General features: G+C 42.7%; 1 long non-coding RNA gene across 3 annotated transcripts; it reads left to right on the forward strand.

Moving 5' to 3' along the window:
* The first annotated feature begins 14093 nt into the window (after nt 1–14093).
* LOC109461421 (uncharacterized) lies at nt 14094–39215 on the forward strand. Of its 3 annotated transcripts, none has more exons than XR_002139688.2 (3): nt 14094–14948; nt 35257–35336; nt 38914–39215. It is a non-coding gene; the product is annotated as an uncharacterized LOC109461421 (long non-coding RNA). The 3 variants fall into 3 exon arrangements; XR_002139689.2 differs by having other exon boundaries at nt 35264–35336; XR_012490675.1 differs by lacking the exon at nt 35257–35336.
* The last annotated feature ends 32874 nt before the right edge of the window (nt 39216–72089 follow it).

A 72089-nucleotide genomic window follows, 5' to 3' on the forward strand; every position in this document is an offset into this window, starting at 1 on the left:
AGCTTGGAAATCCAGTGGGAGCTGCTAGAGCCACAGATCCAGCCTTGATGTTGTCTACATTCACCCCACAGCCTCACTGCTTCTAATCTCACTGCACATCTCCCCTCCTCAGTTGGGACTCGAATCACTAGCCGGAGGGGTCTTCCTCAATCACCATTTGATTGTGTCTCTTTCCTGCTCAAAATGCTTTTAATGACTCCAAGTGAGTGCCCTCAGAAGAAACCCAAATTCAATTACTCAGCTGATAGGGTCAGGATCTTGACCGTAAGCACCTTGTCAGGGAGGGTGTCATGCGGGGTCTCCGGTCCCAGTCCCCACATAAGAAAGCAGGATATGGTGAGGCCAAACAGGAACACCCATGGAGCCATAGGTAGGGGAGTCATACCACTATAGTCTCACTGGCGGCTGGGTTGGAGACACAGGAAGGAGGAGCCACATGATCCGCAATCCACACTCCACCTTTGCTAGCTCAGCCACCATCTTCTTGCTAGCCCCCATTTTCTGCTAGCGTAGCCACGGCAGTTATATTAGTGGCCAATGGCTCACTGGTTACAGCTGATGGCCAACTAGCCACAGCTGATGGCCCTTCAATCACAGTTGATGGCCATTTACTACCTGAGCCAGCACCTTTCTATGTGAGGCCGAGAGCTTGGAAACTGCACTCCTGGCTCTGTCCCCACACACCTCCTCAGGCTGAACACCACTCCTTTACCTCAACCCTATGCTGCAGCTACAGAGTCACAGTGCCCCGCCATTGCCATGCTCTTTCCTCTGCCTGGGCCGTTACCTGTCCTCAACCCCCACCCCTAGTCTCTTAGTTTCCTACTGCTGCTGTAACAAATTTCCACACAGTGACTTAAAGAAAACAAATATATCCTCTTACTTCTGGAGGTCAAACATCTGAAATCAGTCTCACTGGGCTACAGTCCAGGTGTTGGCCAGGCTGGTTCCTTCTGAGGGTTCTGTGGAGCGAATCCATTTCCTTCCTTTCTCAGCTTGCAGAGGCCTCCTGTACTCCACGGTTCGGGGCTCCCTCCTCCGTCTTCAAGGCACATCATTCTACCATCTGCCTCACGATCAACTTGCTATCTCTTCTGCTGAAGTCAAATCTCGCTCTGTCTCCCTTTGATAGAGACATTTGTGATGACAACTAGGGCCACCCAGCTGACCCAGGATAATCTCCCATCTCAAGAGCCTGAATTTACTCCCATCTGCAAAGTCATCTTGGCCATATACAGTGATATTCACAAGTTCTGGTGATTAGGATTTGGACGTCTTCGAGGACCCACCGACCTGGGAAACCTCCATCTGCCCTCCGGGCCCTGCTCAGACTTTATTTCTCTCCTCTGAAAGGCCTCCCTGATCCCCAACACTGTGTTCAGGGATCACACTCCCTGGTGTAGCATGTAGCACACCAGATTTTAATTGTCTTTTTGTCTCCCTTCTCTCAACTCTCAGCTGCTTATAGACTTCTATCTCATCCACCTTCTTTCTCTTGGTATCTCTGAGGTCTGACACATGATAGCTACATAAGACTAGGAGGGTGCAAAAGTAATTGCGGTTTTTGCAATTATTTTTAACCTTTTAAACTGCAATCACTTTTGTACCACCCTAATATATATTTGTGGAGATAAAAGTCTCTTTCTGGCTGACAATTCCAGGATGAACAGCCCTGATGAAGTGGGCACAGAGGTCCCCTGACCAAGGTGATAGAGAGGCCTGAAGGAAGCAGGGCTATGGTTAAGCACGCGGACTGGACTGGTCATATGACTCCCCAGTGTTTGGACTCGAGAGCTTTGCATTCAGTGTACAACAGCCCATCAGCAGCAAAGCCCACGACTCCTCAGGTCACCTGTACTGCTCATGCAACTTTCCTGTTGTTCTGACCCCAGAGTCCAACTTCACCGCACTCCTTCGTGATCTGTGACTGGCTCATTTAAACACTGATTAACTTTTCAAAAACACACAATCATTTGGCAAATTCCATCGACCTATCAGAGAAAATATAAACATAAGCAAACATTAACCTAGACACACAGGTTAACAACTCTCAGCTGCACTTGGGCACGTAGGTGGTGCCAGCTTGCCCCTGGGTCCAGGTAGCTGCTTGGTTGAAGGGAGTGAAGCTGACAGTAATGTGTTTTCAATTTAAGCCAAAAGATACAGGAACGTGACCCCTGGAATGTGGACTTATACATCTTCAAGGTTTACGTGTGGCAAGAAACACAAACACATGTACCTCCCAAGGCTATATTATATCACAGCTGTAGGTGGTTATTTCTGACAAGGCAACCTAGTTTTAATTATTTATGCCAAAACGTGTAAGCCACTAAAAATGTCTTGCAGAATAGGGGTGCAAAGGGAAAGAAAACCCGAGACCTTGCTACATCAGGCATCCTGCCCTTTCCTGTGGGCAGCGAGCTCGGGCTATTCACTGCTGCATTCTTTTGCTGTGTATTAGAGGTTAAAGTGAGTGGGAGAGATTTCTTTTGTCTGGGTTGGTTAAGAGTAGAAACAGAGCTGGAGAGTCTGGCCAACGCTCTAAAAAGCATACACTTCTTTGAGACTGCAAGGATCGTGCAGGACTGACCACCCTGCTCCATGGCGTCCACCGGGCCACTTCTGCCATCCTCACCCCCTTAGGTGTCTGGTGCTGGTGGCTGGTCATTCTGAAACGCACAGTCAAAACACTGGTCTTATTGGAAGCACTAAAATCTTTGTTCCAGGATGAACCCTCAGCTGGCAGGCCCTATTTGCACTCTTTTACCCTTTCCTGACAGTTCAGAAGATACGTTCTATCCTTCCCCAAGAATTTCCTTTCCACCCTCAACTCTCCTCTCTCTCTTCCCCTGCTCTGCATCTGTAAACTACTTCTTCACTCTGTTATCTCCTCCATTTGGAGTCCTGTGCTTGCCAGCATTCCGGGCGAGGAGGAAAGACGACCACAGAGAGGGACCTTGGAATGAACAAGAACCGTGCATTTGATTCTGACATGTCACATAACTAGCATTAATTATAAAACTGGGATGTCTTTTCTCTATCATCAACCCTGACCTGATTGGCAGTTTAAGGTCATGTTTCAGAGCATGAATTTTGGAGTCAGACAGACCTGGATTAGTAATGGTTCTGGCATTTATAAGCTGTATGCCCTTGAGCAAGCTAGTCCACCTTACAACTCTTTTGTTTCTCCATCTGTAAAATACAGTAACAGTGATACCTACCTCATAGGTTGTTATGAGTACTAAATGAGATTGTGCACGTAAAAGGCTTAACAATTCCTTCCATATATAGAAAATGATCAATAAACATTAGCTATTGTTGTTATTAACAATGATAGGACTGTGGGTAATATAAGAGCAACAAATAGAAACTGGTTAGAGAATGCTGCTGAATCAACCACTATATCATCTCTAGCTCATATTCAGGATAGATGAGGGGATGTATGGCAGGTGGAAACCTTTTCTAAGAGCACATGGGAGGTAAGGTCATGTAGGATGGAATTCTGAAAGCTCCCCCCGCCCCCAAATACCTCCTGGATCTCTAAGCGAATGAGGGGAGTCAGAGCTTGAGCCTGCGTTGTTTTTGTTGAGAATCTGACCCAAAGAAAAGTATTTCAACAGTAACTGTCACAAGTAGATTTAGTGCCAGAGGAAGAATGCTGAGCCACCCACTAGGGATGGGCTGGGCCTTCCAGCTTCATATTGTATGTCTGAGGAAAGGAAATGATTCAAGGATAGCTTTAACTCACTGAGCCAGCAGCCCGATGGGGTCAAAAGCTATTTCCCACAGGTATCAGGCCAGAATCTTTAAAGGAGCGATGCAGGGCTGAAGTAACCACAAACAGATCCAGCTGGTTTTTGTGGTGGATAATGTTTGTTTAGCAGTATGTCCAGATGTCTAGATTGTGAGACACATATGTTGGCATCAGGAAGTGTTTATAAAATTCCTAGTTGAACTCCATACTGGGTTAGGTACTGGGATAAATCAAACTGAGACCAAATTGCAGTCCCCACCCTTGTAAGGAAGGTCTGGAGCTAGTCCCAGCCCTTCAAAAAAGTGGACGAGAAACCAAAAGAAGGGAATCATATGAGCAAGGACTCACCCAGCATTCTCAGCTGTTTCCCAATTCCAGGAAAAATGCTAAGTCGTGGACATGGCAAAGTAATCAGGGGTTTTGTTAAGATCTGGTTTCCTAGGTGAGCCTAGGATGGTGAGAAAACTCCCTTCCTGGAGACATCTGGCTCCTTTCCATTGCTGGGCATTTAATGAGATACTCTGCTTAGCAACCTCCGTGTGAGGGTGGGAAGTAAACACTCCGTGCCCCCCACCCCCCCAAACTGACCCAACTCTTCCTTGGACTTTCTACCAAACTTAAGCATTAATATTCTCTATTTGGTCATGACTGCCTGTTCTGGCAAAGAAGTAGAAATTATTTTAATGTGGTTTAGTTGATTGTTTTTTTGTTGTTGTTTTTGTTTTGTTTTATACCGCAGTGTTAGCCATAAATTTAGGTTTGTATTTTTAGGTTTGACTTTGGGTAGCAGGATAGAACATGATAGGCCAGGCCAAGAACTCCAGTACAGAATCAGCTCCAGCCAACATTTGCTTTACTTTTGGGGGAAGTGGCACTGTCCTCAGAGGGGAAATGTGCAGACCATGTCATTCTTTGGGAAAAGAAGGAGGTATAGATAAGAGACTTTTGGATAGGGGCCTCCATCAGCTAACTTAATCTCAACAATGTCCATCTTACATCTGGGCCTCAGAACAATGAAAAAAACTTCTCCACACATGTACTAATATGTTCGAAGCATCTGAAAAATCATTTATCCACAGTTTAATATAAAAGAGCTCCATGACTGAAAGGCTGTTATTTTTAAAATAGTCTATAAATTTCATTCTTCCTTTGATGGATAATAGGTGAAGGGACTGGAAAATAGAGGAATCCACCTCACCCCACACCACTCCACTTCCCACCAGTGTTTAAACTACTCAGGCAAACTTTCTTCAGCAAACTGAAGATAAGTCTGAAATAGCTGGAGTAACTGGTGACAACATTTTTCCTTCTGGTAAATCAAATAGTTTTATCATCAAACCTTTACCACTAAAGTCACTTGGCAATCCAGAACAACCTTTCCATCAAAGAAATTGCAAAAGTGAATTTGATGTGCTTGGAGTGAGGTTAGAAACAATATTTGACTGAAAAAATAAGATAGAAAATTGAGTCTTCGCATTCTGTTGAATGCAAAGAGAATTTTCTGAAAATAGGTGGTGTTGAAAGGTTTAATTTGTGTGGATAAGGCATGTCAGGGAATAAGACTAGAGAATAATATCCTAGAAACAGTGACCCTCTCTGGGTTGATTAAGTTCTCATAGTGCCTTCCACTGGGATAGCAAGTAGGTGCTGTGAGACTCAGAGTGGGGACTGGATATTTGGGGATGACAATAAATGTTGCACATTTGCTTCCCTACACAGACATTAGAGGGGTCCCAGAAACCCTCTGGTCTACCAGGTGCAGAACACTCAGTGGTTAGTTAGGGCTGCAGGCTCTGGTGTCAGCTGGACTGGGTTGGAATCTTGGTACAACCATGTACTAGCAAATAATTTAATATCTCTCTTTCTTCATCTGAAATTATCTAAGCAAGGAGACCTCAAAGGCTCTGTGAACAAAATGATGGCCAGGAATTTGGAACCTGAATGGAAATCCTCAAAGTGGCTTCCTTGGGGGGCAGGCATCATGGAAGAGCTCTCGGCCTTTCTCTTTGGGAGCAAGTACTTGTCGTCTCTCATGATGGAGTGGCTCTTTGGAACAAGGCTGAGGGCAACTCACAGGGTCACATAGGGGTTCACAGACTACTTCTTCACCAATCTGTTTCCTGAAAAGTGGCCGTTAGCTTGGCAATGTGAGAGGATTGGTCCAGGAGGAAAGTATGGAAGGCCTGGATCTTATATGCAGGAAAGAAATTTGTGTGGAGACGAGGTTTGAGAAGGGGGAGTCCCAAAGGCCTGGCTGAGACTCCTGCTGCTGTGGCTGTGCTGTCAATCTCAGGCACAGAGTCTCTGAGAAGGAGTAATGGAGTTAGCAGTTGGTTGCTGAATCTTTTGGGACCCTCCACTGTAAGATGCAGAGGCTGATTCTGTTACTCAAGCAGAACGGAATTTATGACAGAGAAGTTGGCTAGCCCATAGAATCAATGGAAGCCTAAAGAACCAACCTGATAGAACAATATCTCAACCTGTACTACAGAACTGCCCTGATGAAGGAGCTGCTGCCTTGTGGCTGCCCCACCAAGGAACAAGACTACCAGCGCTGCCACTATTTCTGTCCCATTTCTTCTAAAAGAAATGTCTGCTTCCCCCCTTGTAAGCAAAATGGGTCCACGCACAGCTTTTTTCCTTAAAGTCCTCACTTCCACATCAAACATAACTACAGTTGGTGGGATCCAGTTCATATGCCTGGACTCTCATTGCAGAAGAATTTGGGAACAGATATTCTGGATTCTTCCTCAGGAAAGCAAAACTCATAAAGCTGGAATTTCCTATATAGATCAAAGATGGGTTAAAAAGTTTCTGGACAGCCAGGAAACATGGCAATTGCCTATTTCATTCAACCCCTTAGTTAACCCAGGGCCAATACACACCACCCACCAATGTTAAGCACAATGTCAACTATAAGAAGATTCTCTGCCTAACACAATTCAGCTCTCCTTCATGCAAGCTTAAATGACTCATCTGCCTACAATGAATAGAACTCCAACTCAAACAGTAGTGTACTCTCAGAAGTAAAAAAAGAAAACAAAAAATAATTGAAGTCAACTTTTATTGGAGAAAACTGACATGCAGTGTTTGTGTTTTAAAACCTTCAGGGGGCACACTGGTTGGTGACTAAAGAATTATCAAGTACTCAATGGGTACCCCCCCTTTTTGGCTAGCTTATTTATCCCTTAGTCTCATGCAGGAGAGAGGAGCTATCCCAGAATCATCTCTCCAGCCTTCTCTCAAGAGATAGAGGCTTTGGATTCTGGGTGTCACATCTGTAGGAACAGGGCTCAGGATGCATTTGTCCAGAGCAACACATTGTGAATGCTGGCTTTTCTGCATTGGGCAGCCCCTGGCCAGACAGTAAAATTTCCTTTCAGAACTTACAATCTCCTAATTCCTCTTCACATCCATTTTTCCCTAAGTTGCTCTCTGGAAAATGGCCACAGTCAAGAATAAGGGTCGTTCATTCTTATCTGTTTACCTTTGAATCCTGACAGCCCTTGAAATTCCCACAGAAAGGGTATCTTGTGATCCTGTTTGAAGACGCTGCACAGAGTCTCTCAGAAAGTAGCAGTGGACTTCCACTCTCCCATGATGTCACCTCTTGTTCAAGGATATTCACATTTAATAGAGGAGGGAGACTCAAGCCAACGGACTGAGTCTCCTCTTGTGAATTGTAAGTCACCTTTGAGCCCTCATGCTAAGGAGGAACAGCACGGCAATTCCCAGGAAGTCACATGGAGGTAATGATGCAGTGAGCAGAGTGGCAACCCCACGGTATCTGTACCTGGATGAACGCCTCATGTCCTCCACTCCCAAGGGGGCCCATCTGAGGTTCCTCAGGAACTTCGCTTTCTGGGTCTTCCCACCCCATGGCTGTGAAGCATGTTTCTCTTTCACTCCTCACACCCAGGGAAATGCTAGCCTTCACTCTTGCCAGCCAAGTCCAGCTTCTGTTACCATCTCAGCTTAGTGAAGTGTGTCCTGGAGGAGGAGAAGAATTCATGGGATTTCAAGTTTCCTCCTGTCTAAAATGAGAGAATTGCACTGTATGATTTTGCATGCCCTTTTGGACCAGGGGCTGCAGCCCTGTGAGAATGCCAGTAGAAGCGGGATTACTGTGCAGGAGCCATTTATGAACAGACTGTGAAGAAAGTTTCAGTCAGGGCTGAGAAGCCTGTGGGCAGTGAGTGATCTGAGTTCTAATCTGAACCTGAAATGGGAGCAGCAGTCAAGGCTCTGATGCCAACAGCCGAGATGTTCAGACGACAGCAATGGTTTATTCATCACAAAAGGAGAACCTTCTGAGGCTCTTTGGGCTTAGGGGTGTCTGTCTTCCTGCTGTCTGCACTCGTCTTTGTTCATTCAATATTTAGAGAGTGGAGAACAAAGCCTACCTTGCCTTGGGAATGCGCCAGCCTTCCTCACTGCATTTCTACACCTGTTGCTCCAGCTGTACCTCTCTATTCCGATACTCAGCTGAACACACAGTGAAAATGTTAACTTAAATTGTCAAATAAACTCTTAATGTGATTATAAGATTAATGCCAATCTATGCAAAACTGTATTATGACCTTATTTAAGCTGTGGCCCACACAGAGTAAGACCAAAATACATGAAAGACAGACCAACCACCAAAAAGCAATTCTGTTTAACTTAAGTCCTTTATTTGTGCTTCTTGACCACCATAAAGGAGATGGATGTCTGGGCAATACTGTTCACAGTCCTTCTGTCCTCTGCCATCTGTTTCCTTCGTACCCCACACATGCTGTGGCTTCTCTTTCCTCTGAAACCTTGGGGACGACCGTCTCCAGTGCTACTCTGTGTACTACTTATCTTTCTACACTTTTACTTTCTGCATTAAATAAGCTCCAAAGAGCTGGTCCTGCAACTCAGAACCCTGGGAGAAGCAAGGGAGGGCAGTTCTTATACATTAAGACAGTAGTTCTTACAGGATCAAATAGCTACTGAAGCAGATACCCACTCAACACCCATTTGCACCCACTTCCTTTGGATCCACTTACTTTCTCATTCCACAAAATGCTTCTAAATTTCTAAATTTGTTGTAGCACTTCAGGGAAAGAATAGAAGGTAAGGTGACATCTGTGCGACAGAGGTAGAAGAAATACAAATATCTAAGAACGAAAATTGTTGTGAGTTATTGGTAGAAATTATCGGTGTGAAGAGTAAAAATGAGGGAAGAGTAGCAATGATACTGATTGTTTTCAGTCCATTTGCATATCTGTTTACACTGAAGCAAGCTCAAAACTAATAACAATAGCATAACATTTACTGTGTTGATTATGTGCCAGATACTTTACACAGAATGTTCCATTTATTCCTCATAACGATTCTGCAAGGTAATATCCCTCTGTTGCAGGGAGAGACTTTAAGACTCAGAGAGGTTAAGCCTGTTAGCAAGGTCTCACCTGTTAGCAAGTGGTGGATTTGGGATTTGAACCTGAGCAGTGTGACTCAGAGACCTGGCTATTAACTTCTACTCATGATTTACATATTTTCTTATAAAGAGAGGCCCCATTTGGGAGGGTGGAGAGAGAAACACACAGAGACTCAAGCAAAGCCACAGGCACATGGACAGGACTGGTGCTTTCTGCACAGAGAAAGATAAGGAGCTGGGGAAAATCCCACTTATCATAAGACACATTGCTGTAGGAACTGCTGCACGGGCACCATCTTAGTCAGCAGAGACTAACCGCTGCAATAAACGACCCTAATAGAGGAACAGCCGAACATAAAAAGTTTATTTCCTGCTCATATAAACTCTAATCAGATGGTTCTAGTCAGACAGCTCTCCTGGCTTCTCCTCCATACAGTGACTTGGGGACCTAGGCCCCCGCCCCTTAGTGATACAAGGTGGAAAGAGAATGAGGGAAGACACACTGGCTACTTAACCATGTCAGCCAGAAAGTGCCACATCACTCAGGCTTTTATTTCACCAGCTAGAATTAATCACCCAGGGTGGGTTGGGGGGCTCAAAAATATAGCCCCTGGCTAGTTAGCTGCTTCTCAACAGCCACTCTACACTCTGGAAGAAGACCATGACTTTTCAGGGGTTAGCTAGCCATTTCTATCACAAGTACACTTGAAAGAGAGTGGAAAGTGATATGATAGCCTGGCAAACACTGGTGAACGGCACCTGAACTTCGACACTCTATGGGCTGCACTGGAAGTGGGATACTCCAGGAACTTAGACTTGGTGCTTTTCTTAAGGAGTGGATCCGGGAGGTCAAGCCCATTGCCCAGCATCTGAGGCCTGCTGAATCTGGGCTCCTCACTTAGATTGGGGTCTGTCTCAGTATGCGATCCAATGTCACTGAATTTGATCCCAAAGACAACCTTGCCAGGGAATTGGCTTTCGAGAGCACGACCATCCTTCCTGTGGTTTTAGCTAGAATCAGTTACGTCTGGTCACATAACTTACTGAGATTTTTAATAAGTTATTATTGACAGGCCACACTGGGAGGCCAGACAAGATATATTGAATCCCAGGATCTAAATTTGTGGGTTAAAGACATTTACAGAAAGAATTTGAATAAATGCTGCTGTCAGAATAGAAAGGGGCCAGAAAAAAGAGGGTGGACAGATTCTTAGAAAAAACAAAACAAAACACCAGGCTGTTCTCAGAGTCATATTTCAAATTCCAAGTTTTTATGTCTTTTTTCCCCTAAATTTTCATTAATTATGGCTCATGTGTCCCTTGGAAGTTTGTTAATATTATTAGTTTTGGAAAGGCGTTTCCTGCTCCTTTTCCATATGTGACTATTTATTTAGTCAGCTGGTTCTCATTTCTGAGTGTAGGTTCAATGGTCCAGCTAAAGGATAATGGGCTGAAATGTCTCAAACAAAACTTGAATAAATAAATAACTTTGATATTTGTTTTTCAGGAGTGGATGAATACAGTATTGAATCCGTTGGGACTAACCCGGTTTCTCTTTAGGAAAATGCCCCTAGATGGAAATAACAGTGGATTTGAAAACTTTTGAGTTGCAGATTTTCTGAAATGCCAGCACTCTTTCTGTACTTAGGACACTTTGAACTTGGAAAATGGTCTATAACAACTCTTCAAAATACCCCTCAGAGGAAACCTGCAAAATTTCCCTTAATTTCCAGATGAGGAAACAGGCTCTGGAAAGACAGACATCTTTCCCAAGGTCACAGGGAGGGCACAGCACTTGGAGATCCCAAGTCCCAATTTCTCACTCTTCTGATCAATACCACCTTTATGAGGTGACTTTTCCTACCAAGTAGCCAAAAGGACTGCAGGGTAGTCACACAGACTTAGTGAGTTGCTATGATAACTTTTACAACAATTGTAGAAACATCTACTTGACATTAGTGCTCAGTGCCTTAGTCAGTATAGTATATATTAGCAGTCACATTAAAAGATCTCCACAAAGCAAATTTTTCCTTCACTCGAAACCTTTCTTTACCTACCAGCCTCATTCCTCTGGCTCCATCTCTTCCCTCAACTGTGACATCTCTCTACATCTATCTGTCGTGTTAGTACTTTAGCATCGTTCCGATGCTTCCTTCCTCCACACAACCTTCTCCAGGCCACCCATTCCCCTCTCTGTACAAACACAGCCAATATGAGTGGATGGGGCTCAGGCAGAGAGTGGGCTTAGGGGCCCTAGCTCTTGTGTGTGCCAGTGTCCAGGTGTGAGCCTTGGTGGGCCAGGAGAGGCTCGGCTGCTCCAGCAGGTCAGGGGGGCACAGCAGAGTCTAGCATGGCAGGAGGTCACGACCTTGGACACAGAGGCCGGTAAAACTGAACCAGTGTTGGTGTCAGAGGTAGCCATAGAGCAGACATACCTGCAGTGTCATGGAAAAGGGCTCTTTGGACATGTAATCAGAAATCCTGCCTCTGACAATTGCCAGTTGTATGACTTTGGACATCAATGCCTTAACTTTTATGAACTTCAGTTTCCTCGTCTGTAAAAATGGAGGCTACAACAATATTAGCAAATACTTATATAGCTCTTAATATATCCCAGATGTTGTTCTGAGCACTTTACATACATCAACTCATTTAGTCCTCACACCAACACTCTAGAGTGTGTATTATCATTAGGTTTGTGGTTACAGAAAGGGAGGCACAGAGTTTACCAGTTTCCCCAAGATTGTATGGATTGTGGTGGCTGAGTTGGAATTTGAACCGAAGCAGACTGATTCTATTATCTCATAGGGTTGCTATAAGCTTTATAAAGTTCCGAGGTCAGTGCCTGGCACAGAGTAAACAATAAAGATTCAGAAACAGGGCGGCCGGTCGGCTCAGTTGGTTAGAGTGCAGTGTTCATAACACCCAGGTCGCCAGTTCAATTCCCACATGGGTCAGTGAGCTGCGCCCTCCACAACTAGATTGAAAACAACGACTTGACTTGGAGCTGATGGCTCCTGGAAAAATACACTGTTTCCCAATATTTCCCAATTAAAAAAAAAAAAGATTCAGAAACCAAAGAGGCTGGATGTGGGAGTCAGATAGGGATGGGGGTCAGACAGGAGTGTGCTGAATGGCACATGTGGAAAACCAGGCAGGAGGAAGGATAAGTAGGCTGCACAGGCAGACCAAATGGGGTCCAGGGTTTGAACTAGGCCCGAGGTCTCAGCCCCTAGGTCTCAGCTTAGCTGTTACTTCTTCCAGGAAGCCTTCCCTGATCTTGCATGATTGAATTAGCCCCCACAGCGCCCCTACCTAGTATATCCTTCGGCTTGGGGACTAGGCCCCTGTGGCAGCACTTGCCACGCTGCACTGTTATCACTCTTCTTCTTCCCACTGTGGCTCAATGGGAAGGTAACTGTGGCCTGCTTACCTGTGTGCTTCCAGCACCTGGCCTCTAACTCGACATGCAGGAGGTCTCAAGAGCTCTACTTGGATAAAAGATTGAATAAACAAATTGGCACAAAGGGTCCCCTGGCAAGTAGACTGACAATATTCCTGCCTCCCATCTGAGCATTTAAATTCTCACAGCATGAGCCTCTCTGAGAAGTCTGCCTAGCCTTCTTCCCACTCCAGTTGTGTGTGTGGGGGGGCTTCAGGGTGGCAGGTCCTCAGGGTCTGTGGGGTGTGTGGCTGGGCCTGCAGGCAGATGGTAGACAGCTCCTGACAGCTAGGCTAAATCAAAGCCTGAGGGAGGAACTGTGAGCAGCCCACCTTCACTTTTAGGCTTCTGTGCCCTGTCTGGCCCAGACCCCAGCAGTCCTGGGAGAGTGACCGAACAGCTAGGAATGGCACGTTGGTTAGTTACCCTTCCGGAGCAGGCCCCTCACCCATTTAGGATCCCCTAAGTCTCCCCAAAGCGGTTCACATAATGTCTGGGGAGAGTATACCACAGAAACACTCCTCTCAAAAGATAAGTGGCAGCTTTTCTTACCAAAGCCCATCCTCAGCAAGGTTACCACCCCGGCTCCAAACAGCCCACCCGCACCCTCTTTCCTCATTGACACTGGCTCTTCCTGCTCCTTCCAAGCCTGGGGTGGGGAGAGCAGCTCTCTCAGGAGAGTCTCCATGGGAACCTCTAGGGGAATTCCAAGCCTCATGTACTGCCTGCTGTCTGAACTTGGCCTCTTTCACTGTTGCTCAAGAACTGGCATACGGATTGGGAGGTCAGCACAAAATGCCTTGATTTTCTTTCCATAGCGTAGTCACCCTGGCCAAGCCCTAGTGCTCAGAAACGCTTTATTGTGTAAGCAGGGAACAGGCAGGCCAAGACGCAATAGATTCTGGCTCAAAGTGTAACATCAATGTATAATCACCTAACAAGCCCAAGGTCAAGTTTTATGGTTTTACTTTGCAGCTTCCCTCAGGCCAAGGTGTTTCTACAAAGCAAGGCAGGTAAGGGCATAGACACCAGAGCACCGGGCACGATTTCCAAACTTGTACTGCCAACCTGTACTCTTTGCACCTCCTGTTCTGGATGCAGATAATAGGAGGAAACACAGGTCAAAGGAGTCATCGTGCCCGAGAGATCCAGGTGACTGTTGTTGGCAGACATAAAGGACTTCCTGCTAATCTGTTCTCTGGAAAAGGCAGTGCAGAGAAGATTCCGGGCAGCCCTCAGATATCCCACAATAATAAAAGTTCTCCGTAAATGAGATTGTTGTTTTGACATACAAGAAATCATGAAGCCAGAGGCTGACTAAGGCTGACAGGGCAAGCTGGCGTGGCGAAAGAATGGCATGTCTCCAGATCGCTCTGGACGGAGGGTGGATCGGGCCAGGCTGTGAATCAACTGGGTGGGCTGCTGTGTCCTGGGCGTGGTCTGAGGGGAGGTGGAGCATCATGACACTGCAAAGACTCAGGGCCCAGCCCCAGTTCTACTCCCAAGACCGCTGCAAATCACTGACCTGAATGAAAGGAAACGGTAGTATCTGCTCTAGCTCAGGGTTGTCAAGAAGTTTGAATCAAGTGAAGGAGGAGTGGATGTGACTTTGCCAGCTATTAACTATTGCTTCTTGGCTCTAACTCTGCTTCTGCTCTGTGATGCTGGGCCTCGGACTCTGCAAACCATGATCCTCCTTTGCGAGCTGCTCCCTGCTAGACACTGCCAATGCGGAGTAGTAGTTGCAGGACTAGAGTGAGGTAAGCAAGGACCCTAGAGTGCAAAACGTAAGGAGGCACTTACTTTCAGCTGTGGACCCTGCCCCTCATGACCCTACTGAAATGCCCACGGAGATTCAGACTAAATGCCACTCCTTACCACCTGCAATTTAGAAACATGTGCCTCAGTCTCGCTTATGGAGAGCCAGCCTCCTGAACACTCCTGGATTATCATTTTAAGGATTTAAGTTTCTTTTTTTTCACCTCCAATGACAATAGACAAGTTGTTTTAATTGGCAAAGGAGCATTCATGGCTTCAGTTTGGCTGCAGAAATTCCTGAGGGTAGTGGGCATGGGGAAGTTCTTGCTTCTTCTCTCTGGAGGAGGTGAGCCTTGGCTCAATCAGAGGAGGACAAGATGATTTAAGTGGCCTGGATTCTGTTGCTGTCAGTGTCATCCACGTGCCCACAGCCAGCCTACACTGGCCCTGCCAGAGGAAAGAAAGTAGAGTGAAGGACAGATGAGCAGTGAGTAAGGATGGGCTTGGAAGAAAAAGAGTCCAAATTGCTGAGGATGAAAAAGAGTCGCCTGGAGTTCAGAGCTGTCTACCAAGAGCCATCAGCCATTCAGGTGGGTGTTATTATCCCCAGTTCCAGTGAATCCATGATTCCATCTGGTTTACAGAAAACAAAATCTATAGCTAATGATTTTGTTCCCATAATAACACTAAATGAACAAACAACATCTTTAGCTCTGCTTGGAGAAAAACTCAGACCATTCTAATGGAGTAATGTTGAAGTATGAAACTCACTCTCTGATTCACCTCTGCTCCCTTCCCCCACACCTACTGCTCTAACCAGTATTGACATAACAAGTGCCAAATCATCAAGCTGTTGATATTATGCTTTGGGGCATCTTGGGTACAATGGCCACATGATCTTTGTGCCTGTATTTCACCTAGGGCCTAACTCAGGCTAGCCAAACCCCACAGATAACAGCTTCGGGACAAAGAACAGAACATGCAATTGATTTTTTTTTCCATGCAAGAAAATGATTAAAAAAAAAAAGACCAGTAGCTTTCAGAAGGGTCCTTTATCTTACACTGTTTAACATGTAATTTAGAAACATACTCTTAACAGTAGCACTGTGTCAGTTTGCTAGGGCTGCTATAAAAAGGTATCACAGACTGGCTGGCTTAAACAACAGAAGTTTAATTTTCACTATTCTGGAGGTTAAAAATCCAAGATCAAGGTGTCAGCAGGGTTGATTTCTTCTGAGGTCCCTCTCCTTGGCTTGCAGATGGCCACCTTCTCCCGGTGTCTTCACGTGGCCTTTCCTTTGTGTGTCTATATCCTAATCTCCTTTTCTTACAAGGACACCAGTCATAGTGGATTAGGGCCCACCCACACGACCTCATTTTTCCTTAATTACCTCTTTAAAGACGCTGTCTCCAAATATACTCACGTTTTCAGGTATAGGGGGTAAGGACTTCAACAAATGAATTTCTTGTGTGTGTGGTGGAGAAACACAATTCAGCCCATACCAAATACTATTGATAATAATTGCAGTAATACAAGCTAACATTTCCTGAAGGGTCACTAAGTGTTTGGAATTGTACCAACGACTCAACTCGAATTTAATTTTAAAAAACTGTTTTATGTGATAGGTACCATCATTCTTCTCATTTTATAGATTAGTGATGAAAGATTTAGGAGGTTAAATGACGTGCTCAAGGTTACATTACTAAGAAGTATTGAATCGGAAGTCTGAAGTATAACATAATGGGAACTTAGGTTTGTCCAATTCCAAAGAAGTCCAAGTTTCAGAGGATCATACAACTATTTACCTTTTCAGCAAATTAATGAAAATAATTTACTAACCTTTAGCACATATACATTGAAGAGAATAAGGTGAAGCACCTTTGGAAGCAAAATAATGCCTTGGGTATTTCAAATTTTAAATGAAGAATATAATATATGCTGTTTCTGGATGATATCCAGTTTCACAATTGAAACTAAGCTAAAGAAAAAGAAAAGCAATGAATAATTAAACGTTATTTGTTGATGTTCTTGGCATTGCATTAGAAAACAAATAATGATTATCCATTTTGGAGAAAACCCAAGATTTCAAGAATGCACTTTATGCTATGAAATTTGAACCTTATACAACGGCAAGTACAAAAACTAAACTGAGTTGGTAAGATACATCAGTGCTTATTTTTCTCTACTTTAAATATAAAATTATATGATTTTATTGATAGGCTAGACCTATCTCAAGATTATCTGGTCTAATTCCATGGAAATACAGAGTGGTGGGGAAATGATAGAATGTTGAAGTCATTAAGAATTTCCAGTCTTACTGGGGACGTCATCAAAATGGCGGTGTGAGGTGAGCCTCTGGAAGGCTCCCCAGGAATTTACAACAAATTGAAAAACTATAACTCCACAAAGGACTCCCTGCACAGAAGACAGGCAAGACAAAGAGGCCCACTACTGAATTCACCTAAAGGTGGGCAAATTGCGTGAGCAGGGGAGGAGGGAAGGGAGAAGTGCGGAGACGGAGCCACGAGGGCGAGGACACAGACCTAGCTCAGTGCTCTGAGCTTGCTGCATCCCGTAACTACTGCATCTGCGGGAGAGGGAAGAACTCGGACTGCTAGGACTCCGTTTATGGCCCACAGGGCTGAGGGGACAGCATATAACATGGCTGACCCAACGCTCACGGCAGAGACCTCGGAGAAAAGACTGAGGGAAGAAGGCTGAAAACGGTGGTTTAAGCCCTCACTGCCACAGAGAATGGAAGCCTTAGGCACTGAGACTAGCTGCCCCTCCCTATCCTCCCAGAGCTCACCCCGCCCCCACCTGCCCAGTGCTAGAAGCTGAACAGTAGCAGTGCCAGATCAAAAGAACAGAATATTTGCAGTTCTGAGAACTGTGGACCGCAGGCACAGATTCACAGCCCAACTAGTTCTGGCAAAGGGGTGGGAGCTTTGAAAGCAGGTCCGGCTGTGGTGGTGGTTGCCGTCATTGCTCTAGGCCAATTCTCACAACTCACCCTGCCCCTATCGCCACCTATCTGGGTGGATCCCTGCAGGAGTAAACAGAACTGCTGAAACACACAGGCTCTGAATCTGGTGCAGGAAGAGCTTTGGAACTTTAAAAGCTCTCTGCATCCCCCCAGGGACACAGTGCCCTATGATCCAGGTGAACTCTTAACAGAGGAAAAGCCCACCTTCCAGGGAATACCCCCATTGTGTGATAAGCTGGAATGGTGCAGAGAAAACATAACACTACAGTGTGAGAGAGAAAAAAAGGCTGCACTCATAGAGAAAATAAAGCATTCTATAAACACGTACTGGAAAACAAAAGAAAATTTTTTCCTATCAACCTGTTGCAGAAGCCACTCCTGTAGATGTCTAGGAAGAGAAATAATAAATCATTAATTGCCATGAATTACCAAGGCAACAAGACAGATCAGAAAGAAAGTGAAATGTCTCCAGAAAATGAAGTTAAAGATATGGAAATATGTGACTTAAATGACAGAGAATTCAAGATTGCAGTTCTGAAAAAACTCAACAAGATGCAAGAAAACACAGAAAGACAGTTTAATGAACTCAGAAACACAATCAAAGAACAACATGAACATTTTACTAAAGAATTGAAATTTTAAAAAAGAACCAAATAGAATTTCTGGAGATTAAGAACTCAGTAGAAGAAATTAAGAATGAAATAACCAGCTTAGGTAGTAGAGTTGACCAGATGGAGGAAAGACTCAGTGACATCAAAGATAGAAACCTGGAAATGACCCGGATGGAAGAAGAAAGAGACTTGAGACTTAAAAGAAATGAAAGAACTCTACAAGAACTTTCTGACTCCATCAGAAAGAGCAATATAAGAATAATGGGCATACCAGATGGAGAAGAAAGAGAGAAGGGAACAGAGAGTATATTCAAACAAATAGTCGATGAGAACTTCCCAAACTTGTGGATAGAACTGGATCCTCAAATACAAGAAGAAAATAGAACACCTAATTACCTCAACCCCAACAGGCCTTCTCCGAGACACATTGTATTGAAGCTGTCAAAAATCAATGACAAAGATAGAATACTCAATGCAGCCAGGGAAAAGAAGACGGTAACCTACAAAGGAAAGCCCATTAGATTATCATCAGATTTCTCAGCAGAAACTCGACAAGCCAGGAGGGAGTGGAACCAAATATTCCAACTATTGAAAGAGAGAAATTATGAGCCAAGAATAATATACCCAGCAAAGATATCCTTTAGATATGAAGGAGGAATAAAAACCTTTCCAGACATACAGAAGCTGAGGGAATTTTATAATACATGACCTGCACTACAAGAAATACTAAAGGAGGGTATTCGACCACCATCAACAGGGACAATTTGTGACAACCAAAACATAAAAAGGGGGAGTGTAAAGGCCTGAACCGGAATATGGGAATGGAGAAAGTAGGCATGCTGAAGAAAATGGAATACTCTAAATATCAAACTTTCTTTTACATAAACTTAAGGGAAACCACTCAAAAAAAATCCAGAACTGAAATATGTACTGTAATAAAGAAAAACAGAGGGAAACATCACAGAATACCACCACACAGAAATAATAGACAACAAAAAGGCAAAGAAACAATGGAGACACAGTCTTACCAGAAAACTAAAGATAGAATGATAGGAAATCCTCAGATATCAATAATCACCCTAAATGTAAATGGACTGAACTCACCAATAAAAAGACACAGAGTAGCAGATTGGATCAAAAAACTAAACCCAACCATATGCTGTCTCCAAGAGACACATCTCAGCTACAAGGATAAGCATAGACTCAAAGTGAAAGGGTGGAAATTGACACTCCAAGCAAATGGTATCCAGAGAAAATCAGGTATAGCTATACTGATATCAGATAAAAAAGACTTTTGGGTGAAAAAGGTAACAAGAGACAAAGATGGACATTTCACAATGGTAAAGGGGACTATACAACAAGAAGACATAACAGTCATCAATATTTATGCCCCCATCAGGGAGCACCAAAATATACCAAGCAACTGCTAACAGAACTAAAGGGAGAAATTGACCAAAACACAATTATACTAGGGGATCTAAATACATCATTGACAACTATGGATAGATCATCCAAACAGAAAATAAATCACGAAATAGCAGCCCTAAATGACACATTAGATGAAATGGACATAATTGACATTTATAAAGCACTTCATCCTAAAACATCAGACTATACATTTTTTTTCTAGTGTACATGGAACATTCTCAAGGATAGACCACATATTGGGAAATAAAACTAACCTCAGCAAATTTCAGAAGATTGAAATCATACCAAGCATATTCTCTGATCCCAAGGCTTTGAAATTGGATATCAACTGCAAAGAAAAAAAGCAGGAAAAAACACAAATACATAGAGATTAAACAACATTCTTTTAAAGAACGACTGGGTCAAAGAAGAAATTAGAGGAGAGATCAAAAGATACATAGAAACAAATGACAACGAAAATACATCCTACCAAAATTTTTAGGATGCAGCGAAAGCAGTTTTAAGAGGGAAATTTATATCATTACAGCCCTATCTCAAGAAACAAGAAAACTCCCAAATAAATAACCTCATGTTACACCTTAAAGAAATAGAAAAAGAAGAACAAATGAAACCCAAGGTCGGCAGAAGAAAGGAAATAATAAAAATCAGAGCAGAACTAAATGAAATAGAGAACAAACAGACAATAGAAAAAATTAATGTGACAAAGAGCTGGTTCTTTTAAAAGATTAACAAAATTGACAAACCCTTGGCTAGACTCACTAAGATGAAAAGAGAGAAGACACTAATTAACAAAATCAGAAATGAAAAAGGGGAAGTTATCACAGACACCACAGTAATACAAAGGATCATCCAAGAATACTATGAAGGACTATATGCCACCAAATTCAATAGAAGAAATGGACAAGTTCTTAGAAACATATAGCCTTCCTAGGCTGAACCCTGAAGAACTGGAAAATCTAAACAGACCAATCACTTGTAAGGAAATTGAATCAGTCATTCAAAACCTTCCCAAAAGCAAAAGTCCGGGCCAGATGGCTTCACTAGTGAATTCTACCAAAGCTTCAAAGAGGATCTAATACCAATCCTGCTCAAACTCTTCCAAAAAATTGAAGAAGAGACAGTATTCCCTAACTCATTTTATGAGGCCAACATTATCCTGATACCAAACCTGGTAAGGACAACACAAAAAAAGAACTACAAACCAATACCTCTGATGAATACAGATGCAAAAATCCTAAACAAAATTCTAGCAAATCGAATGCAACAATGCATTAAAAAGATGACTCTTCACGACCAAGTGGGGTTCATCCCAGGGGCACAAGGATGGTTCAACATACGCAAATCCATCAATGTGATACATCACATAAATAAAATAAAGGACAAAAATCACATGATTATATCAATTGATGCAGAAAAAGCATTTGACAAGATACAATATCCATTTATGATTAAAACACTTAATAAAATAGGTATAGAAGGAAAGTACCTTAACATAATAAAGGCCATATATGACAAACCCTCAGCTAAACTCATAATTAATGTTGAAAAACTGAAGCCCTTTGCTCTACGTTCAGGAACACGACAGGGCTATTCCCTATCACCTCTGCTTTTCAACATAGTGTTGGAAGTCCTCATCAGAGCAATCAGGCAAGACAAAGAAATAAAAGGCATCCAAATTGGAAATGAAGAAGTTAAATTGTCACTCTTTGCAGATGACATGATGCTATACATGGAAAACCCTAAAGACTCCACCAAAAAGCTATTAGAAACAATCAATGAATACAGTAAAGTTGCCGGCTGCAAAATCAACGTACAAAAGTCCATTGCATTCCTATATACTAACAATGAAATCTCAGAAAAAAAGAAATAATAATAATAATAAAAAATTCCTTTTGCAATTGCAGCAAAAAGAATAAAATATCTAGGAATAAACTTAACCAAGGATGTGAAAGACCTATATGCTGAAAACTACAATACATTTTAAAAAGAAATTGAAGAAGACACAAAGAAATGGAAAGACATTTCGTGCTAATGGATTGGAAGAATCAACATAGTTAAAATGGCCATATTACCCAAAGCAATATACAGATTTAATGCAATCCGCTCAAAAGCCCAATGGCATTTTTTAAAGAAATAGAACAAAAAATCATCAGATTTGTATGGAACCACAAAAGACCCCGAATAGCCAAAACAATCTTAGAACAATGCTGGAGGTATCACTCTCCCTGACTTTAGCTTGTACTACAGGGCTACAATAATCAAAACAGCATGATATTGGCAGAAAAACAGACACACAGACCAATGGAATAGAATTGAGAATGCATAAATAAAACCACATAAATATGGACAGATAGTTTTTGAAAAAGAAGCAAAAAACATACAATGGAGAAAATACAACAGCCTCTTCAATAAATGATGCTGGGAGTATTGGATAGCCACGTGCAAAAGAATGAAACTGGACTTCTATCTGTCACCATGTACCAAAATTAATTCAAAATGGATCAAAGACTTAAGCATAAGACCTGAAACGATAAACTGCATAGAAAAAAACATAGGTACTAAACTTATGGACTTTGGGTTCAAAGCGCGTTTTATGAATTTGACTCCAAAGGCAAGGGAAATAAAAGCTGAAATAAATGAATGGGATTATATCAGACTTAAAAGCTTCTGCACAGCAAAAGAAACCATTGACAAAATAAAAAGGCAACCAACTGAATGGGCGAAGATTTTCGCAAACAGTGCCTGTGATAAGGGGCTAATATCGAAAATGTACAAGGAACTCATGCAACTCAACAACAGGAAAACAAACAACCCAATTGAAAAATGGACAGAGGACCTGAAGAGACATTTCTCCAAAGAGGACATACAAATAAGAATAGACACATGAAAAACTGCTCAACATCACTAATCATCAGAGAAATGCAAATCAAAACCACAATGAGATATCACCTCACCCCAGTTAGAATGGCTGTCATCAACAAGACAAATAGTAACAAGTGTTGGAGAGGCTGTGGAGAAAAAGGAACCCTCATACACTGTTGGTGGGAATGCAGACTGGTGTAGCTACTATGGAAGGCAGTATGGAGTTTCCTCAAATAATTACGAATAGAATTATCATATGACCCAGCAATCCCTCTCCTGGGTGTCTACCCAAAAACTCTGAAAACATTTATCCATAAAGACACGTGTGCTCCAATGTTCATTGCAGCTTTATTTACGGTGGCCAAAACATGGAAACAACCAAAATGTCCTTCGATAGATGAATGGATAAAGAAGTTGTGGTATATATACACAATGGAATACTATTCAGCGGTAAGAAAAGATGAAATAGGACCATTTGTGACAACATGGATGGATCTTGAGAGTATAATGCTAAGCGAAATAAGTCAGACAGAAAAAGCAGAGAACCATATGATTTCACTGATGTGTGGTATATAAACAAAAAACAACAAAAGAACAAGACAAACAAATGAGAAACAAAAACTCATAGACACAGACAATAGTTTAGTGGTTAACAGAGGGTAAGGGAAGAGGGGGGTGATAGATGAGGGCAGAGGGGATCAAATATATGGTGATGGAATGAGAACTGACTCTGGGTGGTGAACACACAATGGGATTTATAGATGATGTAATACAGAATTGTACACCTGAAATCTATGTAACTTTAATAACTATTGTCACACCAATAAACTTTAATTAAAAAAAAGTCTACTAAAATAAAAAAAAAGAAAAGAAAAGAATTTCCAGAAATTTAAGCTTCTGCAGAAGCATTTTATGATATGCATTTTCTCTCTTTAGATCAGTGTTTCTCAATACATATATTGGGTTTGAATTTTAAAAGTTTATTGATTTTCTTTAACTTTGATTTTATGATAAATTTGTATTTAGTTGGGGCTAATCAATGATAAAACAAATGCAAGATAAAGACAATGGCTTTTTAAAAAAATGATTATCTGGTCTAACTCCTTCATTATCCTTATCTGTCTCAAAATTCTTATTTATTGTAATTCATTCAAGATAGTTAATCAATGATCCAGTTGTATCACTTTTAACATAATGTCTATTTTACCCATTCTTTCCTCTCTACCCTTGTTACCTGACCTATCCCAGCTAATTATTAGCTAGCTATTTTTAACTGGAAATAAAATGAGTAACTGTGACCTGAAATGATTCTTGAACTGAGTATTTCAAACATTCCAGATAAACCTAAATTGGGCTTCCTCTAAAATTTAAAAATACTCAGCAAATGTGGCTGGTATTTGAATTAACTAGTTAATGTTGGTCATGGCTCTGTAATTAGCAGCAATGAATATACCATTATCATTACAAAAAATATATATATCCACTATCTCTTGAACATGGTTTAGTCAAAGTCACTATGCAAAGCAAGATAGAAAGAGTTAATGTATGTCCTTAAAGAGGCAATATTTTAAGATCAATAATCTACTTTGTATATATTCTGGATAAAGACCCAAACTCGCATAAATTGATATTAACCTTGAATTTATGCACAAAAATGTCTAAAGATTGAAATAGAGGAAAAAAATACATAATTCCTAACCCAAGCCTTCAATCTGATTTGAACATAAATACACTCAATGTTGAGTTCCTGAATACATAATGCACAGTAGCTAATAAAAACATTTGATAGAAGGATTAAGTGGCCAAAGTCAGTAGTGGCTATATTGAGACTTTAACTGCAACAAACGTTAATCAACAAACCCTCTAAGGAAAAATAGTCCCTTTATAATAAAATCAATATTGCTTTTGAAAATCATAAATAATGAAAGCAAGGCCCATGTCAATAGCAAGACTACCACAAAGATACACAGAGTCACAATTTTACACAACAAAAATACCATTCTATGCCCAGTTTCTATTGGTTGGGGGAGACGGTCATGTTGCACTTGGCTCTATTTTCAGGAGTACCGAGGAGGTGTACTGCATCGCTCCTCATAACCCTCCTACATGGAGAATCCTGCTCCCCAAGCACTCTTTAATCTTCAGACCCTTTCTCCCTTACTTTAATTTCTCCCTCTACACACTACAGTTTCCAAACACTCATTATATTTTCCCCCACACATTGGGGTTACCTTATTATTTCCTCCTTGCGACACTATAAGTTCTAGGAAGGCAGGTGACAAATGTTTTGTTAACTTTTCTAGTTACAGAAAATAGTATGGTAGTCACTCCATATTTGTTTAATAAATGAATAAATTATAAACTAGTCTATTTTATCATGTTAATTCCCTCAAATCCATTGTTGGTAGAATATACCTTTATGTCAATATGTGATTTCTTTCCCTGGTAATACCATTTCTAACGACAAAGTATATTTTAAAAATACATTATCTTTGTTGATAGAATGATCACTGTACACATTTAGCTACACTGATGAATATTAAACTGGCTTGTCAGGATAATACTCAAGTTAAGTTAAAATTAGATACTTCCAATAATCTGTACTGACCAACTCTCTGTAATATCTAAAGAAACATAGTCAATGAACAAATACTCTTTTTAACTTTTTCAAAAAGAGAATTTTAGAGGACACTGAACAATTACTCTTACATCTTGCTATGTGATTCAGATTTTAGGAGCAATATGACAGAGTGAGAGCAAGACTGTCATCTGGAAATTCCCCAAAATTGGTACTTGTGGTCCAGCCCATTTAGGAACTTTGCGGCATGGCATAAACCTATTGCTAGGCAACCCTGATGATGGGACCATGACTCTCCGCCTCAACAAAGCTGTGCTCCAGCCCAAGTAAACAACCCTGCTGCTTTAAGCAGTCAAAGGGCTCAACACAATATTTTCACTCAGCATTGAAAACCTACCATTTCCAACCTTGGCTGGTACACAGTGCTCTTTTGCTAAGAGAAATCTGCTACTTAAAATAAAAGGAGACATGCTTAAAAAGCAAAGCAAGGAGGGCACAAACCATACGATTCTCAGGGCCAAATGCTCAAAAAATAAGTTCATCATTTTGTGCTTGAGTAGTTGTTTTTCTGTTGAGACCAAGTAAGAAATATTGAATGCAGGTGCCATTTGCATATGTACCTCCCACGTTGAAATTCTGTTTGCCAGTGGCATTGGCCTATTGGGTTGTTTCTGTAAAGCAAGGGAACTGTTTGCATTGACTAGACCTAACTGGGAGGCTCTGCTCAAATTGCCTGCTTTTAATTTAGAGTCTTTCCCAGTATTTGAATGTTAACCTATGGCAGAACCTTCTGAGGAAAGACAGTGAAGGGGGAAAAACCAGACTTATTTCTTGCCCTCTTCTCTCTCTGCCAATATCCTGAGAGATAGATTTTAGGTATAGAACTTATTGAAATAATGAGTTGTTATATTGTTGGAGTTCCCTTAGCTGTTTTTGAGTAATTCTCTTAGAAACTAGGAAACTCTCATTCTCTCTCTCTCTCTCTCTCTCTCTCTCTCTCACACACACACACACACACACACACACACACACACAATACATATGTATGCTTTATTTTCAACTCTGCATTTTTTTAAATAATATTTTTTTCATAAAACAAGTCAGTAATTTACCTTACTCAGATTGTGTTAGGGGTCAATGGATATTCTTAAATAGGTGAGTAAACACCTGACATAGTGTTATATGGTGGTTTTAAAATATGTCCACAAATTCTTTGACATGCTCCCTTTAAAAGGTAAAATCTAATTCCTCTCCTCTTAAACATGGGCCAGATATAGTGACTTGCTTCAAAAGAATAGAATGTGGCAGAAATAATGCTATGTGACTCTGAATTTAAGTCATAAAAATGATAGCTTCTGCCTGGCCCTCTCTTTGGTTGCTTTCTTTGGTGGAAGCAGCCACCATGTTCTAAGGACACGTCACAAGTGGCCCTATGGAGAAGTCCATAGGGAGAGGGGTAGAACTTTGTACCACTAGCAAGCATCAACTTGCTACCATGTTTCCCCAAAAATAAGACCTAGCTGGACCATGAGCTCTAACGCGTCTTTTGGAACAAAAATTAATACAAGACCCGGTCTTATATTATATTAAAATCGGACAGTGGCTATGTGAGTGAGCTTTCTTGGAAGTGGATCCTCTAGTCTGTCAAGCCATCAGATGATTGCAATCCCAGCTGAAACCATGACTGCAACCTCTTAAGAGATCTTGAATCAAAAACTACCCAATCAAACTGCTCCCCTATTACTGACACATAGAAATAGTGAGAGATAGCAAAGGTATGTTGTTGTTTTAAGCCACTAAGTTTTGGGGTAATTTGTTACACAGCAATTGATAAACATTGGCACTCCTTCCTCTTGTGCCTATGACAAACAATACAAGTTGATTATGGAACTTTGTCCCCTAAGCATGGGTGTGACTTCGTAATCCTTTACCCCTTATATTAGGCAGCCACCACCATAGGAGATAGAACCCATTTGCCAGCACAGGTCTAGGGAACCAACTAGAACTGTTGAATACTCAATCCAACATTTTAGGAAGTGTCCTTCAACTATTAATTGTAAATAAAGATTAATTTTAGCAATTCTTCCATTAGAATGTAGATGCTGTTTACATAGTATTTACAACCATGCGTAGGTTAAAAATATGACTTATTTTTTGTTTGATTCTGGTCTGTTTCCCATGGTCTTTTCAACTTACTCTACAAAACACAGGTATCATCCACCAGTTTAAAGATTTAGTCAAAGTGGATTTTGTGGTGTAACCAAGGCTACAGTAGTATAGAGGTAAAAATAAAGTCACTTGATATCAAAAGTATAACTTGCGAGTGATGTCAGTAAAATGGCGGAATAGGTAGTTATAAGCTTTTGTTTCCTCGCAGAAACACCAAAAAACAAGCTAAAACTGTCAGAACCAATTTTGTCAGAAATCTGGAAACAGCCAATGGTATATAGAAACCAAGTAAATACTGAATCAAGAAAAAAGCAGGAATGAAGAAAATGGCAGGAAAGTTTGTGCATTTTTATTTGCCCTTGCCCCACTCCCTCCCTAATATGAAGGCAGTCTTGAAGAGATAGCAGCTTGTGTCCCCAGTGTGGTCCTTGGTCCTTGGTTCCAGAAGGAGCAGAACAAATCTTGTTCAAACATTATTGTGAATGCCTATTCTAATCTGTCTGGGAGTTACCTAAAGATGCTTGTCTCAGTTTTGCCTAACGCAGACCTCAAACCAGAAAAGTGGTGAGCATTGCTTAGAAATGTTGCTAAGTGAACTAACAACCCACAGAAGACTGGGGAAAAGGATTATAGTCCAGACATGCCTTAGATCACCTAAGAACCAAGAGACAGGGGCAAATTATTTGGAAAATTAGCACATTCAAAAGCACCTGGGTATACAGGAACTTCAAAAAGCCATGCACATGCTCAAGACAAGATTCATGCTCAGAAAATACCTGAAAAGACACTAAAATTTTACTTTGTGCCAATCCCTAGGCTCAGTGCAAGCCTTATGAAGTTTTGGAATGCCCCAGGAGAAAGTCAATCTGTGAAAATCGAGAGAAATGTTTGTGTTTTCTTTTTCATTTGTGTGGTGTGTGTGTGTGTGTGTGTTTTGTTTTGTTTTGTTTTCTTTTACATTAACTTCTGGCATTCAAGGAAATCTCTGTCATACATTAGCTGAACATAAGCAAATGGAACAGTGACCACACTTGACAAGGAATAATCTTTACAAAAATAGTTTGGAAAGTCACTAAACAAACAGACAATTACAGCCTTCAACAATCAGAAAAAAAATAGCAAATCTTGGGAAAGGGGAATATTCTGATTTTCAGAATTTAACATTATAATATTTAAATGTCCAGTTTTCAACAACAAAAAAATCACAAAGCATACAAAGAAACAGAAAAGTTTGTCTAATTCAAAGGAACAAAATTGACAGAAACCATTCCTTAGGAGCCCAGACATCAGACTTACCAAACAAAGACTTTAAAACAATTATTTTAAACATACTCAAAGAATTAAAGGAAAATACGGACATAGAACTAAAGGAAATCAGGAAACAATGTATAAAAATGAGACTATTGTGAAAAGGAATCAAATAGATATTCTGGAGGTGAAAAACAAAATAACTAAAATAAAAATCCACTACAAGTGTTCCACAGTGTATTAGAGAATACAGACGAAAGAAACAGCAAATTTGAAGATAAGATAATTGAAAGTATCCAGTCTGAGGAGCAGAAAGAAAACAAATAAAAGTGAATAAGGCCTAAGAGACCTGTGGTACACCATTAAGTGTACCAAAATGTGCTATATGGAAGTCCCAGGAGAAGAGAAACAGAAAGGAGTAAAACGAATATTTGTAGATTAATAGCTGAAAACTTCCCAAATTTGATTAAAGACACGAATATACAGTGGTACTTCAGTTTTCGAACGTAATCTGTTCCAGAAGACCGTTTGAGTTCTGAAACGTTCAAAAACCGAGTCACGGTTTCCCCATAGAAAGTAATGTAAAATGGATTAATCCATTCCAGACCTTTAAAATCAACACCTAAAACTGCAAATATAGCATGAATTTTACTGTCTAATGATGCCATAGATTCATTAAATTTACAGCATTTGTAAACTGAAATGTTGGTCAACAGAGATGTTCGAAAACCAAGGTACCACTGTACATACCTAACAGAAAAAGAGAATCCTGAAAGCAGCAGGAGAGAAGTGACTCATTATACACAAGGAATCCTCAATAATATTAATAGTTAATTTCTCATTAGAAACTATGGAGGCCAGAAGGCAGCAGGATGATATGTTTACAGTACTGGAAGAAAAAAAACACTGTCAACTGAGAATTCTATATCCAGCAAAACTGTCCCTCAAAAAATGAGGTAGAAATTAAAATATTCTCAGATAAAAAGTGGAGTTATCAACATGATAAAGGGCATTTATGAAAAGCCCACAGTTAATAATATAGTCAACAATGAAAGACTGAAATCTTTCTTCCTAAGATAAGGAACAAGACAATTCCAAAGAATCCACGAGAAAGAAAGCTACTAGAGCTAATAAACAAATTTAGCAAAGTTGCAGTGTACAAAATCAACACACACAAAAAGTTGGACACTTACCTTACACCACATACATAAATTAACTCAAAATGGACAAAGAGCTATACACTTAGGAGCTAAAACTATAAAACTCTTAGAAGAAAAAATTAGGGAAAATCTTCATGATTTAAGGCCAGTGAATTTGAACACTGAGAGTGGTTAAAATGGCTAACTTCATGTCACATATAGGTATATTTTACCACAATTTAAAAAAATGAACTTTTTAAAAATACAGCTAAAATACAAAGGGGATCGTTTGCTCTCCCTAAACACAGACCCCTAAAGTACTGCCTTGTCAGCATTTTTTAAAATGGAATTTGTTGACATAACAATTGTTAAAGCCACAAAGAAAACCCAATAGAGGAAGACAAGACAGGTCCACTTGCTTACTCACCAACCAACAGAGCAGGCCTCATCTCCTCGGGAGACCCTAACCCCACTTGGCAGAGATACCAGACCATGCCTCAGGTGATCGTCAGTAACACTCTGATGTCTTCAACAAGAGTTTCCTAAATAGATCTGATATACCTAGAAAAATGTCCCAGGTATGCTTAGGTAATCCCCTCAGGTACCACATGGTTTCTGTTCTCCTCCTTTTCTCTCCCTATGATAAAGTCTGCCTTGTAGGCTGCTGCACTAAGACACCACCAAGACATCTTCTCAGTTCCTGGTGCCCATTGTTCTAGACTCCAGCAGCCACCTCCCCAGGGGAGGGGGAGGGAGGACAGGGAAGGGGCATCCCCTTTGTTTCCCAGTACAGTAGGTTAACAACTTACAAACTAGACTGTCTAAAGCTCTCAAAGTCTAGCAGAGATTTCAGGAAATGGCTGTTTTGTTTTGTCACTCGCTCCCGTAGAGCTCAGGCAGAAATCCGTGAGGACTAGTACAAGGGGCCCTGGGGGGAAGAAAGGTTTTCGGTCTATGTGACAGACACAGTGCTGTGCTTGGAAACACCTGTCCCTTCCAGCTTTGACCTAATGCCCTTAATCTGATTGAGAATTTCAGTTCTTTTTCTTCAGTACAAATTCTATCGAAGGAGTAGCCTCAGACCCTCAAACATATATAGTCATCGTGGGCTGCCACTTTGGTTCCCCAGACTCGCTTGGACATGCCTGCATCCTAAGGGTCATCCTGCTTATTATTAATTGTTAAGGTTCATGTTGACTTTCTGTGTACCAGGCACAGGACTAAAAGACTTAGCATGCTAAATCTCCTTACTTTTATTTGTCTAAAAAATCTGGTGATGTTTACATGTTTGGGAAAATTTGCAATGTACCAAAAATTATGTATAACATAATTAAAACTTGCCCTTAATTTTATTGCTTATTATTTCATTTAGTCCTCACAACAATGCAGTGACAAAGATCTAATTGCTTCTATTGTCCAGAAAAAGAAACCTAGGTTCAAAGAGAGAGCTTGTCCAAGGCCATACCTAGGACATGGATTTGCACTGGGAGAGCCTGATTCCTGCCCATGCACCACATTGCCTCCTCACGCTGAGACTCCAGCTGCATAAGTTAGTACAGAGCTTCTTGCATGCTCAGAGGTTTATCTTCCAGTATTCTATACCCAGTCCTTGCTGAATTGATGATCCTGAAAAGAAGGAAGGGGACTCCAACTGTTACTAGTCACAGAAATGGCTGCTAACAACTATGGACCTAAGTCATCAGGTCAGATGACTTCCTAATCTTTTTTTTTAATTGAAAAATAATTGTCCCCATAGTGCTAGCTAACACCTACATAATGTCACATAATTACCATTTCTTTTTTGTGGTGAGACTATTTAAGACCTACTTTCGTAGCAACTTTCTTTTTTTTTGTAGCTAAATTAGTACTTTTTTTAAAATTAAAGTTTATTGGGGTGACAATTGTTAGTAAAGTTACATAGATTTCAGGTGTACAATTCTGTATTACATCATCTATACTTTCAAGTAATATAATACAGAATTATTAATAAGGACTTCTTACTCTTAACTGTGAGGTTTGGATTAGTCCAAGGACCATTACAGGTGACATGTAACAGGGCCATAGATGTACTTGGTACTAATACATTCTTAGAAATTTCTGTTGCATGAATAAATGAATGTCCCTTGCAGGTCAAACATTCCATGACTGTTCTACCTTCTGGTGTTTGAATAGCAGTTATACCTGGATCACTAATGTTAGGGTCAAGCTCAAGTGGGAAGTATCCTATTCACACAGTCAGACACCTTGAAAATTATAGGGGAACACACCACCAGGGCCACAATTAAAGTCAGAGTGTTGATTCCAAGAGGGGCAGTTATTTTGCTTGTCTTAAATTCTACAATGGTCTTTGTTCTTGCCATTTTGATGTCTGTTTCATCAAAACCGGTTTTAGGTATTTTCCAACTCTATTGCACTCAAGGGGCTTGGGAGTTCTTTCTGAATCACGGTCATAAATATCTGCTAGGAAGTCCCTGAGTTATCTCTGTGATAAATTCCTTCTCCAACTAATTTTAAATCTTCTGCAAGTACTTAGTGATTGCAGGAGCAGACTGCAAAACAGAGTGCCAGGTTTCTTCTGCTAGTGAGACATCTTGGCTTTGGGCATATCTAGTCCAGGACTTCATAAGTTCTCTAAAATGTACCTTTCTGCCACTATCTTCAAAGTCACCTGCAAGCATTAGAGAAGATGTTTTTCCACTTAAAAGTCACCCCAAAATTTGACTTGCCTTCCTTTGTTCACAATGTCACAGCGAGAGAAAAAATTTAGCCCTCGAAGCCTCAGGTTGAGTCCACACCCAGCCCACTACTTCCGTAACAATGAAGCCAGTCTCTGACTAATGCTCAACCTGTGAATGATTCATACATATAAACAAGCTCAGTGCATCCCCACCACCTCCACCACCAGAGTCCTCTCCAGCAATTCTCTACCACGGCTAGAGCCACCCGCGCCACCAACACCCGGTCCCTAATCCTGCTTCCCCCTCCTCATCCTTCTCAGGGGTCCGTGGAGCTAAAGCACTGGAGACAGCTTCCAAAACCCCTCTCAGCAAGTCAGTGATGCCAAATGGCAGCAGGGGAAAGTTTTCAGAACAAGGGTTTTGGAATCAGGCAAGCTATAGATCAAGTTTGAGTTTCTTCACTTGTTGACTACGTGGCCTTAGATACAATCATTTATTTCTCTAGTCCTTTATCCCCCTCATCTGTTAAATGGGAAGAAACTGTACTAACCACTTAGGGAGATTGTGAGGATTGAATAAGGCATAGAAAGCATGTAGCACATAGAAAGTACTTTATAAGAGGTAGCTATTATTATTATCATTACTATTACTGAGACTCAGCTCCACTCAGAGACACTGGTAGCCCAGCCCACTGTGAACAGCTCCAGACTTGCGCCCAGTGACCTGCTTCTGCTGTCACACCCCATCTCACTTGCTCAGCCTCTCTAGCAAGTTTCCAGAACACGCTGTCCTCCTTCCTTCCTTGGTGATGTGGCACTGGTGCTTCCCTCTGTCTAGAAAACTCTTTCTCTTCTTATCCCTTTCTTCCCTTTTGCCTGGCTGACTTCTCACTTCTGAGGTCTCAGTGTGGAGACCACTTCTGAGGGAAGGTTTGCTGAGCACTCCCTTCCTCATCACCACCAGGCTGGATTAATGCTGTTAAACGTTGTGCCTCTTTGGAACACTGTCCATAATTAGAATTATATCATTACGAATTTAACCATTGTTATGTGTCTATCCCCCTCCTCCCATAAATTACAAGCTTCATGAGGGTAGAAATAGTGTTTATTATAGTGTCCTCATCACCTAGAAAATGGCTGTGGCACATACTGTGAATGAAAGAGGGAGAGAGAGAAGGAGAGAGAGAGAGAGAGAGAGAGAGAGAGAGAGAGAGAGAGAGAGACAGAGAGACAGAGAGACAGAGAGACAGAGAGAGGAAGGAAGGAAGGAAGGAAGGAAGGAAGGAAGGAAGGAAGGAAGGAAGGAAGGAAGATTGATTCTTGATTATATAGGACGCATCCAAATCATATCATTCTAACTCCTGGCCACACTGGCTCAGCTCACAGGATTAAACTTCTGTAATTAACTTGCCTACACAGCTCGAAGCCTGTTTCTGGACCTCAGCCAGTCTTGTGGAGCCTAACACCTAACCAAGTTCTTCCAGACCCTTCCTTGGGGGATTAGATGCTGCTTCCAAACCCACCAGACAGTGCCTGAGGTCCTGCAGGGCACAGCTAAATGCCCTGAAACACACCCCAGCCTCCTGCCTGCCTTCACATATTTCCTCCCACCTAGATCCTCACTGTGGTGCTCTATCCCCTGGTTAGCCACCTAGCCATGAGGTTCAGGTGCCTGGACCTCAGCTAATTTCTCATGCCCTAAAGACATTAGACACACCCCCGGAGCCCAGCCAGTGAAGCCCCAGGTCTCTCCTCCACTGCTATGTGGCTGAAGCCCCAGCAGGCCTCATGCTTCTGTTCTGGAGTCCAGGGGAGACAGGGCTCAGGGTCACCATTAGTACTTCTAGGACAGTTGAGCAGCCAAACTCTCAGCATAACATCCTGGGATCATTTCTCACTAACTTCCCATGGAATATCGAAGGGACATGACTTTTCTATGAATTTTAAAAATAATTCCTTTGAACAATCGTATTTTTTAAATGAAGTTTCTTACTTGCTTAAGGTTTACCTACCACAACCATGTTAAAATAATCCACGTACCACTCCTACCCCCACTCAACACACACATATTTTAGTCTTACTACATCTGTGCCTATTTCCACATATAACTTTGTTTTGGTGGGAAAATGCATGCCCAGATCCAATCAACCAACCGAAATACTCGTCCTTGGAACCTCAGTCCTTGGTGAGTGGAGGATTGCCTGCCTGTCCACTAGACCATAGGCCTCCCTACAGTTGGGAATGGGAGCAGTTCCAGGAGGGATATAGTTTAAGTTCAATCTTAAAGTAGTAAAACTGGTTTAGGTATGTGCTTGGGGAAATTGCTCGCTCACCAGGCAGCTCTCCTTGGTGTCTCCCACCATGCTGCATCACCTTTGCCCACACTGATTCTCCTGAATGGGATACCTTCTTCCTTCTCCTCCACCAGATTAGTCTTAGCCCATCTTCTAGGTCCGTCCTTGGAGCTTCCTGAGACGTCCTCAGACTGTGACCTTTTCCCCTTTGAACTCTTAGGGTACTCAGCACATGTCGCTGTCTCAGCTTGCTCAAGAATTGCCTCATAAATCCTTGGAACTGAAGCTCTGGCCATCTCCTACCCCCTCTTTACCACACATTCTCTAGCCTACAAGCCTCACAGGAAATGGGGAGAACCAAATGGGACCAGCCCCAAAGCCCTGGTGTTATATGTGTCAACAAACGGTGTGGTTGTTTATATCCACCAAAAGTTTCTGCTTGTGAGGGGGGAACCACATGCTTTCTAGGAAGGAAGGATATCTTATTAGTTCAGTGAGCTCAGCTGTTGGCTTGTGTGGGGTGACAGGTAGAGAGGCCAATCAGAGAGGCTAAGAGAAGGCCCAGTGGCTCTGTGCAAGAGAAGGTGAGGGAGATACCTGGCTGCAAAACCTCATACAGCAGAAGTCTAGAAAGAGGAGATTGTTGGAAGGAGAACCTGTGAGGCTATAAGTTTGAAAAGAAAGAAGGGAGGATAGGAAAAATAAAAATGAAGGAGATACAGTAGCCATTGTAAGGGGTGAAACTTCGGGGTAAAGAAAAACATGTTTAAAGACAATTTTAAAGAAAATTGCACTGTGTGTCATAGATGTAACTTTCTCCTCCCCTCCCTTCATTAAAAACCAACATTGCTTCTTGGTGTTTTGGAATCAGATGTGTGGAATTTTCAGTTCACTTTTTCAATAAGGCAACAGGTATGGCCATTCTCATGATGGATACAAGGCCAACAAACAGACTCCCAAAGAAGCACAGCTTGAGGACAAATGGGTAATGTGTTCTTTTTCTTTCTTTCTTTTTTGAGGGTGTCAGAGTCATTCTTTATTTGTGTAAAGATTAAATAAGAAAAATACAGTTTGAAAAAATGAAAAACGAAAAGTTACCCTGAGTCCCACCAGGTTAATTGTAGTTTTTCTTATTTTTCTCAAATATTGATTGAACAATTGAAAAATGTGTTCTTAACCTGGGACCCAAAGAAACTTCTGAGACAAAGGAGAATCCAGGTCTTTGGCAACCTATGTTGTATCTGTGGACAGCTGATAGCTGCTTACTTGTGGCTCAATTAACAGGAAAACAAAAAACAAAAAAAAATATCCACCAGTAATGAAAAAACGCTTCCCTGTCCCATCTCGAGGAAAGCCAAGGGGTGAGACAGAACTTCGCTTTGTGAGAGAGCATTTGGTCTCAGCAGCCACACCCTGCAGGCTGCATGGCACACTCACATTTATCATTTAATTTGAGAAACTGGAGCAAGCCAAGAGCAGCAGCTTGTGATTTGTGGGTGTCAAACATGCCAGAAAGCGGTCAGCATGTAGGCGACAGATGGGAGGGGGCGGTATTCCTTAGCTTTGGTGGAGGAGAAAGCCGAGGGTTTCTTCCATTTTGGGTCCTGTGGCTTTTCCCTGCGAAGGAGAGCTGGCCACACTGGGGTGGCTTTCAGGGAAGTCTGAGTCTGCAGGCTTCTGAGCCTGAAGGTCAGGCGTGGTTACTTTAAAAATAAACTCTTGCGACTGTAACCCGGCTCAGCGCCTGCATTTGTGGCCTTGGATTGAAGACACTGGCCACAGCTATGATTTGCATTCACCAAAAATAGTCATTTCAGCATCTGAAAAAGAGATTGGGAAAGAATAGCCAAGTTCAGTGTTTCACTCTCTTGCTGCTGCGTTTCTTCATGGAACCAAACAGATTACCTCAGTCCTTGTTCTTCCCTCTTGCTTCAGTCTCACCTACTCAGGATTAGTTACCTTCACTCAACAAAAATTTGTTTTGGACCATTTATGTACCCGACACTGTACTAGACACTGCGGATTCAATGGTGAACAAAATAGATGTGGCTCCTGCCCTCGAGGGCCTTGGAGTCCTGTTGGGTGTATATTACTTTCCCGTAGCTGCCATAACAAAGTACCACAAACTTGGAGGCTTGAAACAACAGAAATTCATTGTCTCACAGTTCTGGATGCCAGAAGTCCAAAATCAAGGTGTTGGCGGGGCTGTGCTCCTTCCAAAGGCTCAGGGAGAAATCCATCCTGCCTCTTCCAGCTCCTGGTGGTTGCTGGCAACCCTCAGCCTTCTTTGGCTTGTAGATGCCTCCCTCCAGTCGCTGCCCCTCACTTCATATGGCCTTCTGCCCTGGGTCCCTGTGTAACTGTATCGAAATATCCCAGTCATTGGATTTACAGCCCACCCTAAATCAATATGACCCCCATCTTAACAAATTACATCTGTAAAGACACTATTTCCAATAAAAAGGTCACATTCTGAGGTTCCAGGTAGATATGAATTTGGAGGGGACACTGTTCAACCTGGTACAGGGTATCAAACGGGAAACCAATAAACACACAAATAAAAAGATATAGGGCAGGATTATACAGCAAGTATTAACTTGGTTGTTTTCTGTATATTTCCACCCCCATCTTCCTTCTCATTTGGATATGAGGACAATAGTCACCAAAGCAGAAACAACAACAAAAGGAGAGAGCACTCGGGTGCCACAGGAAGATCTTTGGATGCATGCAACTTGCAGAGGCTGTTTTTCCTCTCCCAGAGAAGAGCCCAGATAAGCCAGGTCCTAGAGAAAGGACAGTGGAAAGACAGCATGGCAACAAGAACTGGGGAGGTGGGGCAGGGGGTAGGAGTGAGTGATGTCTTCAGACTGGGAGAGGAAGAGGTGACTTCTATGGGGAGGACCAGAGAAAGGAGTGGCTGGGCTATCCTGGAGTGTAGACCCCTCGCACACACAAACACACACAACTCTCCACCTTGTCAAGAGTCCCAAGTGCTTGTAAAGCCCCCTAAATCAAGCGGAGGGGACTTGGACACCTCTGTGGAGATGGGGCAGTAGGAGGAATTGAATAGAACCAGCTGGAATTTCCATCTGAGCTGAGGCCATAGTGGACACACCACCACTGTCTATATAATTATAGATGGTGATAGGAACAGAATCGGTGCATTTAGAGAATCACAGAGGGGCAATGAAGGCCAGAAACAAGCTCTCTGAGAAAACAACTGCCAAGATGGGACATCTGGATGGCAGAAAGTTCACAGGCAGAGGGGCAGTTTCTGGCAGAGTTAACAGCTTGTGTGCAGGTCCCGAGTGGGAAAAGAGCTGTGAACTCTCAACCTTCTGGACTGAGGCCCTGAGCTGGAGGAAATTGAGCAAGGGACTGGGACATTAAGTGAGGGGAAGAGCGAGGCAGGGTGGAGCTTCAGGCCTGGGAGTTCATGGTGAGAAATCTGGAGGTAAAATCAATAGGACTCGATGGCAGGTGGCAGAGGGGTTCTCAGGGCTCTGGGTAAGAAAGAGAAGAATCAAGAATGACTCAGCAGATGGACATAAGAGGAGCAGGTTTGGAGCAGGAGGGTATCAAGCATTCAGGTAGGGACACGTGAAGTTTGAGATCTCTTCTAGATGGTCACGTGGAGATCCCGTATAGGCAGTTGAATGACTGAGTCCGAGCTCAGAGAGAAATCAGGGCCAGAGACAGAAATATGGGAGTTATCTCAGAAGAGTCAATGAGCGTAACTCTAGCCAAGTCAGCTCTGTGGCAGAGAGGAGTGAGTGATGGTTTTTATTTTTAATAAAAAGTAAACGTTTTTTTTCCAAATTATGAAAGCAAAACACATTCCTTGCAACACTGTAAAAATGTTGGGAATTCAAACCAGCAATAAGAGAGTAAAAAGGGGAATATTTGCACAAAACAATGTACTGTAAACATGTCTCCATGTCAATATTTATCGTGCAACAGAGTATTTCACAGCTGATGGGGTTCCACTGTTGTATGAACATTTAAGTTGTTCTCCATATTCCCCTGTTATAAACAACACTAAGGCGAACAGCCTTGTAGTTTTTCTGTAGGATTATTTCTACAGGATAAATACCTAGAAATGAAAAGAGGTTTATGTTTTCCATGGCTTTTGATCATTTTTCACTGCACTGCCCTTTGAAATGGTTGGGTCTATTTATGAAGCTATAGGTGTGGTTTGACCATGAGGAACACAGACAGGGGCGGGTTCCCACCCCATCCTGCCCCCACTAGCCACAGATAAGCAAATCCCTAGGGAGGGGGGATTGTAGGGAAATTCTCCAAAGCTCACGTCTGCGTGAGTCTCTTTCGGACACCATCATGCTCCCAAAAGGAGTGATTCTCCGGAGTGCCGAAGGTGGTATCAGGACCAGAGGCGGCCCTCTCAGGGAGCTCAGAACTACCAGCCAAGTGGAACTTACATGATTGCAGATGGTAAAGCGGTTAAGTCAGGTGTCCAGGGTCTGAGAGAGATATTTCGATTTAATATGCCACCTTTATGCTTCTCTTCAGAATCCCTCAGCCTCACCTATCTCTCATTCCAGCCTCTTCTGGGGATCTGGTGGCCAGTCCCAAGTGGGGGCCAACCAGCTTTACACAAGTGCAGCCTGACAGCACCTCACCTGGGCTTCTGAGACCGCAATGGGGGAAACTGCCTGGTGCTCAACATATACAACCTGGAACTCAGAGGCAGTACCACACCTGGAACACTTACCCTTCTCACCCATGGTTGGTCCTCAGGCGATGGCCAACTGGATAGTGTATCTTTGCAATGCTCCCTCCTTCTCTGCTCTCCATGTCTTTCACTTACTGTATCTCATTCCTCAATAAAGGATTCATCTTTGAATCTTTGTGTTAGGCCCTGTTTTGGGGGGAACTCAGGCCACTTTTAGTTGTGTGACCATGGGAAAATGCCTTAATTTCTCTAATCTCAATGTTCTCATCTCTAAAATGGGAGAAAATAGGAGTGTTTCCAGGGCTGGCAGATTAATGGCCCCCCAAAGATTCCCACATCCGAATCCCTGGAACCTGTGAATATGTTGGATTACATGGTAAAAGGAAGTTAAAGTTGCAGATGGAATTAAGGTTGTTAATCTACCGACCAGAAAATACAGTGGTACCTCGGTTTTCAAACGTAATCTGTTCCAGAAGACCGTTCAAGTTCTGAAACGTTCGAAAACAGCCGACAGCTAGGCCTCAGGATCTTGCACTCAGCAGAAGCCACGTGACATGTTGGACTTCCGAGGCGTGTTCGAAAACCGAAGCATTTACTTTCAGGTTTACAGTGTTCGTAAACCGAAATGAGGAAGGGGCCATGAACAAAAAATGTGAGAGGGCTCTAGAAGCTGGACAGGGCCAGCAACGATTCTCCCCTAGAAACTCCAGGAAGAAATGCAGCTCTGCTGACACTTTGATTTTAGCCCAGTGAGACCTGTGCCCACTCTCCAACCTTCAAAACTGTAAGATAATACATTTGTGCCATTTTAAGCCACTAACTGTATGGTCATTTGTAATAACAGCAAATAGAAAACTATACATTTACCTCATGGGCTATAGTGACAATTTTATAAGATAATATATGCAAAGCTTTAGCTCATAGGCCTGGCATAGAGGAGATGGCTGTTATTGCTGTTGCTGTTTGGTAACAAATAACCCCAGAGTGCCCTGTCTGACACTGAGCAGTCTGGGAAAGTGGGGGGCAGGAGGGGTGTGGTAAACTGTAGTCTTCAAGAGTTACACAGGTGACCCTGACATACAGCCAGGACCTGGAAATACCACTTTTAGCCCCAAAGGATAACCTTGGGGCCACCAGAACCACTTGGTCCCCCTGTCCTTGCCCCTTCTCAGGCTGCCCCGCCACTTTAAAGTACACCAGGGCCTGAAATAGCAAACACATCCCTCAGTCCGAAAATGCCTTCCTGCCAATTTGCTATTTTTGTCACTGCAAATGCCTCATATTCTACACTTAAAATATGAAGACATTCATTCAGGCATCCTAAATGTACTAGGTCATGTTCTCAAGGTGGGGTTCCTGGACCACCAGCAGCAGCATCACCTAGAACTTGTCAGAAATGCAAATCCTCCATCCCACCCCAGACCTATTGAGTTGAAAACTCCCCAGGTGGGACCCAGCCCTCTGCATTTTAATAAGGCCTCCACGTGATCCTGATATACACACAGGGAAGTTTGAGAGCCACTGCACCACACAATGGGTACTGTACCAGATGCCATATGCAGGATCCCACCTTCCAGGTGGATTACACGTCTCATAGGGATATAAATTTCATGTGCTGTCTGTTCCTGTCACCCTCTAGGGTCAGTCACATAGGATGTATGGTTTATTCATTATTTCAACAAATATTAATTGAGTGCCTACTGTATGTGAGGCACTGAGCTAAAAAGTGGGGTACAGTGGGGAACAATTTAGCGTGGGGTCAGACCTCGCAGAGCTAACAGAGAAGACATTCAACAAATCATTACCCAGTAATATCTTACAAGGCACAATTTGCAGAGTTTTTAAATTAGTGCTTCTCAAACTTTAATTTGCATAGGAGTCACCTGGGATCTTGTTAAAATGCAGACTCTGCTTTGGTAGGTCTGGGGCAGGGTCTGAGAGTCTGCACTTCTGACAAGCTCTCAGGTAATTCTGACGCTGCTGGGCTGAGGGCCACTTTGACTAGCAAATCTTAAAAACTTTTTAAGGCATTGTCATAGCCATTACCCCATTCTAGCCCACAATTTCTCTGATAGGAAAAAGTGGCAGGAATTATTATCCTCTTTTCAAGTGACAAAACTAAGGTCCTGAGATTTTTGTCATGTCAAGGCTTTGTGCCTAGAATCCAGGAGCTCCTGGGCCTCTGCTGAGTTATCAAGAGGTGCTGGCAGCTGAGACAAAGGACTAAATGAGCTCCCTGATGAACTCCTACATTCAGGTTTTATCACAGACCACAGAGCTTTCCCTGTACCAGTCCTGATGTAGAGGAGACAGCTGCTGGGGTCTCCCTCCTGTCCAGGACTTTGATAAGAAAACATGTGAATTTGCAAAGCCTCTGAGTGAAAATGAGCTCTTAAGCCAGCACTGAATGATAAGGACGGTGCACTCCCCTGTCACTGAAGGGGAAAGAATAACACTGGCGCTTTGCAGCCCATCTCACTCCCTGGCTTTTAAAAGTAAAAGCCTCCCAATCTCCTTCCTACCGGGAAGGGAAAATGGGGCACAGGCTTTTCTTGGCTTGCTTCCAGTTAGACAGCTGGAATCTATTGGACACAGTCAAACAGTCACTCTTTCCTGAGATGGGTTGGCTGGGTAAAAGCTGCGTTTTATTCAAAATCGCTGTTTCCCCTCTTGGGCCCCAATCCGCCTAGACTGAGGGGTGCCCCCACCAGCACCACCCTTTATCTCTTGCATCTGGCTCTGTTTCTTGCCTACACTGAAATTTCTCAAGGTTTGGGAAGGTGGTATGATTCCAAGGGGTTTAAGGAATTCTTCCTTTTGGAGCCTCCACCCCACATCATGTCAAGCATTAGAAAGCATCTACACCTCAGGTAGTCAATATTTGGCCAATGTGAACAAATTCTATTTGTTATTTGGGCTGTAAAAATGATATGACTTTTATAATTCCTCTTTCGAAATGATACACCTACAATGTACATCCAATTTACTACTGGCCATGATTTTTCAATAATCATTACGTAAACTAGAAAATCTTTGCACAGTAAGAAAAGCAAGTTCTATTGTTTTCAAGCAACCTGAATTTTTTATGAATTCCAAATTTAACTATTCATAAAGTTTAGTGTGATATTTTTAATAGGCATTTAATCAAACCTTCATTAATTTCAATTTATAGCTTTCCTACTTTGGAGTTCTCAGTGATTTTTTTAGAAGAGTTTTAAACATTTCTGTAGGTCCTTGAGGGTACTTAATGGCTAAAATGGCCCTGAATGGGGGAGGGTAAAGCTGGTGAGAATTTGGGCAAGAGGGGAGCGTGCCGCCTGAGGGAACCACTTACCAGCCTCGTGAATCATCACAGCACTTCCCTTAGTTCCTGCATTTCCTTATTTCCAGGGATCCAGTTTCGTCCAAGATTTTGTGGCCATGGTGATGGGGAGTCTCAAACTATGTGGAGAAAACTAGGGAGAATCACCAGGTCTGGCGGCTTTGCTCAAATTGACTAAATTATAATTATAGAAAGTGCGGTAAGTGGTGCGCAAGGGGAGTGCATCCAAGTCTGGATTGAAAAAGAGCCACTGAGAGAGGCATTGGGCCAGGTGGTGGTGGAAGTGGGTCTGGGGGCCTGGGCAGCTATGTGAAGACCCTGCAAGTCGGGGTTAGTCCTATGGGCCTGGGTGTCAAATGGCCTTTCAATCCTGGTTCATCTTCTTCTTTATCATGTGACCCTGGGCCAATAATTTCACTTCTCTGTTCCTTAATCTGTATAATAAGGTAATAATAACGCCTGTCTCCTAGGGCTGTGGTTGGGATTACATGACATACTGCATGTGGTGTGCTTCATACATACTAGATGCTCAAATATTACTGTATTCCAAGATGTAAGCATTTATGTTTATTGAATTCTATCAAAATGATATTTTTTTTATATTTATTATTTGTGTTATTCTGGGTGGGCTCATTCTCAGTGTCTCGCCCTCTATACTGTATGATATGCCCCAGTCCTAAGGGAGAAGAAATTGCTTCCTTCTGATGGCTCCGGTGCTTGTGAGGGCCTCAGAGACCCACAGCTCTCACCTGCTCACAGCTAAATCCAGAAAAGTTAAAGGAGGAAAACAAAGCCCCTCAAGAAACATCAAACCTGGTGACCTCGCTGGATCAAGGGTAACAAGGCAGCGATGAAAGCAAATGTATTGGCTTAGTGACTCTCTAACCCAGATGTACTTTGGAATAGTCCCAAGTCCTCCACTGGACCCTGGGAGACAGAAGGAGGGGAAGGAGGATTTCGAGGGAGGTTTTCTGGGCCAGGCTTGGAGGTGGCTGACATTGCTTTTACCCCCTTTTCTTCAGCCAGACTCCAGCACATGCCACCGTTAAGTTTAAGGGGCACTGAGTAATGGGTCAACCGCATAAGAGGAAAACCAGCCAGCCACTGCCACTACAGGTGATTTTAATGCAGAGCTAAATTCAAAAACTGCTCTCTTGGAGTAAAATGCAAAAGAATTGAAGTTTCAAACCTTCTCAGACAGAAAGAAGCAAACAAAACATCTGACAGTGGAAGAAAGGCTTACTGTTTACAGCATTATCACATACACCCACTTCAGTGTTCCAGATATGGTCGCAGGCTCCAAATTGACCTTCAAGTCCTATGCCCCTGGTCTAGGCCTCCCCTTCCACAGCCAGCACACTCTAGGTTGTGTGACCACGTGTCTCCTCAACTATATTGGAGGCAAGGGTTTCAGAGTCTCCATCCCTGAATCCTAAGCGCCTGCCTGACACAGTACTTTGCACAGAGTAGTAAGTGTTGGTTGAATGCAGTTGCACAGGAAGCAGGTGTCAAAGAAGGGAATGAGAGACAGAGGAGTAAAATCCCAGTGGTTAAGAGCACAGATTCTGCCTCTCGGTAGCTGGTAACTTTGGACAGATTCCTTAACCTCTCAGTGTCTCAGTTTCCTTGTTTGTAAAATAGGATTAATGATTGCAACCACCTCAAATGCTTGTTGTGAGGGTTAAATGAGTTACTCTATCAAAATGTGCTTAGAAGAGTGTCTGACTCATAGTTAAGTCCTGGGTAAGTGTTGTTGCTATTTTTGTTAGTAAGACAATAAGAAACCCCACAACTGAAAGGGTGTAAGGGCAGAAATGTGCAATCACAACAAGAGGGGCCTGTTTGCACAAAGAAGAGGGGGTGAGGAGGAGTCTGAAGGAGATAGAAAAGTTTCCCCACATACCATGGCCAGGAAACTTCAAAGTAAGTAAACATCAGAGGATGACATTTAACTTTTTACAGAGCAGATGGAACATCACCCTTCTAGCCTCGGCAGGCTGGGACAGGAAATGGGTCAGCCAGAGCTGAACGGTTGACACAGGTGACTTAAGGAGTCCCGCGGTGCCAAGTTGAGGCTGATGTTTTGAAGGGAGACTGAGGGGTGTGTGGGGGAGAGAAAGAGAGATACACCTGGGGGATCTGAGATCTACCAGATAATACTTGACTCCATCTACAGGCAACAGATGATTGCTTTATTGCATTAAAGTTTCCATAATTCAAAAGATACATTCTAGCAGGCGCGTGGTAAGATTTCAAAGATTTGGAGGAAACTTTAAGATATATTGGGGGGAAAAAAAAAACCTTGTATGAGAAGACTAAGAGAGAGATAATGCCATGAATTTCAGCTCAATCTTTCAAGGTTTAGGGTTATTTCTCATGCCAATGGAACCCAGACCACTTTTGATGACACCAAGATGGGGAGTCTAATTGTGGGTTACCTGGACCCTGCTAGCTTTTTCTTATTCATTAGCTCCTCTTAGAAGGTGATCAAAAGATGGAAAACATGATGAGATGCCAGTTATTCAAATCTAATAATAATGAAGGAAGTAGTTTGAGCCTGCTCCCTGGGAACCAGGGTGATGTGAGCTATGGCTCAGGGGAACTCCAGGATCCCTTCTGTTGTTAAGACCCTGGGATTCTAATCCTGCCCTCTACATAGGGGTGGCGCTGGGATCCCCCCTGAGGAAAGCCTACACCAGGGGCTTGCTTGGCTTCCTTTGAGACTAATCTGACCCTTGTAAAGTGTGCGATCAGAGTTGGAAAAACAGTCCATCATTAAAGAATGTTCCATCAACTCTCTCCTACCCCTGGCCAATGCCTACATTTCTGTACTCAAATAACCAGCCCTTGTCTGAAGGCCTTGACTCCCTTTACAGCAGTATATTACATACATTTGCCTCTTATGATTGCAAGTTACCTGAGAAATCAAGGGATTTGAGAGGGGCTGAGAATATGGTGAGGGATAAAGCAGGTGCAGGGGGAATGGACACCTGGGAGAGGAGTGAAAGGGAAACCAAACTGGCCAAAGTCCAACCTCATGTCTCTTTTGTATTTAAATTCCTTCCAGTGTTCTACTGGCCTGAGAACAAATCCACACTGTTCACCATGGCCTTCAATCCCCTGGGAATTCCACCTCATCCTTTGCCACTTCCTGGTCACTGCTCTGAAGCTGCACTGGTCTTATTTTAATTCCTTAAGCATACCAATCTGTTCCCCACCTTTCCACATGTCCTAGCCTCTGCCTGGAAAACCCTCCTTGCTGCCCCATCACATAACTGACTCCTCAGAGGTTCCCTCTCTTTTTGAGAGGATGGGGCATCTCCACTATCAGAAGGGATCTTGCTGCCTTGACAACAATCATACCCCTGGCACCTGGCACACCTATATGGTCACCGTTCAAGTGGTTGTTGAATTAATCAACTTGTTTCACTGTTTGGTTGGGCAAGTCCCACAGCTGGGTTCCCGTAGGATCAGGCTTGGTGAGTGGGCTAAGTTTCCATAAAGTCTCCCTACCAGGTTCTAATTTTGATGAAACTATCTTTCTGGGTACAAGTGAGTGTGTTGACACTCTTGATTCATGTCTCCAGTTACCCAGCTGCAGACCACGGAGGCCGGGCCCAAAGAAGACAGCTTCATCCTACATTCACTTTCCATTTCCCCCTGCCATAGGAACAGTGGGTGCCACCTAGTTAGAAACCCTAAGAAATAGGGCTCATGAAGATGGTCAGGATCTCAGTGTTACAGATGATTAAATATCTTTGACTAACACTGAGTTCTAACACTGAGAGTAAAATGCGATTAGATTCTGAGCACTCAGAGTGAAATGAGAATAAGAAGGCAACGAAACTTCTCAAGTTGAAAGCAGTTTTCCTCTCCTGGGACCTAGAAGCACTTTCCACCGTGTGAATCCTGGAGGTAGAAAAGGGGGCTGCCATCCTAGGGTAGAAAGTGCGAGTAGCCCTTATGTAAGACGTGTTACACCCAGGACGGAGTGAGCCTCATTCAGAGACTCTGTGAAGAATACTGCTCACTCTAGGTATCAGAATTTTTATAATTCACACACACACACGCACACACACACACACACACGTATATATAACCACTGTTAAAACCTCTTTTATATTTTTATTCTTGTGTACGTATATTTAATGAAGTATATATACATACATAAGAATATATATTCTTATTTGTATATATTCTCATGTGTATGTATACATATACCGGGGGTGCCAAAAAAACGTATACAAGTGGACACTTTGGTCAACGTTGCTGAAGCAGTAATTCGCCGTGATCAGTAGTGTCTCTGCTCATGGTAACACTTTGAGCACCTCTTATAACTGCAGGAGTCAAACGTGACTTGTATTCATCTTTTGTTATCGGTGTATATTGAGTATTACTATTGTATAAAGTTTTCCTTTCTTAAAATGTGTATACATTTTTTTGGCACTCTGTGTATGTATTCTTGTGTATATATACATGTACATGTATACATACATGTATAAAAAAATAAGAATAGAGGCTTTAACAGTGGTTATTCCTGAGAAGTGGTGAGTACAGGTAATTATTTTCTTAGCTGAATTTTCTGAAGTTTCTAAAATGAACATACTTTACTTTTGAAATAAGAAACACAGCGAAAATAATTTTTAAAAAATAATATGCTCTCATTAAAGAAAATAATTGCAAAATATAGTTGAGTTACAAAGGAAGAAAAATTACTCTTAATGATTATTCATATGTTGGGTTTTTAAAATTCAGTCTTTTTTAAAACATAAGCTATTTTATCTTGATTAGCATAGTTATAATCATACTACATGTAAAATACTTTGTCTTGTATTTACAAACTTACTTCAGTATAAGCACTTTTCATGTTATGACTTAGTCTTGACAATATTATTTTAACTTGTGAATAATATTGTAACTATTAAGATTTTCTAGTTTGATTTTTACTTATTTCCTCATTAGGGAACATATATGTTGTTTCCAATGTTTCATGGTTACAAGCTGCCCTTAACATGCCATGCCACAGAATTGAGATTTCATTCAGAAGGCAATGGGAAGTCACTAACAAATTCTAAGCAGCCAAAAGACATAATCAAGTGTTTATTTCTGAAAGATCTTCTGGCTGGCTCACCTTCAGGGTGAGGCTGAAGGTAGGTAGAAAAAGGAAGCCAGGGCTGAAATGGAAACCTCTTTAGTTTCCCATTTCACAGAAATCTCTACCTACAGTTCCAAATGTTGCCTTCACTTTACATGTGGTTTTAAATTTTTTGAGCACTATGGACATTTGGGAGTCTAACTTTCCCATTTTACAGATGACCAAGTAAGGCTCAGAGAATTTAGGTGACTTCTTTAAGGTCACATAAAGATCTAGTGGAGAAGTGCAACTAGAACACAAGACTTCTGGTTTTAATCTCATGTCCTTCACTATAGCAGACTATAGCAAACAACATGACTTACATGTCCTGTGGATACTAAGCACTGTGTTAAGTTGAAAAAGTGTTTATAATTATGTAGGGAAGACAAGGATCCTTGAAGATGGTGATGGTGGTGGCAGTGGAAATGGTGGCGGTGGTGGCAATGGCAATGTTGGTGATGGTAGTGATGATGGTGGTGATGATGATGGTGGTGATGGTTGTGATGATGATGGTGGTGGTGATGATGGTGATGACAATAGTGGTGATGATGGTGGTGATGGTTTGATGATGATGGTGGTGGTGATGATGGTGGTGATGGTGGTGATGATAATAGTGGTGATGATGGTGGTGATGGTTGTGACGATGACGGTGGTGGTGATGATGGTGGTGATGATAATAGTGGTGGTGATGGTTGTGACGATGATGGTGGTGGTGATGATGGTGGTGATGGTTGTGATGATGATGGTGGTGGTGATGGTGGTGATGATGGTGGTGGTGATGATGGTGGTGATAGTGATGGTGTTGATGATTCTTTACAAAGGACAAAATACCTCCACAACTGTTGTCTCATTGGATCTTCAAAATGACTCAAATATTAGTGCCCATGATTTACTCCAAGCTGGGCATCATGTGAGATATTTTATATACATTATTTCATTTAATTGACACCACATCCCTATGAGATTGGTGTCATACAGGGTCTCAACTCCCGTTCCTCACACAAAAACATGGGATATGGTGAGGCCAAAAAGGAATATCCACGGAGACACAGATAGGCGGGTCATACCACTATAGTCTCACTGGCGGCTGGGTTGGAGACACAGGAAGCCGGAGCCAGATGATGTACAATCTGCCATCTGCTTCTCTGCCAACCAACCAACCTGCCTGCGTAGCCACGGCAGTTATATTAGTGGCTAGTGGCTAACTGGGAACCAGCACCTTTCCACGTGAGGCCAAGAGCCTGGAAACTGCTCTCTGGGACTCTGTCCCCACAATTGGTATCATTCTTCCCATTTTACAAATGGGGAATCCATGGCTCAGAGAAATGAAATGATTCACCCAAGTAAATGAGGAAACTGGAATTAGAACTCAGTTCTTTTAATGTGTGAGTTTTACCAGGATTTTTTCCAGGATTATCCATTCAGCCCATACTTTCCTCTGGCAGGTAATTTAATCACACTGCTTGGAGGGCATGACTGAAAAGAAAGGAGGTAGACTGGTTGACCAGTCCAGGTACATGGCTATTGAGAATGGCCTGGCCACTCCTTCCAAAGATGACCCTCCTGAAGGACATACAAGACAGAGGTGGAGCACCTTACAGCAACATTGTCCACCAATAACTGTGACAGTAACCACAGATCACCAAACAGGCACTGGGCTTTTTTGCTCAAGCCATATTTAAGGACCTTATCATTAAGAATACCATCTCCAAACACACAAAAAATAAGATGTGAAAGGAACACGAGCTGCTAGAGAACAGAATTGTTTTTCAACCTTGAAATCCTCTACACAATTAATCACTTCTCACAGGCTCCTATCAGCCTAAATCTAAATGATTACAGGCAACAGTTAGAGCTTCTAGGCTGACAAAATTGCCCAACGCAGATATGCTCTGGAAATGTAAGAGCAAACATTCATTATTCTATTATTTCAATGTGAACTTATTTAAAACAGCTGTACCTGGTTCAGGTACATAAAAGCAGCCCACAATTGATTTACCATCCATGATTGATTTACTGGGAAAAATACCAAAAGAATAAATGTCAACTTGGTTTTATTTCCTGCCATAAACAAACCATAAGTGTAATAATCTGACCCTACTGTTACTGGAGCTATTTACTCTTATAGCTTAGTGAGATGAAAGGGAAAGTGTGATGATTGCCAAAAATCACTGAAATGAGGAAAAGTAGTTCCATCTTTAAAAAAATTAAAAAACACACACAAAAACTCATTCTTATTCAATGAAAGAGAAAACCAAGGAATCACATAGAGTGCTTGTCCATATTTCAATCCAATGATTATTACAAAGTGGGGTTTCTCAATGTCATTGGTTTTACTTGTCATGTGGTAATGGGTTTCTGTTCCCCATCCCTCCCCCAGATATCAGCACAGTTCACCTTTCCCTTCTTTCAGGGTTTTACTCATGTCACCTTCTCCAAGACCTCGTCTCTAGTTCTCTATCTAAAATCGCACAAAATCTCTATCTCCAAAATCAAATTATCTGTCTAAAATCCCCCAATACTACCTATTCATCTTTCTGCTGTTTAGCTTCTTAGTATTTATTGCTACTTCACATACTCTGTATTTTACTTATTTGGTGATTGCTGATTCCCCCACTAAAATATAAGTTCCACAAGATTAGGGACCTTTGTTTTCTGTTTTGTTTTGTTTTCTCCTATTTCCCCAAACTAGCATAGTGCCTAGCACATAGTTGACTCTCAACATATATTTGTTGAACAGATGAATGAATGAATCCATTTCTTCAATAAAGTTATAACTACGTATTAAGAGGTGTGACGAAGGAGTGATGGACAAAAATATCACTTGTTCTACCTCTATTTTCTACCGAGCACTGCCAAGTTCTTCCCATGTCTAAGGTAGAAAACCCAAAATGCTATTTAAAAATATGGCTGCAAATTTTACCCCTTGCTCTGGGGGATGGCAGCAGAATTAATTCTAGGGTTAGAACTGCTCTGCTGTGGAGGAAAACATTCAATGGTACTTGGGCTATGCACAACTGAGAGGACAATTGGCTGAAGTTGCTCTTCATAAATGAAGTAAAATTATGACTATGACTTCCTTGGACAGCATTTTTGGTCTTTTTTGTGAAGGAATTTTCAGTTTTCCCTGAAAAATGTTTGAGCTGAGTGGGGAAGGAATTGTAGACTTGAGAATGAAAGCAGATTTCAGAAGGAACTTGGGTCTAAAGGAAGAGACCCCAGAATCATGACAGCCAGCTGGTGCCCAAGGAGAGAGACCACCATGGAGGGACTCCTTCCAATGGGACATGACTGATAGGCTTACAGTGATGTTTGAGACCTAATTTTAAGTTGTCCCAGCAGTGTGCCTAATCCTTCAGCAAATCAGTTGCACAAGACTATTTGGTGAGTACATACTATACCAGGTGTTAAATATAAAAATATTTAAAGTAAATAGCCTCTATCCTGGAGCCTTCTCTCCCAGTTCCCACCACCATTGCTTTGAGTACCCTGGCCCCAGCCCCAGGACCTCTTAACCTTCCCAGTGATCCAGACACTAAAGGGTTATGCCTGACACAGCAGTGATCCTTTAGGATTGATTGGCCATTCCTTGGGCCACAGCAGTTGTTAAATATTTGACTCTCACCCCTGCCTCCACACACACCAGCTCAGTTTTGGAGGTGCATGGGAAATGAAGGAGGGGGTTTTGTCCACACATGAGTCGAAGCAGAACAGAGAGAGTAGTAGAATGAAAAGGGTGAGGGGACAGTTATACACAGAAAAGAGGAAGATACATGGGGTGGGAGGTGAGGGGTTAGTGAAAAGCTACACTTAGGGCAGGAAAGCACTTACCAAACCTCTTCAGAAATATTCGGAAGGGACTGGTTTCCTGCAGTCACTCAGAGCAAGGACTCAGGCTATTAAATTCGGGTATCCAATAAAATCTTTAAAAAAAAAAAAAAAGAAAGAAAAAAGAAAATGAGCCTACGGAAGACTGGGAAATTTGGGGATGCTGAGACTACCTGTCAGACAGAAAGAACGGCCCTTCCCATGCTAATTCTGATAGTTTCAATTTTATATCAAAGAAAAAGAAAAAAGCATCATTCCCCTTTCATTTAATCAGATGTTCAGCTGTGCAGGGGTTATACATGGCTATGTCTGGCTCCATATGCCAGATTCAAATCTGATGCATTCTACAGGCGTGAGCCCCTCAGGGAGGAAACCATGGGTACCCGCTGTGTTTATTAAGTGCTCTACTCAGCTGTAGCAGTCTTTTCTCTTGATATCATAAAAATTAATGGGAAACTATGAAACAGAAATACAAGCAATAATTTTCAAGAGGCCCTAGCAGGTGGGGGGTGAGGGTGTATATTGTTCTTCCATCTCCATTACTCCACACTTTCACAGGCTTTTTGTCCTGGAGTTCTCTCTGCACCCTTGTCTTTCCATGCTGGATCTTTCCTTTTCTTCTCACAATAAGGTACGTCTTTACCTTATTGATAAGGCTCACATCCCACTCACTGACACCACGGCTGGCCTCATGCCAGGCACTGAGGAGAGACGCTGCTGGGGCTTGCAGAGGCAGACGCATGGTTCCCATCTCACGGCAGAAAAGCCAGCTTAGACCAGGAAGCCAAAGAACAAAAAGGGAGATTCACCCTGATAGCTAGGATTCAAGAGAGAGTTATCAAAAAGCCTGTGAGGAAAAAGCAGGTGCACCTTTTGTCTCCCTTGCCCTACAGGATGGTAAATATTTTTGATAAAACTTCTCATTTGAGACTGAGGAGGTGTATCTGCCATGGCTTGCAATACTCATTCAGGATATTCCAGAGCAAAATACCTTCTCTGCTGCTTCTTAGCCCTTCTTGCCCACAACTCTCCCGTCACTCCACTCTGGCCACCCTGGCCACCCTGTGGTTCCTGGGACCTGCCAAGCACACTCCTTCCTCAGAGCTCTGCACATCCTGTCCTCTGTCTGGAATGCTGTAGATGTCTATGTGACACTCTCCCTCACTTTCCTCAGGTCCCTGCTCAAATGTCACCTTCTCAGAGATCCTCTATGATAACTGTATCAAACATACATCTCTAATCACTCTTTCCAGCCTTACCCTGCCTTATTTCTCTTTCTAGCACTTTCCCCACCAGACATGTTTATATCTGACATGTTTAATTTCTGTCTCTCCCTGTTAGTATATAAGCTCTAGATATGAAGCATGTGTCTGCTTTGTTTGCGGCAGAGACCTCAGTACCCAGGAAAGAACTTGGCACAAAGCAGATGCTCAGTAAGTACTGTTGAATGGATGACTGAATGGTCCCCTAACTCATTCACCACCAAATATTGTTTAATTACAAATTTTCCTCCTAGAAATCTTAGAAATTTTTAGTATATCCCTGAAAGCCTGTCTGGGCTTCTAAGAAGCAGTAACTAACTGATGTGCCCTCACAAACTTGTTAGCTTCATCGTAGGTAAAAATAAAATTTACATGAGCTTTTCCTGTCCCCAATACCCAGGGCACAGGAGCGCCTGGCCTGCGAATTGCTGCTTCACACCTTTAGTAATAGCACTTCTTCTCACTAAAGGAGCTTCCCGCCACACACAGTGTGCATAGGTACCTGTCAACATCTCATTCAGGCTGTACATGTACTGGACTAGGGAATATCCCATCTGACCTTTCTATCTCAAACGAATATTTTTGAGGCACCTACTAGCTGCTGGCAATGCAGATATATAAATGACAGAGCTATAGCGCTTCCGTTGTAGAACTTAGACAGTGAATGCTTGTTAACTTAAATTAAAAGTGACCTCAAGGGGCCAGCCTGGTGGCTCAGGCGGTTAGAGCCCCATGCTCCTAACTCCGAAGGTTCGATTCCCACATAGGCCAGTGGGCTCTCAACCACAAGGTTGCTGGTTCAACTCTTTGAGTCCCGCAAGGGATGGTGGACTCTGCCCCCTGCAACTAAGATTGAACACGGCACCTTGAGTGAGCTGCGTCCCGAATGGCTCAGTTGGTTGGAGCGCGGGCTCTCAACCACAAGGTTGCCAGTTCGATTCCTCTACTCCTGCAAGGGATGGTGGGCAGTGCCCCCTGAAACTATGATTGAACACAGCACCTTGAGCTGAGCTGCCGCTGAGCTCCCGGATGGCTCAGTTAGTTGGAGTGCGTCCTCTCAACCACAAGGTTGCTGGTTTGACTCCCGCAAGGGAGGGTGGGCTGTGCCCCCTGCAACTAGAAAATGGCAACTGGATCTGGAGCTGAGCTGTGCCCTCCACAACTATGACTGAAAGGACAACTTGAAGCTGAACGGCACCCTCCACAACTAAGATTGAAAGGACAACAATTTGACTTGGAAAAAAGGCCTGGAAGTACACACTGTTCCCCAATAAAGTCCTGTTCCCCTTCCCCAATAAAATCTTAAAATAATAATAATAATAATAATAATAGTGGTTTCTTAAAAAAAAAAAAAAGTGACCTCGAAAACTAGAACCTTCAAAGACACGAATCCATGTTAACATTTTTCATTCTCAAAGTCCTGGAAGTTGATACTGGTGGTGCTTGCCCAACATTGTGAATGTGCTCAGTGCTACCAATTGTACACTTAAAATGGTTAAAATAGTAAATTTTATGTTATGTCTAGTTTACCACATTTTTATTCTCTTTCTAGGGCTATGCCTTACACATGTGTTTTGTGGTTTACCAACCTACACTCCTTTCACTTATATTTTTTGGTGAGGTAGAAAGGGAAGTGACGCGAAGTGTAATGGCTGGCTCACAGGATATCAGGACTGGAAGGGTTGGGCTGCAGTTTGAGGAAGAGCAGTCACAGCCATACTGCAGAACCGCTCTGGTACCACCGTCACCAGGCACTGGATGTTTCAATTTGTAATGTTGACCCTTGAACCAGGTACTTACTTTACTGTAACTGCCACTGCCTTCAACATTAGTAGTACTTCTGCACCAGGAACTTGACCTTTTAGTCACTGCCACTGTCAAAAATCTCCTCTATTATCTTCACCAGAAAATAGATTTTGGATGGTGCTGGCATTCTTACATTACCCATTTTCAAAGAAAAGTCTCATGTGGGAGTGGTGTCTGATTGGTGGAGCCCAGGTCACATATGCCTGTGCTTTAGCTACAAGGGAGCCTGAGTAAATGTCTTCAGAGTTCTATCTTGGGAGCCGGGGCTCACGATGCAGGACTTTCTTCAACCACAAAATGGGCTTTCAGTAGGTGCTGTGCAGACAGGAAATGTGACAAATGTCCCCTACAGATAGGCTTTTATGGTTTTAGTTCCTAACTACATATTCACCTCTCCAAAGCTTCACTTACACTCTGCTCTTTCAACCCCTGTAGAGCAGACACTAGAATAGTTTGGAGCCTCTCCCAAATTTCCCCATATACATATGCACCAGGGGTCTTGGGCACACTGTAGGCTGGAAAAGGATTAGAATACAGAGCGGCTTCTCTGCAAGCCAAACAGCCAAGATGCTCATTCCCCAGGCAAAGTACAGAGGTTTGGGACAGACTTAGGACAGAGTAGATAGACAGAGGTGGAATAAGCTCGGTGACAATCCTTACCCTGGAAAGATATTGTCAACCTAGGAGGTACTTATAAAGTACCTCCAATTTATGTTCATTCACCAATTCAACATTTCCCGTATACCAGGGGTGCCAAAAAAACATATACCCATGACTTGTATTCATCTTTTATTATCAGTATATATTGAGTATTACAATTTTAATACAATGCTTTCCTTTCTGAAAATATGTATACATTTTTTTGGCACCCTCTGTATTTGTTGAGCACTTACTGTGCTCAATGGGCCAGGCCCTGTTATAGGTACTGGGATTCAGCTATTGACAAAATAGACCAAATTTACTGCCCTCTTGTACATTCTAGTGGGGGAAGATTCACAATAAAGAAGTAAATACATAATGTGTTAGATGGTGGTAAATGCTATAAAGAAAACCAAGCAGGAAAGGAAGTGTATCTGTTGGCTGGGGCCACCATAACAAAGTACTACAGACTGGGTAACTTAAACAACAGAAATTTATTTCTCATAGTTCTGAAGACTAGAAGCCCAAGACCAAAGTATCAGCATAGTTGGTTTCTTCTGAGGCCTCTCTTCTGGGCTAGTAGGTAGCTGTCTTCTCCATGTATCTTCACATGGTCTTGCCTCTGTGTACCCATGTCCGTCCTAATCTCCTCTTCTTATAAGGATGCTAGTCTTAGTGGATTAGGGCCTACCCATATAGCCTCATTTTACCTAAATTACCTCTTTAAACGTCCTACCTCCAAATATAATCACACTGTGAGGTACTAGGGATTAGGACCTCAATATATGAATTTTGAGGGGACACAATTCAACCTATAATGGGGGAGAAGAAGTGCAAGAGGATTAAATGATGCAATTTTATTTAATTTTCATTTTGGTGATGTCTTACTCTAGGATTCATTTTAAATTTTTATTATGAAAATTTCCAAACATACTCAAAAGTAGAAAATACACACACACACACACAAACTATGTACCAATCACTAGTTTCAGTAACCAACACATTCTGCCATATTTATTTCATCTACCCTCCCCACCTCCTGCTTTTTTTTTGGTTGCTGTCTGTTTACTTTTGCTGAAATATATTAAAGAAATTCCAGACATCATGTCATTTCATCATTTCATTCCTCAAAACTTCAACATGAATCTCAAAAAAAAAAGAAAAAAAGAAAGAAATGTGTTCTTATATAACTATAATTCCATCATGGCATCTACCTAAATTAACTATAATTCCTCAGTATCATCTAATACCAGGCCACATTTAAATTTTCTCAATTATTAAAACGATTGTTACAGTTGTTTGCTCAAATCAGAATCCAAACAGTCCATTCATTGTGTTTGTAGTTGCAACTCTTAAGTGTTCTTTGAATCACTATTAATCTAAAAGAGTATAATTGACCTTTGAATAATGCAAGGGTTAGGGGCCCAGACCTCCTGTACAGGGAAAACCCATGTAACTTGACTTCCCAAAGACTTAACTACAGTTGGCCCTTTTTATCCCCATGTTTCAACCAACTACAGATCAAAAACAGTATTTTCAGTCGGAAGCTGGGAATCTGCAGATGCAAAGGGCCAACTATACTAACAGCCTACTGTGACCCGAAGCCTTACCTATTACATAAACAGTTGATTAACACATGTTTTGTATGTTATATGTGTTATATACTGTATTATTAAAGTAATCTAGAGAAAACAAAAATGTTAAAATCACAAGGAAGAAAAAACACATTTACTGTATATATTGAAAAACATCCATGTGTAATTGGACCTGCTCAGTTCCAACTGTGTTGTTCAAGGGTCAACTGTAATTGATTTGTTGAAGAAACCAAGTCAGCTTCTCTGAAGTGTCTCACATTCTAGCTTTTACTGATTTCTCTTTTGTGATGCCATTTAACATGTCCCTCTCCCCTCTGTATTTTCTATAGACTAGAATTTAGAATTAATGGCTGGACTTGACTTGAGTCCAATTTTTTTCCAAGTACACTTCATTGATGTGACTGTTCATTTTTACATCATATCTGGAGGTGCATAGGATCAGCTTGCATTTTTAGAGATGCTACGATTGATCAGTAATTTCAGCTGGTGATAGCCTGAGCTCTCTGTTGTGAAGTTCCTTATTAACCACCATTTTATCATCTATTGATGACCACCATCTGTTTGTTTTTCATTAGAAGCTGCAAAATGGCAATTTCCTAATTCTGGCATTTCCTCCATAATTCAATTCCTCCATTTCAATATAGAACTAGCCTTCATCTAGGGCTGTTAGGTTACTTTGAAATGTGGTTCATACAGAAAAGGCAGGACAAATTCTGAGGATATTCTTAAACATTCCATGAAATCAATGTTTTAATTTGAGTCACATTTAGAATTCACTGGAGGAGCTATATTTTGAAAGGACATCTAAGATAAGCCTTTGATATTCACTCAACCCCCAAATTACCAGCTTTGAAAGATTGGATTTATAACATTGGTTTTCCATAGGTGAAGCACAGAGTTTTCAAACAAGAAAGCCCTGGATAAATGCTGACCCCATCTTCTTTCTACTGGTAAACACATTACCAATGACACCCAGCACCTCCAAAGCGTGACAACATAGTAGTCCTAACTACATGCCAGGCACTGTGCTAAGTGCTCTCCACACATGAACACATTCAATGCTTACCATGACCCTCTGAGGCAGGTACTCTTATTACTCCCCATTCTACAGATGAGGAAACTGAGGTAAAGAAGGTAATCAGTTGCCCAAGGTCACACAGGTAGTAACGGGAGGAGCAGAAGTAAAACCCAGGCAGCGTGGCTTCATTGCATGTGTTGATAACCACACTACACCACAGTATAGCTGGCAAACACCTATGATTGTGTATAATTCTCAGAGAGTTAGCTATAACTAACTTTCTCTACAGAGAGCAACTTCAAGTCCATTCTAATTTAATTTTTTCTTAAAAGACATAAATCGGTGGAAAACATTTAGTCTTAGATCAGTGGAGAACACATCGCAACATTCATTCCATTGATCATATCAGACTGGCAGAGACCGATTTATGGAAGTTCAGGAAAGATGGTTACTTCTAACAGGCTCATGCTTTTCAATTCCAGGTGGGTTTGGGGGCACCTCCAGAGTGAATCAGATTGCTTAATAACAGTAGCTATTGTTTATATAAGGCTGGATGCTGATCTTAGCTCTTTAAGCATATTAACACCCTCATTGTCGTGCGGGGAAGCCTGTGGGGTCTCTGCTCCCGCTCCCCATACAAGAACGCAGGACATGGTGAGGCCAAAAAGGAACACCCAGGGAGCCATAGGTAGGGGAGTCATACCACTACGGTCTCACTGGAGGCTGGGTTCACTGGACGTGCAACCTGCTGTCCCTTTTGTCTGCAACCCACCGACAACTCTCTTTCACTCTCCTCCACTCTCCTCCGTAGCCACAGCAGTTATATTAGCGGCTAATTGGCTAACTGGCTACAGCTGACGGCCAATCAGCCACAGCTGATGGCCATGCAATCACAGTTGGCCATTTACTACCTGAGCCAGCACCTGTCTATGTGAGGCCGAGAGCCTGGAAACTACTTTCTGGGGCTCTGCCCCCACACTCATCTACTTACAGGGCTTTCCCTAGCATCGACTCAAGTACAAACCTATACCCCTGAGAATGCTTCCAGGAGGTCCTTGAGGGTCCAGGCAGGAAAGGTATGTGTGGGGACAGAGCCCCAGAGAGCAGTTTCCAGGCTCTCGGCCTCACATGGAAAGGTGCTGGCTCAGGTAGTAAATGGCCATCAACTGTGATTGCACGGCCATCAGCTGTGGCTAGTTGGCCGTCAGCTGTAACCAGTGAGCCACTAATATAACTGCCGTGGCTACGCTAGCAGAAAATGGGGGCTAGCAAGAAGATCGTGGCTGAGTCTGCAAGAGCAGAGTTGAGGAGAGTGGAGGAGAGTCGTCGGTCGGTTGGCAGAAAAGCGGACAGCAGCTCGCACGTCGTGTGAACCCAGCCTCCAGTGAGACCACAGTGGTATGACTCCCCTACCTGTGGCTCCCTGGGTGTTCCTTTTGGGCCTAGCCACATCCTGTGTTCTTATGTGGGGAGCGGGAGCAGAAACCCCACAGGCCGCCCCGCATGACACCTGTGTTCTTGTGCAGGGAGCGGGAGCAGAGACCCCGTGTGGGGAGCCCCAGAGAGTAGTTTACAGGCTCTCGGCCTCACGTGAAGGGGTACTGGCTCGGATGGTGAATGGCCGTCGGCTGTGGCTGATTGACCGTTGGCTGTGGCCGGTTAGCCAATTGGCCGCTGGTATAACTGCTGTGACTACGGAGGACTGCCGAGGAGCCGAGCAGAGCCGAAGAGAGCGGAAGAGGAGAGTGGAGGAGAGTCGTCCGTCGGTTGCAGAGAAAACGGACAGCAGGTCACCCGTCCAGTGAACCCAGCCTCCAGTGAGACCGTAGTGGTATGACTCCCCTACCTATGGCTCCGTGGGTGTTCCTTTTTGGCCTCACCATATCCTGCGTTCTTGTGTGGGGAGCGGGAGCTGAGACCCCGCAGGCCGCCCCGCACGACACCCCGCATGACATCCCGCACAACAATATGTTTATCCAGTTTCTTGAAGGACCTGTCAGCCCAGCCTCATTGAAGTCAGCTCCAGAGTACCTCCAATCTCAAGTACCTCTTGGTGAGCTGAGGTGGCCTCCCAGAGAGAATGTCATTATCCCTCCCTGAAGCAATTTGCCCACTCCCTCCCCCACCCAGGAATGGCAGAGTAGGTAGGAATGTGGACATGAGCAGGAGGAGGAGGAACTAGGAGGCCCCCACAGGTAACCCAGTGGTGTCATCCACATCCTGTGACAGACCCAGTGAAGAGAGTAACCAGAACAAAGACTTGGGCTAAGACAAACACACTAGGATGAAGGAGACATGTGGTGCAGAAGAGGAGAAAAGCCGGGAAACGGGAGGAGGAAGATAACCCATCTACAGGATATAAGGCCAGGGTCCCAGAGGCATTGGGCTGCTACCCAGCCTCGGGTCAGCCTGCTCCATGCGCAGAGTGTGCTTGCTTTGCAAGTCACCTTCGCTGTCTGCTGCATGCTTGACTTCTGCCTCTTGACCAAATTCTTTCTTTCAAGAAGACAAGAACTGAGGAAAATCATGATTCCCAGTAACAGGAGGGTGCTCTCTAGTTAATGCTCAGATGCTTCTGAACAGCAGTCTGCATGCTGCTCTGTCCTGTGTGGCATTAATCAAAGAACACAGAATACTGGAGACAAAGCTGACAGGTGTGCCTTATTCTGACTTGACAGCTTTCATGTCTGTGTCAACTTGTCTTTCCCTATTTAGGAATCATCACGGCTCCAGCCTTGCTTCTAATAATACAGTAAACATCCATCAGTGACTCAAGCCAGATATTGGTTGCTATCCAGACTGTACCTTACGCAGGTTCTCTTGTGATCGCTGAGTCATCATCCAGCGTTGGCTCCACCTGACAAGGCCTCCCCTCCTGTGGCTTCTTGCCAGGGCTGCTCTCTTAGCCTGGGCTAATGAGCATCCTCCACCCCCACCCCATCCTATGCTCTCTCTCACCCACTCAGGCAGGCTGGAATTGAAAGGGAGAGTTCAAGAGCTGTGAAAACTGAGCAAGGCTTGGAAAACAGGAGAAACTACAAACCGGGAGCTCTTCAACGCCAATTTTAGGGCAGCCCCTGTTATGCAATAAAGAAATAGCAATTTATGCCATTTAGCAGCAAATGGCCCTTTCATCTGAAGTGGCTATTTCATGCAAAGCACTCTCCACCGCGGAGGAGCAGCGGGGCTCCAGTTAGAAGCGTCTGCCTCCACGTAGCCCAGAAAAGAGGAAAAGACGGCCTTGCTGAGCCACTGCTGCTCTTAAAGCAGCTGGAGGCGAAGTAATGGAGCAGAAAATCTCCCCGTGAACGCGAGATTACATTTTACGCTTTTGTGTGCTGTGAATGTTCTCTTCCAGGGGGTCTGCTCTGGGCCCAGTCACAGGTGGCAGGAAAAAATGAGTTATTGCCCAGCTGTGTGAAGGATAAAGAGGGACCAGAGATGTTGCTAGCAGCACTCAATCACTGGGCTCATTTCCAGGGATGACACTGGAGGTTTGCTGTCACCAGGAAAAAAACACCTTTATCCACATAGGCCACATGAGGCAACTTTCCTCCCCGCAGTGTGGCCTAGTTCTGACCCAGCTAGGTCACTGCTATCTGAGTTTGGTTCAGAGACCATGCTAGCATTAGAATCACCCTCAAGCTTATTAGAAATGCAAACTGTTGGGAGCCACCCAGAGCAACTGAATCAAAATCTGTATTTTAACAAGCTCCCCTGCTGCTGCTCCTGCACACTGGGGAGTAGTGAAGAGAGCCAGGTCAGGAAGGAGGCCAAATAGCTGTGTTATAGAGGCTCGGGCACTTTCCTTGGTGGCATGTGCAAAGATGCAGGAGAAAGTGGCCGTGAGTAACACAGCAGCCTCTTTCTGCCTCCCGCATACTTGCTGAAATCATGACACTTCAGCCGTGAGTCACCATCACTCCTCACTCTCTTCCTTCAAAGTTCTACCAGTTTGTCCTCTACCTAGTGAGGTAAATTATCAGCAGGCAGTGAAACCTGAGCTCTTTATCCACGCAGAACTGTTTATTTTCTTTTGGGCTGTTGGAAACCACGTTCGTCAAGCATTTTTGGAGCCTCTGACTACACCAAAGGCCTCTGTCTGGAGGAGCTCTGCCAGTTCAAAACCTTCACCATCACGCTGTTTGTAGGTGCAGCGTGATCCTCAGCCATCTGAAACTAGCACGCAGGTCGACCTTAACCACTGAGGCCCCTGGCAAACTTCCACAGATGGGCCCCACCCCTTTCATTTTTCCCCTGTTGCCCCTCACCAAATGCCAGGAGCAAAGAAAAGTTGTATTATGAAATTTATTTTAAAGAAAAACCTCAAGGCATTTTTTTAATCTTGCAAATATTTCAAAAATGTCTGTGCTGTCAAGACTGTGAAGAATGTCTGCTTCAGCATCCATCAACATCATTTTAAAAAATCAATCTCTGATGTGCTGACTGTGAAAAGGGGAGTCTATTAAGGAAAAGTAGGGCTTTTCTTTTTGTAATAAAAACCACTGTAGTGCACATGTGCATATGTGCATATCTTCTTACAGTAGAACATGCTTCTAGCACTAGTCCCTCTGCTCCTTCCCTCCCACCTCGGTTTGCTTCAAAGAGGCGATCAAGATGGAAAGATTCATTTATTTGAGCTGAGACATGTCATGGTCAGATTTTTAAAATATATCAGGAGTGCCAAAAAATGTATACACATGACTTGTATTCATCTTTTGTTATCGGTATATATTGAGTATTACAATTTTAATACAGTTTTTCGTTTCTTAAAATGTATATACATTTCTTGGCACCCTCTGTATTGCTGATGAGAAAGTTACATGAACATTATCTTGAAGCCAGCTGATTGTACAAAAAATTTGGTCATTGTCAAGTATTAGATATTTGACAGAAACTGGAGCGTGTCCCAGCATCTGATGTCAAGAGATTATGCCATGCTGTACCCTCAAGCACAGCACAGGCCCTGCCACACTGCAGGCACTCAGGAAATGTCTGTGGCTGCAGGAGTAAAGAAATGACAGAAACATAGCAGACACCAGGGAAGGCATCGCTGAATGCTCATCTACTTTTCTCTGCAGGGCTATATCAGGCACCCAAAAGACTCAATGGTAAATATAAATGGAGGATGAAAATGGAACAATGAGGGTTTGGAGGAAAGGGAGCCATAACAAGCCTCAGTGCTCCGGGTCTGTAGAACCCCACCGAAGTGAGGATCCTATCCTAATGTTTGGGGACCTGCCTTAGGCCAGTTTCCCTAAAATGGCAGAACTTGAGACAGGGATGCTCGTGCAACTGATTCAGAGAGTGCTCCTGGGACAAGGGGTGAGGGCAGCAGGTAGGGCAGCAAGGATGTGGCCTCCCTGAGAGCTCAGGGAACACAGATTACACCACCAGGTTGATTCCATCTTGATGCAAAGGGCCGTCAATAGTCATTCATTGAGTCACTGATGGGGTGGAAGAGTGAGAGTGGGGGCTGAGGAGTAGGAGAGTTTGGAGAAGTTGAAGGAGATATACCAGACCTAAAAGGGATCTAGGAGGGGCACCCACAGCATCTACTACATTCCTCAAGGTGCAGTTGGACTCGCCTCTCAGGCCTTTCTAATAAATACATAGTTGTTTTTTGTGGGTACATGTAATTTAGGAGAAATTTTAACACCCTCCATCCTGACCTCCTACCTTGCTCTCTTTTGTTCCCACCACACTTATCACCATCTAACATGCTGTATAATTCACCTGTTTTTATATTTACTAATAGTTGATTTATTATCTCTGCTCCCACACAGTAGAATGTAATAACGACAGGCAAACATTTTTATCTCTTTTGACTGATGTATCCCAGGAATAGTGCCTGACATGTAGAAAGTGGTGGGTGAATATGTGTTCATGAAAGAGTATTCTGAATAATGTATTCTGCCTAGTTGCTCAGGGATTTTTGCAATGATTCTTTGGGTTCAAAGCAATCAAATTCTGACCTACGTGAACAGGCAGGATGCTACAGCATGTTGGAGTGGGATCATAGAGCCTCTTGATACTAAGGTTTCCGCATGTTTGAGAACCACCTGGGGATCTTACTAACAATGCAGTTCTTGGTCCCTGTACCCAGAGAGTCTGATTCCGTTCTTCTGTAAGGGTCCCAAGAATGTGCACTTTAAAAAAGCATAACCTTTCATTTTGGTGTAGATCACCTGAGGCACATACTTTGAAAAACACTCATGGAGTCTGAAGCACTGAGTCAGGCAATTATAAATAGCTTCCCAGACCACCCAACTAATCAGCCACAGAGCTGGGGTTAGACCTGGTTTTTCTCACTCTCAGTGCAGCATGTTTTCCACTCACAGTCTCTCTTAATATGTTTATAAGCTTTGCATGTCCACTGGTTACCATGGGAGCAAAAAAGCCTGATGAAATCCTACAACTGTAGCTGGGCTTTGAGGCGTCAGTTGATAGCTATCTTTAGAAAAATGTGGCTTCACAATTTATTGTGGCTTGCATTGCCCCATGTTCCTGTTGATTCTTTTAAAATCATAAATGTGCCTTTGTCATATGCTGATGCCATAATCATTTAACAGGACGGAACACAGTGAGTGCCAGGAACCAGGGCCCTTGCTTGAAATGATTTGGGGAGGTGTACTGAAAAGACACGGGAAAGTTGTATGGGAAAACTGCAAAGAAGCTGTACGATTTACAGCACAGTGAAGGGCTTTGGACAGCCCAAAAGTAGTCCATTAACTGATTAGAAATCAGTAAGCTAAAAAGCAAGTTGTTGAAGGAGGAATTTCTCTAAGCTAGAAGGAAGGAAGAAAAGAGGAAGGGAAGGAGGGAGAAAGGGGGAGAGAGGGAAGGAAGGGAGGAAGAAGGAGGGAGGGAAAGAGGAAAGGAGGGAAGGAAGGAAAGGGGGAGGGGAGGAGGGAGGGAGGAAGGAAGGTAGGTTGGCTTAAAGGTATTTTAATGAAGAAATTTTAATTCACTGTAAATCCTCTGGTTGAGAGCATTGATCATCCTTAGAAGGAATGTGCTTGGGGTGGAGGTTAGGTCCAAGAGGGACAACAGTGCTTCCTGAGCCATCTCCCAAGAGAAAACCTGTAAAATAAGAACTACATTACCTTGTATGATACAGTGTTCCAGGTTCTAAGTTTTATGTATTATCTCCTTTGATCCTCATAACAATGTTCTGTGGTAGATGCTATTATCCCCATTTTACAGGTGAGGGAAGAGAGAAGTTAAGTCAGTTGCCTACATTCACACATTTACAAAGTATCTGAGCTAGGACTTGATCCAGGCAATCTAGGCCCAGACCTATGTTTTCAACCAACCACATCTCTCTGATGTACCTACAATATAACAGACAGGACTCTGTCTTCCAAACATTGCCCTGGGGGTTGATGAACCATCCTCAACCAACCCAGAGAGCTGGGACAGGACTGAATTGCTTGGCATGTTTGTGAGGTGAAGAGGAGTGGGGGGAGGGGGGAGGAAGCACTGAAAAAGGACTTGGGAGAAGAGTTATCCAGAGTGGATCTCAAGTCCTTTAGTCTGGAGTTGGAGGACCGCAATTCTCTCCTCCTATCCTCTTTGACACAAACAGAAAGTATACCATGCTGATTATTGGACTCTTTTCTAGGAGAGGAGCTCAAAGAAGAGGAAGAGGAGTCAGCTGACATCTGGTTTCACAGGGGAGACAGGCACTGGGTTGAAGAGCGTAGAGTTTCTCTTGACCATTATCTGGCATTGTGCACCCTGACCAGGATTCACCAAGCAAGGGGCCCACACAGAGGAGGGCAGTAGGACCGGGGAGGGCTGCAGTCTAGATGTCAGACCTCCGTGGGCTGTAGCTGGAAGGCTTCAGAAGGAGTCATGTTGCCTTGGCAATTGAGGCTGTGGAGACAAAGGAGAGCGTGAGAAACTGGTCTAGGGAAATGGTAACTATAGGCCAGAAACTGAAACCAGAGCTGGTGAATAAAACTTGGACCAAACCTCAAACGAGAGCACAAAGAACATTATTTTGACAAGTTTGCCATTGAGTAAAGGCTCTACGTAGGGATTTTTCCAGAACTCATCCTAAATGGAAAGAGGCTAGAGGTGGAAGGGAAAGGAAAGAAGTGGGTCTAATGGTGTTGGTGCACATTCCTCTCCAGCCCTTGATTCTCTTTCCCTCTCCCTCCTCTTCTTCTTCTCTTCCTCCTCCTCCTCCTTTTTCTCTAGTTCTGCCACTTCCTATCTCCCTCTTCCATAGTCTGCTAAGGTGCACTGAAGGCAAATGAGAGAAAGGTATGAAGAATGGTCTGTAGACTTAACCCAAGGAGTATCTACACCTGAAATAAGGTGCAATTTGTTAACACTAAAGATTTTCTAAAGGGTACCTGGGGATGCATGTGGTCGGGGGTAAGGGGAGTGGTAAGGGACATGTGTGGCTGTGACACATGCTGCTGCTCCTTACTTACTCAGGAAGCCCTATGCACTCCCCCCACCACACACACACACCAGCCTCCTCAAACGCACACTGAAAATGCAGTTGGGACAATACTTCAGGGAACGCTGCCTGATCCGGGTCTGAAGGAGAAGTGGAGTTTGCCAGGTAAAGAAGGAGCTCCAGAATAATGCCTTGTGCCTGTTAAAGCCAGAGGAGGAGGAGGCCACCACTGCCAATGCTGTAACGTCAACATCTCACAGTAACCCTGTTGGGTTCTTCTTATGTAAGCCCTAGCTAAGTACTCGTCTGATATTAATATTCACTAATGTGCCAGCAGCGGTCTATCCTTAGAAGACTGGCTCAATGTAGCCAAGACTCTCTTACCAACCAACACTCTGAGCCTAGTAATGTTCAAATTCTAATATTACTGTGGGCTCTTAGGTCCCTGCAGACTAGGGAGGTCTGGGGATATTTGGGTTACACAGCAAATCTATAAAAATAAAAGTTTTTGCCTTATTATTTTACAATTCAAGCCACATTCCCCAATCCTTTTCAGTCTGTGCACCCTTAATACGTCAATGAAACACAGCTTGGTGGGGTCACCGCACTGTCCCTCAGCCCCACACTTGTGTTGGGGATGTAACCCCTCTGCTCTGAGAGCCCCAGTGCCCAGCTGGCCACAGTCATTGTGTCATCATCGCAGTTCAGTGCTTTCCACCCTCTCCCATTTAACAGTGAGCAGGCAGCTACAGATCTACACAGAGGTTGTACTTTAGGCATAAATAACAGTTTCTTGTTTGTTTTTTGTTCAAGCTCTCGGTTTATTTTTGAAGAGTGAGGTTGATTTTTTTCATGCATGCAGCGTGATGTTGAGGGTTTAGAAAGGTTTGGGTTTGGGAAATCCACAACTGACATGAAAGAGTTTGTAAAACCAGATGGTGAGTTTTAGCCATGGAAGGGCTAGTCTCAGGAAGGAAGGGGAGACCCCCTGAGGCCAAGCAAGAGCCAAAAACTCAGGAACCAGGACTGGGCTGGGGACACTCTGGAGGACAAGAGTAGTCTAGCAAAAGGGAGGGCCCCTGGAATCCAGCAACTCCCTTAGAGGGCAACAGAGAGCATGACAGGGACGGGAGCATGGGATAAGCACAGCACTGCAAAACAGGTCTGCTGGCCCAGCGCCTGGAACATGCTTTACCTGGCGTTATGACGACTGACCTTCTCACCCTCTCATGCCTCTGTGGCTCTGACCTCTGATATCTGCAGACAGCTGGTTTCTGCTTGTTTGCCTCATTTTTCACTTTCTAAAGTGGCATGACCTCCTATGACAAGAGTCAATATCAATGGTTCAAGGGGAGATTGTTCACACTGAACCTGAGCTGACATTCAGCAGGTACACATCAGTCTGGTGTACCAGTTGTCAAACTTGTTCATCCCTGTCAGAACAGTGACTCTTGAATTACACTCAGCCTGGGAGATGCTGGCCCTGTGAGAGGCCAGCTGAGGGACCAGGTCACTCATGCCACCCCCTAAATTGTCTTCAGGACCACCCTCATCATCTACATTTCAATCGTACTCTGTCTCTGTCTCTCTCTCTCTCTTTCTTTCCCCCTTCCTTGTCTATACTGTTGAATACAAAGTGAATTAAACGTATGTTTGATGTGTTTCAACTGCATTTCACCTTGATCTTTATTCCTGTGTGTGTCTAAGTCTGGGCTTTCCCAAAGGTTGTTAGTCCTTGGCTTAGCTCAGGCCCCTGTATTCTTGCCACTCACCCACCCACATCAGTACTGTGAACACCAATATGTGACACCTTGTTTTGGAAACAATGCTGGTAACAACATCCTCAGGCTACATTCTCAGGCTTTGTTCTGTAACCTCTGGGCCCAGCCAGGGACTCCTAGCTCCCATTCACCAAAACAACAGATGTTTCAGATCCTCTCCTAAACACTGGGTTTTACCATCCCTTACTAATACACTTTGGTTACAAGTAGGGTTGCCAGATTTAGCACATAAAAATACAAGACATCCAGTTAGGTGTCAATTATTTTTAGCTAAATGAAAAATAAATTTTAAGTATAAATATGTCCTGTGCAATGCTTGGAACATGCTTATAATATAAAGTTGTCTTTTGGTTTTTGAATTTCAAGTTTAAGTAGGTGTCCTATATTTTATCTGGCAGCCCTAGTTATAAGTCATACAACAACAACGACAAATGAACTTGCTGACTTCCCTAACTGAGAAATCTACAGCACAGACTGGCTTCTGCACAGTCTGATGTTGAGCCTAAGTGATGTCAACCAAGAGCACGACTTGCTCTTTCCCCACTGCCCAGATCAGCCTTCCCTAGTTTGGCTACGTTCTCAGATAAGGGTCTGTCCTTGTGGTGACAAGACAGCTGTGGTTTTCCAGCCTCATACTCGTTAAGATTCAGAATTGGTGAGAAAAAAAAAGTTGTTTTTCCAAAGGCTCCAACAAAACTTTTAAGATTCATTCCAATTAGATCAGTTTAGATCACATGTCCGCCATTTTTGTGGCCAAGGAAATGAGATACCCTGATTGGCTTGGGCTGGGCCCAATTGCTCACCTCAGAACTGGAGTGGCACATCCACTCAGCACACATGGACCATGGAGGACTATCGGGGGAATTAAGGGCTGTTGCTGAAGAGGAGGAAGTGGATACTGGAAAGGCCAAAAATACGCATTCTCTACTCACGTTAAATTAGAGTATGCACTGGGATTGCTCTGCTTCTGTAGCAGTTTACATAGGTCTGGAGAGAGGGGAAGTAGGGGTGAGACTAGGGTTGTGTGGAGGGCAGGCATCTCCCTTTCAAATAGCAGTGCCATCAAACTGCTGTCATCACTGCTTCCTAGAGCTGTACAGTTTCACTCTTTTGCAACCTCTTCCAATTTTCTAGCTGTTTCCCAATTTGCCTTGTTGAACTTAAACTTTAAGCCGTTTAAGACAGGTAGGGACTAAATGTTTATCTCTCCCCCAAAATTCGTATGTTGAAACCCTGACCCCCATGTGGCTGCATTTGGAGATGGACATCTAAGGAAGTAATAAAAGTTAAATTAGGTCATAAAGGTAGGGCCCCAATCTCATAGGATTAGTGTCCTTTTAAGAGACACACACACCCACACACACCCCCAGCACACAGCAAGAAGGCAACTGCCTACAAGCCAGGAAAAGAGCTCTCACCAGAAACCGTATTTTCTGACAACCTGATCATGGACTTCTAGCCTCTATAATAATGAGAAAATAAATGTCTGCTGTTTAAGCCACAAGTCTGCAATTTTGTTAGGACAGCCTGAGCAAACTAATACAAAGAGTGTTGCTGAATCTCAGAGGTGTAACTTCACTGGCACATAACACTAATGATAGAAAAAGTTTTCATGATGTCAAGTGACCTGGGAAGACATGATCTACCAGTGGCTTTTCTGTGTATCTGTTTGCAAGGGCAAATGGCTTGCAATGCTATTAATGTTTAACCTGAGGTTCACATGTTAAAGGATTGCCTCAGATTTTTCAAATATTTTTTTAATTATATGATTTAAAGTATTGCTTCTTTTAAAAATCAAATATGAAAGACTAGGAATTGCCACAATAAAGATTCTATGAAAAGAACTAAATGAAGAAATGAATCACCAATAAGTGTCTTATTCAGCGTTTTTCTTTAATAAAAATTTAAAGACTAAAGTCCTGAGAAATAAGATAGAAGATTATTTCTCTTTCATGTAGCAGAAATCTGGAGGGAGGTCATCCAGAGCTGATGAAGTGTCTTCACAGAGTCATCAGGGACCTAGCATTCTCACTGCTCTTCCAGTCTTAACATCTTCTACCTCATAAATCCAAGATGGCTGTTTGAGCTCTAGCCATCAAAACTGTATTATGGCCAACAAGAAGGGGAAGGGACAAAGAGCATGCTCCTCCTGCCCTTTGAAGTTATTTCCTTAGATTTCTACGTGACACCTTCACTTACATCCCAAAGGCCAGAACTTAGTCACATGAGCACATCTAACAGCAAAAGAGGAGGGAAATGCAGTCTTTATTCTAGGTGGCCTTTTGCCCAGCTGAAAATTTGGGTAACAAAGGAAAAGAGAAAAGATATTAGAGGCAAAAAAAAATCTTGGAGTCACTTGGAAACAATTGGAAAACTTTTCATATTATAATGAAAGTGAAACATTGGAATAGTTTGTTTTACAAGAGAGATTTAAAAATAGGACTTTGAACAAAGATACCAAACGTGAACAAAATAAACACTAAGCCCTGAACAATTTATAATATTCTAAGTTTTCTTCCTATGTTTGTTAAATATATCATTTTACATAGTTATGATCAATATCTTCTTGTTACTTGAGTGGTTGTAATTAAATGTTACTTCATATGAATGTTGCCATATGTGGTCATAATCTACATATTTGTAGTTTTTAATGTTCATTTGATATTCTATAACATTAATTTAGCATAGTTTTAAAACATGGGAAAACATGAAAGAAGAGTGGTAAAATGTTGATAATCGTTGACTTTGGTTGGTAGTTCAGGATGTTCATTATTCTATCTCAATTTCTATGCATGTTTGAAAATGCCAATCATAAAAAAATTTTTTTAGTGTATACATCATAGTTTCCTTAGAGATGGTAAATGTTTAAAGAAGAGAATAGGCTTCTAAATTTTCTTTTTATAGTCAAAAAAGCTTAAACAGATTTCATTCAGAAGATTGATCTCAATCTAAAAAAACTAATTAACAAGATTCTTTTGTTCAAGAACAGCGAGGCTGTATTGCACTTTAAGAGGACTGGTTTCAACAGAGGACTACAATCTTTTATCAAAAAAAAAAAAAAAATCTTTTGTCAAAACCAAAAAGAAAAAAACCTGTAGAGAGACATTGTACATGATTCACCCCCTACACCTACATTTGTCACGAACCTGTTCTGAGCCCTTCTGGGGATACAAAGATGAGTAAGACACTGCCGCTGCCCTCAAGTAGCTCATATTCTTCTGGGAGAAACAGTCATGTCAATAGATAGTTATAAAATGATGTGGTTAGTGTACTCCCCGAGCTACACACAGCATATCATGACTATACAAAGCATATTCATGGAAAATGGTTCATTTTGAAAATGTCGCCTTCATTGAAAGAAACTTAAGAGTGGTATTATACAACTGAATACATGCCAGCTGTGACCCCACTAACATAAACTACAAAGATGCCTTTAAAATGAATGGAATTTGCAAATGCTAATATATTCCACATATTTTAAATGTTAATATGACTTTACCACAAATTCCTCAGTGCAATCAGAATAAATGTGATATTTAATGAGGAAAAGCCTTTAACTAAGTAACTGAAAAATAAGTTATTATGTAACCTGATGCTCAAATTCACAGAAAATAAATTTGTCAAATACCTGAGACTTAAATTGTTAAATAAGTCTTTTTGGATGTAAGAGTTAGTGCAATGGCTGGGATAGAAAACATTTGAGGAGAGAGAGAGAGAGAGAGAGAGAGAGAGAGAGAGAGAGAGAGAGAGAGAGAGGAAAGAAAGAGGGGGGAAGGAAGAAAGAAGGAAGAAAGGGAGGGAGGGAGGGAGGGAGGAAGGAAGGAAGGAAGGAAGGAAGGAAGGAAGGAAGGAAGGAAGGAAGGAAGAAAGAAGAAAAGAAAGGAGGCTAGTAAGAACACTAAAGTTTAGTCTTGGCTTTGTCACAATGTAACCAAGTGCCTTAGGTGAGTCAATTAACCTTCCTGGGAATTTATTTCTTATCCAGTAAAATTAGGGTTAGACTTTATTGGGGGTTTCAAACTTTATTTAGCTACATCACCCTTTGTTCAAATGAAGTATTACTTGGAATATGACACTAAGTGGAAGTACATGTGGGGTGGGAGGGTATGTGTACGTGGTGTGGTGTGTGTATGGTGTTTGTGTGATGCGTGTGTGGTGTGGGATGTGTGTGTGGGGTGGGGTCTGTGTGTAGTGTATGTGGAATGTGTCAGGGATATAATCTTAGTTCTTTCATATGTTCCCCTCCC

The sequence above is a fragment of the Rhinolophus sinicus genome, linkage group LG12 (assembly GCF_036562045.2).
Source record: "Rhinolophus sinicus isolate RSC01 linkage group LG12, ASM3656204v1, whole genome shotgun sequence".
Classification (NCBI taxonomy): Eukaryota; Metazoa; Chordata; class Mammalia; order Chiroptera; family Rhinolophidae; genus Rhinolophus; species Rhinolophus sinicus.